Source organism: Ambystoma mexicanum, chromosome 6p, assembly GCF_040938575.1.
Source record: "Ambystoma mexicanum isolate Mex_15411 chromosome 6p, UKY_AmexF1_1, whole genome shotgun sequence".
In the NCBI taxonomy this organism is placed as follows: domain Eukaryota; kingdom Metazoa; phylum Chordata; class Amphibia; order Caudata; family Ambystomatidae; genus Ambystoma; species Ambystoma mexicanum.
In genome coordinates, this window is record NC_090935.1 from 453,528,915 (window position 1) to 453,601,003 (window position 72,089).

A 72,089-nucleotide genomic window follows, 5' to 3' on the forward strand; every position below is an offset into this window, starting at 1 on the left:
TGGTCATGTGGTGTTCAAGGGACACGCACAGGGGTCATCAGCCAGGTGAGCTGCGGGTATCCTGATTCACCTGCATGGGATGGGATGACCACATCAGTCAGTTGTACCATGCGTGAGTCTGCAGATTTAGAATATTCTACCATACACACCGTGGGCATTCCTGTGAGCAACAGGGCCATGCAATGTGTGATGGGTGTCCGTCCTTCCGATTTCATGACATGTACCCTGTGTTGTTGAGGTGGCTGTCCTGTGGCGGCTGATGACTGAACATGGGATGGCTGGACACAGCACTACAGGTAAGTGGGTGCATGGGCTACTATTGCTCATCATGAATAGGAATGAACTTACAATTTGGACCTATAATAGGGTGTAGGAATATTCCCTTCCGTTATCGTGCAAAAGACACTGGGAGTCTTGTGATCCGGGTTCCACCTGCACCACTCCTTGGATATGGTTGGGCCAGTGGTGCATGGAGTCACACAGGATGTGGCTTCTGTTAAGACTGCCTGATCTGGGGAAGTAGGCATTTGTCATTTGATGTGCCTGTATCACTGGATGATAGTAAATGTTCATTTGTCGTTGGATGTGTTGTGTTTGCAGTGATGTTTGCACATCCCCATGTGTAGGTCCAGATGTGGTGGCCGTGTGCATGCACCCTTGGATGCACCCTGCTAATGGTGCAGGTGCTGCAGAGGTGCTGACAGTGCCTCGTATTGCCATGCAATGCTTCCTGTGATGATACCCCCCCTTTTTTACTTCTGCTTAAACATGCATTTTGATCAGGGTTTGTATTCACCCACTATCCAGGTCTGTGGTCCCCTGTTCCACTCCATGAAGGCAGGCAGTGTGCTCCTGCGTAGCACCATGGAGTTGTAGGTGGATCCACAGTAGCGTGCACAGCAGTGGCTTCTGTTTAGGTCAGGCCCATAGGTCATCTGCACATTCAATTAATGGTAGTGCTTGTAATTCTGAAAGACTGCCTCATGGGCCTGGGACGCAACCAATGCAACATTGGTTCAGTCGATGGCTGCATTGACATTGAGCACTTGTGCGATGGAATAGAACTGTGCCTTGAGGTCATTCACCTGGGACATGGGCAGTGCCATGAGCAGATTGACATGGTGCAGCAGGGCATCCAGCACGTGGCCCAGGACTGCACTGAATGTCGACTGGGCCATGCCATGCATCATGGCCACAGAGTGCTGGAAGGTCCCCAGGAACTGCAGGACTGCGACCACCTTGAACAGTGGGGGCACCGCTGTGTGGATGGCAATCCTGCCCACAATGTCATTTTGTATCATGGCCAGCAGCTCAGTGATGCTCACCCAATTCAGCCAGTACTCAGTTACTATCTGGGTGTCACTGCGGGTCGAGGGTGATAGCCTAACCCTGGGGATGGGTGTACATCTTGATGGGCCTGGTCCCATTTTCCTCCTCCTCATCCTCATTCCACCCACCCCCTGTGCTCCCTGTGCCCTGCCCTGGTTGTCCAGCATCTGTAGCTGATTACCTAGTTCTAATCTACGGGATAGCGACTGATAGCAGGAAAGAGGACACTGTACTTGCCGCGTACACTCTCCTTTACATGCAGTTTCGCTCTTGAGACTAAGTTAATTAAAAAAAATTGCAAATACTATTCGGGACTGTAGTTCTTGCTCCCTCTTTAGCGCAAATCTGGTGAGAGAGTGCCGCGTAAGAGGGGCAAACCAGTCTGCACTGGACCATGATAGTCCGGGAAGAAGACACAGGACGGTACTCCAGTTTGGAAGGTTCCTACTATATCATGGGCATTTAGAGGTCTTGGAGGTGGAAAAGGGTGCAGTAACCAGATTGGAATCTAACAGCCTCTCATCTGCGCGGCAAAGCTGCTTTAGTATAGCTGACAGGCGAACCGCCTACACACCCTCTGTGGACACATCCGCGGCTGGCAGGTTATTCACTGATTTCCGCTCTATATCATCTACTGAAACCACCAGCGACCGCCTTCCCCTTGAAGTCCCATTTAAGGCTCTTGTGGAGGATGAACTGGCGACCCAGGAAGGAGAGAAGTTCAACATCAACATAGCCTCCAATATTACTCCCTCCAAGCGTGCAGTTGCCTTCAATTCCTTTTCTCTCTCATCAACCAGAACTGCCAACTCTACCCCTCCCCATGAGGTTGCTTCCACTGTCCATGGGAAGGATGACCTGGCAGCCCTGGAAGGAGAGAAGCAAAAGGTAGGGAAAAAAAAACAAATCGGCATAGAGTCCAATACCACTCTCACCAAGTGTGCAGTTTCCCTCAATACCTCTTCTCTCTCATCTCCCACAACTGCCAATCCTACCCATCCCCATGAGGTTGCTTTCGGGAAGATGACCTGGCAGACCGGGAAGGAGAGAAGCAAAAGGTAGGGGAAAAATTCAAAACCATCAGAGTCCCAATAGCTCCCACCAACAGCGCCCTGCTACTTATACGAATTACAGGAACACAAATTCAATATAAGAAGAGGAGCCTAGCCTGGGCACAGGAGGAATAACAGCGAGAAAGCAAATATATCACTATCTGATACATTAAGGGGGTAATTCATAGAATTCAGCGCACAAGTGGCGCATGCGGCTGGCGCACAGTGTGCGCGTGCGAATCCCTGCACCAGCCGCGTGCGCTAAAATCCATTTCCGCACACAGCGTATTCATGGATTCCAGCCACCAAAACCAGCCGTGGCGCACAGTGGCGCAGCGACCCTGCAGCAGCGCCAGTTACGCCCCCAAGAACGCCTCTCGCGCAGGGAAAAGCCATCAATATACCCAATCCAGCGCAAAGGGCTGCGCTAACCCTGTACCAGCACGGCAAGCGGGCTACGTGTATCACTGGGGTGCGCGGGAAGTATCTCACGCGATTGGCCCCGTGCGAGCAGGGTACGCGTATTTCAGGGGTGCGCGGGAAGTTCCACACGCGATTTCTGTAGGGTACGCGTATCTCAGGGGTGCGTGGGAATTTCCACACGCGATTGGGCCCGTGCGAGCAGGGTACGCGTATCTCAGGGGTGTGCAGGAAGTGCCACACGCGATTTCAGCAGGGTACATGTATTTCAGGGGTGCGCAGGAATTTCGACACGCGATTGGGGGTACGCGTATCTCAGGGGTGCGCAGGAAGTGCCACACGCGATTTCAGCAGGGTACGTGTATTCCAGGGGTGCGCGGGAAGTTCCACATGCGATTCCATCAGGGTACGTGTATTACAGGGGTGCGCGGGGAGCACCACACGTGAATTGCACGTGTGGGTCCTCCCAGGTGTTCCCTCTGCACCCTCCACGGCCCCTGCAGGTGGCTCACACCACAGGGGCCTACCCTGCACATGTCCTGCAGGCACACCATCCACCATGGCCATGACCCCCAGCCAACCCACATGTCAACTTGCACTACTGCCCACCAACGCATGTCCCCCTGCACCACCAGTCACCAGGGGCACCCTCCACCAGGCCCCACCCATGTCTCCCAGCACCCCCACCCCCCAGCAGTGCAGGGGCACCCTCCACCAGGCCCCCACCCATGTCTCCCACCACCCACACCCCCCAGCCACTAGGGGCACCCACTACCAGGCCCCCACCCATGTCTCCCAGCACCCCCACCCCCCAGCAGTGCAGGGGCAGCCTCCACCAGGCCCCCACCCATGTCCAACTCATGTCTCCCACCACCCCCACCCCCCAGCACTGTGGGGAACCTGCCAGCAGGCCCAACCCATGTCCAACGCATGTTCCCCACCACCCCCACCCCCCAGCAGTGCAGGGGCAGCCACCACCAGGCCCCCACCCATGTCTCCCAGCACCCCCAGCCACCAGGGGCAGCCTCCACCAGGCCCCCACCCATGTCTCCCACCACCCCCACCACCCCAGTCACCAGGGGCAGCCTCCACCAGGCCCCCACCCATGTCTCCCACCACCCCCACCCCCCCAGTCACCAGGGGCAGCCTCCACCAGGCCCCCACCCATGTCTCCCAGCACCCCCACCCCCCCAGTCACCAGGGGCAGCCTCCACCAGGCCCCCACCCATGTCTCCCACCACCCCCACCCCCCAGCAGTGCAGGGGCACCCACCACCAGGCCCCCACCCATGTCTCCCACCACCCCCACCCCCCAGCCACCAGGGGCACCCACTACCAGGCCCCCACCCATGTCTCCCAGCACCCCCACCCCCAGCAGTGCAGGGGCAGCCTCCACCAGGCCCCCACCCATGTCCAACTCATGTCTCCCACCACCCCCACCCCCCAGCACTGTGGGGCACCTGCCAGCAGGCCCCCACCCATGTCCAACGCATGTTCCTCACCACCCCCACCCCGCAGCAGTGCAGGGGCAGCCACCACCAGGCCCCCACCCATGTCTCCCAGCACCCCCACCCCCCAGCCACCAGGGGCAGCCTCCACCAGGCCCCCACCCATGTCTCCCACCACCCCCACCCCCCAGTCACCAGGGGCAGCCTCCACCAGGCCCCCACCCATGTCTCCCACCACCCCCACCCCCCAGTCACCAGGGGCAGCCTCCACCAGGCCCCCACCCATGTCTCCCAGCACCCCCACCCCCCAGTCACCAGGGGCAGCCTCCACCAGGCCCCCACCCATGTCTCCCACCACCCCACCCCCCCAGTCACCAGGGGCAGCCTCCACCAGGCCCCCACCACCCCCACCCCCCAGCAGTGCAGGGGCAGCCTCCACCAGGCCCCCACCCATGTCTCACACCACCCCCACCCCCAGCCACCAGGGGAAGCCTCCACCAGGCCCCCAACCATGTCTCCCACCACCCCCACCCCCCCAGTCACCAGGGGCAGCCTCCACCAGGCCCCCACCCATGTCTCCTACCACCCCCAACCCCCAGCAGTGCAGGGGCACCCACCACCAGGCCCCCACCCATGTCTCCCACCACCCCCACCCCCCAGCAGTGCAGGGGCAGCCTCCACCAGGCCCCCACCCATGTCTCCCACCACCCCCACCCCCCAGCACTGTGGGGCACCTGCCAGAAGGCCCCCACCCATGTCCAACTCATGTTCCCCACCACCCCCACCCCCCAGCAGTGCAGGGGCACCCACCACCAGGCCCCCACCCATGTCTCCCACCACTCCCACCCCCCAGCAGTGCAGGGGCAGCCTCCACCAGGCCCCCACCCATGTCTCCCAGCACCCCCACCCCCCAGCCACCAGGGGCAGCCTCCACCAGGCCCCCACCCATGTCTCCCACCACCCCCACCCCCCAGCAGTGCAGGGGCAGCCTCCACCAGCCCCCCACTATTGTCTCCCACCACCCCCACCCCCCAGCAGTGCAGGGGCAGCCTCCACCAGGCCCCCACCCATGTCTCCCACCACCCCCCCCCCAGTCACCAGGGGCAGCCTCCACTAGGCCCCCACCCATGTCTCCCACCACCCCCACCCCCCAGCAGTGCAGGGGCAGCCTCCCTCCACCAGGCCCCCACCCATGTCTCCCACCACCCCCACCCCCCAGCAGTGCAGGGGCAGCCTCCACCAGGCCCCCACCCATGTCTCCCACCACCCCCACCCCCCCAGTCACCAGGGGCAGCTCCACCAGGCCCCCACCCATGTCTCCCACCACCCCCACCCCCCAGCAGTGCAGGGGCAGCCTCCACCAGGCCCCCACCCATGTCTCCCACCACCCCCACCCCCCCAGTCACCAGGGGCAGCCTCCACCAGGCCCCCACCCATGTCTCCTACCACCCCCACCCCCCAGCAGTGCAGGGGCAACTACCACCAGGCCCCCACCCACGTCTCCTACCACCCCCACACCCCAGCAGTGCAGGGGCACCCACCACCAGGCCCCCACCCATGTCTCCCACCACCCCCACCCCCCAGCACTGTGGGGCACCTGCCAGCAGGCCCCCACCCATGTGCAACTCATGTTCCCCAGCCAACATGTCATCACAATCTAGATCCCTGGTCCCTATGGTCAGCCTCCAAATGCAAAACACCCACCCGAGTATTGCATCCACCCACTCATAATTTGCAATTACATCACAGAACACCAATTGCAAGTTCCGAAACAAACACATTTCCCTCACATACACCCAATGTGTGTCAGTGAATCTCAAAACACATATCATGAAATGCATGAAACCAATGAATTACCACACATTGAAGCTCACCAAAAAAAATATGTATTAAAGGAAACATAAATAGAATAAAAAAATGAAGAAACAGAAATGTGAATGTACAAAAATGAAAAGAAGCATGTCCGTTACAAAAAGCAAAACCAAAAATAAAATTCCAAAGTAATGTTGTCCAAAGTCAATGTCCACAAAACAAAATCCAATGGGAAATAAAAAAGAAAGCCATTGCTCCATGGTTAAAAAGTGAAAAAAAAATACAATCCAACTGTGAACTATGTACATGGGAACAAGCCAGGGTCCATTATCCCAACAAAATAAAGGAAACCTATCTAACTACACTAACTAATAAAATAAACGATATACAAAAATGTGGCCAATGTCCGAAAGGTCCAAATAAAATAAAAACAAAAATGAAACCTAACACTACCTACATAACTATGTACAAGGGCAGCGGGCTAGTTTGACGGCTCACTTGTGGATGTCCCGGGCCAGGGCATCATCAAACTCCTCCTCAATGTCCCGCAGGCGGTCCTCCTCCATGGCCCCGAGGGCCCGCAGGGCCATCGACGTCTCCACCTCCAAACCCCTGCGGATTGCCTCGAGGCACTCGGCCCGCCTCAGGGCCCTCCGCATGGAGTTCTCCGCCCTGACCATTGTGAGCCGTGCCTCTTCCGCCCGCTGCCGCTCCGCATCTATGGCGTGGCCCAACCGCTGCCACACGGAAGACACTCTCTGTCCTGGGTCCTCCTGCCCTCCGGCCGATGCCTGCCCCTCCGATGTTGAAGGCCCCGAGCCTTCATGGCTCCCACCACGTTGCTGCTGCTGCTGTGCCTCTGCCCGTGCACTGCCTCCTGCTGCCTGCACATCCTCCGCCGGCTGGGGTGCAGTCGTAGATGTGGCCACCCCTGCTGGACGTCCGACTCCCGACTGTGGCAGGGATGCCTCCTCCACCAGCCTGGCCGCACCGTCAGAGGCAGCTCCACAGGGCACCCAGGTGACTGATGGGTGGGAAGATGACACAGAGGATGACTGGCGTGTAGGGGGCCCAGTTGAGGAGGGGGTCGGAGCAAGCCCCATCAGACGGAGGAATCCGGCCTGGGTGACCTGTCCCAGCTGGCTGACGTGGTCAACGAGCCATTCGAGATGACGTGCAGTCTCTTCATGAAAAGACTGCAGGTCAACTCGCATGGCCCGTTGACGCAACGCCACACCAGCCAGGACAGGCTCAACCCGGACCTGGATAGCCACGTCCGCAGGCAGAGGAAGGCCAGTTGACGTGAGCTCATCCCCTGCCTGAAAACGGGTCTGGATGTAGGCATCCCTACTGGTGCAAGATGATGCAGGGACAGGATCAGGGACAGGATTGCACACAGGAACCTCCGCGGCGGCCTGTGCTGCCTCCTGTCCCTGGTCCTGCACTGCACCACTAGCACCAGTGGGATCCCCACCTCCAGACCCCGTCTCTGGTGCTTGCACGGCCTCCTCCTCCACCAAACCCCCCACCAACCTGGATGACTCCGTGCCATCTTCCCATGTTGGCCCCTGTGGTGTCCCAGCTGCCCCTTCTGCTGCCGAGGAGTCCAACTCCAACCTCGGCCTCTTGGACCTCCCCTGGCAGCTGCGGCCTGGGACGCGGCACCGGACTCCTCACTCCCCGACGAGATCACAACATGGGAGGGGAGCCGGGCCTTGCGTCTCCGGCTGGCGGTGGGATCCCCGCCGCTGTGCTCCACAGCACCTTCTCCACCCTGTTCATCAGTTGACGCTGCAGACAGGGAGAAACAAAACACAGGCATCAGGGCACTGTACAATGGACACATACACACATGACAGTTGTACATGAGTGGCATTGGCAAACCTCAGACATGTCATCACAATCCCCAACACACATGTCATTACAACTCGCACACATGAGCCATACCACAGCCATATCGCAACTGCCACCACCATCCATACACATACAACAGCATGAGCAGCCAAAGGTGAGCCAGACATCACATGCAATACAGGAAGTGCACCACACATGTACACACACCACCACACTTGCATGCATGTGTACACCTCTGCCAAGTGTCGCAGTGTTCAGACGGGCATCCATGTCACATCTGCCAATCAGGCTTCCACATACCGCTGTCACATGCATCCATGTTGCATCACTGTTGCACTCTTGTCAAATACACCCACATGCACATGTACACAGGGCTGATACATGCAGCCAAAAACAACATACATGCGTGACATCACGGACATGTCTACTTACATACACATTCATCCAAACATGTGTGTCCACACAACTGCATTTGCCATGCAAGCCTACACACACAAGCACCATCCATGTCTCACACATTACAGCCCTCGTATGTGTCAGCCCGACGGCCCTGTACACCCCCACCCATTCTCGACCCCATACAAACAGATGTGCAACCTGCACACTACTGAATAATCACCACACACACTGCTCACAATCAGGATGCATGTACACTCACCGCTCGACTCCAGACGGGTCTGCTTCTCAAGGACCTGGACGTGGAGCGCTGGGGATATGCGTTCCAGGTCCCTCATCTGTTCTTCCGACAAGTGGCCCCGGCGCCCCTTGGCATCCGCTGCCTTCAAGAGGCGCCGGGCCTTGTTCAGGGTCCTGGACCTGAAGTCCTCCCAGCGCTTCTTGACATGTTGTAAGTCACGGACTGCCACCCCCTCCGCGTCGATGGCAGTCACGATGTCAGTCCAGATCTGAGTCCGTCCTTCCTTGTCGGCGCGGGAACTTCCGAAGAGGGCATCATACTGCCCAAGGACTTGCTCCACCAGGACACCAACTTCGGTGGCACTGAAGCTGGTGCCCCTCTGCCTCTCTGGCCGGGGGTTGTCAGTGGTCCCAGATTGTGTTTGCCCCGACATGACAACCCCAGAGGCAGGAGTGGGTGGGCAACTAGGTCCTGGGGCTGGGCTGTGGAGCGATGGAATCCCAGTCGGGAGTCTTCGGTTCCAGCAGGGGTGGTCACAGCAACAGCACCCCTGGCTGATGTGCAGGCAGCAAATGGCAGGGCACGTGGGCAGCAGGCAGTCAGGCAGCAGCAGATGGCAGGTGGGAGCGTGCTCGGGGCTCTGGGGGGGCAGTAGTTTGGCCTTCTGGGCAGGAGCGTGGTCTTCCGTGTGCTTACGCGTGGCCAGCTTGATACGGAGTGATTTGGCACGTGAAAAATCTGCACGTCAGCTTGTAATCCGAGGAAAGGCCCTTAGCGCGTAAGCGCGTCTGCACGCATACGCATTTTCATTGGACAGAAGGCCCCTCAAGCGCAAGCGCCCCTGTGACGTGACGCGTACAGACGTGCATGGGCATTTCAGCGCGCATGAAAAACTGCACGTCCGCGTGCAATACGAGGAAAGGGCCCATGCGCGTAAGCGCGCGTGGAAAACTGCACGTCCGCGTGTAATACGAGGAAAGGGCCCATGCGCGTAAGCGTGCGTGGAAAACTGCACGTCCGCGTGTAATACAAGGAAAGGGCCCATGCGCGTAAGCGCGCGTGAAAAACTGCACGTCCGCATGTAATACGAGGAAAGGGCCCATGCGCGTAAGTGACGTGACGCGCGCGTGCGTTTCCCTCAGCATGGGTTAAAGGTGAGCGAGCCCAGCAGTTCGCTGTACGTGCCTTTCGTGGAGACCGACGTGTGTTGCTTCTTCTTGTTGTTTCGCGCGCCATCACAACTTCACAGCTATCAAGGACGTATCTCTTCTTTTGGCGGGGGTATTGGCTATGTGTGTTTTTCTGCATTGCGCTAGTCAGACGGTGAGTCGCACACGCTCTTTTTCCCACTGCGGGTGCCCCTGTGTATCGCACCCATTTTCGATGTCATAGTAGCCTGCGTGTCCCACGCGTACGCGTTATTCGTGTTACTGGGTGCCACCGCATACTGCGGGAGCTTGAATCCACGCACGTAGGCTGCAGGGTTGCGTGCACGGTTTTACTGCAGTTTTGGGGTGCCTGAGCGTTGCGTGACCCGTCACCACATCACCGGGGTCACATACAGCCTTGCAGGTGCAGGGGGGCTGTTAACATCTTGCTTCCCACCCCCTTCACCCCAATTGCCCAGGTCAATTGTGGTGTACACCTCCCATTGGCACCACTCCATCTGTGCCAGCACTACTACATCTGTGCCATGGTTGGGAGGCCACCAAAGGTGAGGGGCGCCTCAGCTGGGCGTACTCCTCGTGGCGGGCGTGGTCGGGGACGTGGCCGTGGTGACCAGGGAGTAGGGGGACTCCAGGGTGTCCAGGGCAGCCACAGAGGGGGAAGAGGCAGGGGTGCGCCACTTGAGCACAATGTTGTGCCATGTGTCGGTGCAGCCATGCCCCCCCCCCCTCTGTGGTTCCGGGGGATGCAGCTCCTGCATCTGGCACTGGCACCCATATGACCCGGCAGTCCATTCCATCGACTGCCACGGGCCAAGGGTAGTGGTAGCTGCAGGTGCAGCTGTGGACACCGCCACCCAGGCTCAGGGTCTGCCAGCGCAGGCTGCGTTGGCACTTGAAGAGCCCTTGGTAGATCTCCAACAGGCCAGGGGGGAAACCATAGGGGCAGGCCGGGCTGCTCAGACCAAGACACGTGTCCCTGGGGCAGTCATGTCATCTGCTGCCCCGAACAGCCAGGTGTTGGCAAGTGCAGGGGCAGATGCACCCAACAGCACCCCGGTTGTGGGTCTGCCAACCAGGACTGTTGCGGTCAATGACCCTGCCACAACTGATGTTGCTGCGCAGGGTCCATTAGTGGGCACCCAGCTGCCACTGACACAAGTCAGGTCTTTGGTCATCCCTCCCCCTGCCACTCCCTTGGCTCAATCCACCGAACCCACTGGCCATACTGGTCAGGGCGGCATTAGCCAGCTAGGGTCTGCGCCACAGTCCAAGAGGAGGAAGGTTGCACCTGCAGCACAGGCTGGGACCCCACACACAGCCACGACCTCCTGCACGTCGAGGAAGAAGCCTTTCTGTAAGCAGGAACTGGACTTCCTCGTGGACTACGTGCGGGGCCACAGCCGTGACATGCTAGTAGGTGCCAATAGTCAGACTACGGCTGCCCAAAGTGACACCCACTGGAAGCATGTTGCGGAACATGTCAGTTCATTCGGCCATGAGGTGCGCACGGCGCAGGAGTGCAAAAAGCGTTGGAATGACATCAAGCGCAGCACTAAGGCCAAGCGTGCCTCAAATTACAACTTGACTCTGGTGACTGGCGGTGGGCCTGCACCAGAGGAGGAAGAACTCACTCCGCATGAGGCTCTCGTTGCGGAGTTCATACCACCTGAATTGGTCGAAGGAGTGGGAGAGATGCTGGACTTTGATGCCCAGTCCAGTGAGTGTTGATGCGTGTTTGTTGAGGACGTGTGTGTTTCACTTGTGGGATGTGTTGTGCATGATTGCTGCTACATGTGACGTGTACATGGTTCTGATGTGTAAGTAATGCAATGCTACCGTCATGCATGTCTCCTCTGCCTGCATGCGGGACTCCATGTAGGCATGCTCCCTTGCCCCTCCTCCGCCACTCTGCACCCCAGTTCCACCTTTGCACTGGTCTGCTTCAATCTTGCCAATGTGTACTTTCTTGTTCATGTGTCCTGTGTAGATGCTAATGTCCAGCGTAGAATCTGCCAGACATATGCCGTGTGGTACAGCCTTAGTACTCGATGCAGGGTATCTCACTTGTACTGTGCATGGGTCAGATGTCCCGCAGGGACATGAGTGCCCATTCATGCTCCATTTGCATTGCACGCATGCCCCTATGTGTCCTTGACTGGATGATCACTGTAATATAAGTCCTTGGTTACATACATTGCCTGCCATCTCATCAGCCTTCCCATGTCAACTGTGGCTCAGTCCTGCGTTGCACACATGTTTAGGCTCTGACAATCTGTGTGGCTCACAGGCCTCAGCCTGTTCAATGGCCAATGACTCTGTCCAACTCTTGTTGTGTCTTCTTCACACGTGGGCGGCCTCCGGAGTTACCATCATGTGTCCTGCCCACTGACCCAGCATCATTTGCAGTGTTGTAATTTGAATCGCATTAAGCTGTTGATGCCAGTCAACACTGCCTGTCAATACACAGGTGTATGGTCAGCCTTTTGATACCATGCTAGGCATCCCTGCTTTGGTACTGGGGTGGAGGGGTGCTTGGCTTCTAGACATGGTACACATTGAATGCACAATGCACGTGATGTCTGAATTTGACATTGCACTGCCTTCACATTTCCTGGCACACACCATGTAGTGCTTGTACATGTAGGTAGTGAGTGGCGTACACATTTTCTGCACTGCATAGACCCACTTCCATGGAAACTGCCACCTTTCAACAGGTCTGATCACAGAAGCTATTCAAAGTGGACCCAGCATGCATGCCAGGTCATATGTTGTGTGTCACATGTCTGCCGGATGCCTTTGCTGTCGGTGTGTGTGTGTGTCGTGTGCTTCTGACATGTGTATTGACCTTTTCCTCTCTATTTTTCAGGTGATGACGCAATGGAGGCGGAGGATGGTGTTGTCATGCCAGACACAGGGTTGGTAACACCACATCAACCCGGCACTAGTGGGGGTCGTGGGGTGGTAGGCCACGAAAACCCCCAAGTGCTGCAGTCCATCTTGTCTCTGGCTGCCTATGAGTCCAGCCTTGATGACGACTCTGACGTCCATGTTGAGTTGGATGAGCATCAAGTCCATGTGTCAGGGGTGAGTGATTCTGATGTGGACACTCCTCTGTCTGCGACACCTGCACTGAGGGATCAGACAGTCTTGGTTCCTCCGCCCGTGGTGGATCAGGACGCAGGGTCACCCTCCACACCAGTCACTGATGTGCCTGGGACATCACGTCGACGGGGGCATGTAGTCGTGCAGCCGCAGGCAGTGCCAACACAGCGAGGACCCCCGGTCCTTGGGTCCCGCAGGGGTGAAGCCCGGCAACGCGGTCGCCGCACGCAACCGCTGTATACTGAGTGGGAGCAAGACATGACTGCCAATTCCGAACGGCAGGGGGCAGCAATGGGGAACATCACTGAGAGCATGGAGCGTGTGGCCCGATCTGTGCTCCCCCCTGCTAGGCAGGTGCTTCTCCAGCAGCAGGCGGCATGGTCCACGGCCCGCTCGCTCAGGCTGGGCATGGCGGCCTCAGACAGGGCACGCCAGGCTGAAATGTCGTCTCTGCGTCAAGCAATTGCTGCTCACGCAGAGGCGCACATGGATGCCCTGAGGGAGGAGTATGCTTCCCTCAGATCCACTCTGGGTGTCCTTATGATGTCCCAGAGGCAGCAGGCAGAGGAGAGGTTTGCACAGCTTGAGCGTACCATCTCGGCTGAGCTACAGGCTTGCCGGGAGGTGCAGCGGTTGTCCAGCCAGGCCTTGCAGGAGGAACTCCGTGTTACACGTGCTACCTTGCAAGAGGAAGCACGTGTATCACGTGAGGTTCTGCATGCAGACCTACGTCACATCGCCACACAGAACCAGGCTCACCCGTCCGGCAGACTTGCTGCCGACGAGGGGCAAGCTGCGGCTAGGCGTGGCCAGGCTACTGTGCCACGTCCTCCTTTCCAGGATGAGCCAGACTCGGACGACCATCTATCTCCCACATAGGTCGTGCTGTGCAGGCGTTGAGCTCATGGAGGATTTTTTTTTGGCTCAGCATCATCGCATGTGGATGTTGAGCAGCACCCTGTACCTCCCCCCTCCTGGGTGCCTCCCCTCCCCCCCGGGTCGTATGTGGCCATTTTTGATTTTTCTTTTAGTTTAGTTAGTTAAGTTTTTGTTTGATAGTTAGTTTAAATAGGTAATGTAGGTTTTCCATAGTTAGTGTAATTAGTTAATAGTTGAGTTAGTTTAAAATTGCTAGTCTATTGTGCTTTCATGTGACGGTGCAGTGCTTTGTGGCTTTTGAAGGCATCCACTGTCTGTTCCAGCTGGGCCCTTCATGGTTGTCTTGTGTATGTGTTTGCTGCTTGGGGTCCTTGACTCACATATGCCACTCCTGCCTCCCTTATCCATGGGCTCGCAAGGATGGTTCGGTGTTACAGCATTTTACACAAGGGCTTTGGACTGTCATATCTGTGGCATGTCTGGTGCTGTGTGACTTGTGTTGACACCCCTAGTGGGGATGATTTAGGTGTCATTGTCCACTGTTCAGCTTTTGCTAGATGGGGTGTGTCATGATTAATGTGGACATTGATTGCTATGCATTGTGTAGTATGTTTCATATCTTTCCTGTACATGTGCTTGTTGCAATTCATGCTGTAGATAGTGTTCCACACTTTGGAGGTGAAAGACGGACTGATGGTGTGATTTGTGATGTGACTCTCTGACATGGTCAAGTAATGAGATGCCTGATGAGACACACACAGATGACTTTGAAGCATTAATCATGTGTTTCATGCCCTTTCTGCAGGGGGATGAGCCTCCAGAGCACCTTTGCCAGCAGACATGGCCCATTGGACGACGGAATTCTGGACCCGTTTGTTGGTGCCCACATGCACATGTGTGCACAAGCAGAGGCACAGTGATTGCAGACCCACATCCTAGAACTGCTGACATGTTCCAAGGAACTCCAGGCAAGGTGAGCATCACAGGGGGGCCACGACACAGCAAAGCTTGCACCAGGCGAGTTGCACATGCAGGCTTAGTCACAGCACTGAGGGTGAGCTTAGACGAATATTGGTGTTGAAGCACACAATGCAGCTCAGATGTGTTTGTGGACTGATGGCTGTTGATAGTAGGGTTGTCTGGGACACATGCAGGGGCAGTGGCACATACCCTCCGGTACACCAAGGTCCATTGAGGCACTTGTATCAACCATGTAGCCTTCCGAGACATGAAAAAGGGGCAGCTCACAGGGACATACAGCAAGGGACATACTCGGGTGCAGTGCATGTCTTTTCCACGTACTTCATGATAAATGCACTGCCAACTTTGTTTCGGTCATGGTGGTACGCAACTTGCTCTGTAGTCATGGCTTGCTATATGGGTCTGTCTGCTTTCCCAGGGAACATTGCATGTTGTGTGAATTGTGACACATTGGTGTTCCATTTGCCACGCACCCACCAGCGGCTGACTTACTGCATTGACTGTGTATGACCCGTCACAGGGGTGATGTTATATATGGGTACGAAGCATCAACCACAGATTGTCTGTTTGTAGAGTAGTTTGTTGCTATGGGGCATGTTTGGTGTTGTGTTTTTGTGTAATTGGCACGTACAGGTTGTTGACTGTGGCTCTCTTTGCAGCATTGCAGTGCTCCTGTAACCGGACCTGAGAGTGCGCAGGCAGGAGGCCAGCACTCAAAACCAGAGCTAAGTGTCTTGTTGTTTTTCTTACGAACTGCTCTGCATAGGCTTGCTGGGGAGTGTACTTATGCATAAATGTATGTGTGGTTCAATTTGGTATGTTTTATTCTCCCTAATCACCCGTGATCCTATGCAATTTTGAAACCTGTACCCTCTACCCGGTGTTCCTGCTTCCCGTGCCTATCCAAGCAACGTTCCCTGACCCTCTTTCCCCACTGGGGTTGCGGATGCCTGTGTAAGCCCCGAACTTGCAGGCGCCAAAACCCTAGAGGGGGTGGTTGGTTCGTACCACTCCTGAGCCTGGACTACAGAAGGCCATGACAATGATGTCCAAGTTTGTTTGGATTGTGTATGTGTTCATGCAGGTTGTACATTTTCGTGCATTCCCTAGTTTCATGTGTCATTCCTCCTCCCCTCTCCTGCCACTCATTCCAGTCATCCAGTGTGTCAACACCTGTCCCGACTGCATATCCCTGAACCTCATTCCCCACCAGGGTCTCAGGGGCCTGTGTGAGTTTGACCTTGCAGGCACCCGGGACATGGTGGGGGTGGTTGTTTCGTGACACTCCCGCGCCTGTACAGGGGACCTGTGACAGTACACATCCATTCATGGTGCATCATCCTATGTCATGTACCACACATGTCTCACATCCTGTCGTGACATTGTTTTGCTGTGCTACCTTGGTTGTTGCATCATTGTGGTAGTACTTGGCCTTTGTGAGGTACTGCTATGTCAAGTCATCTACTGGAGGGTGTTCGGGTTCGTTTTTATGCCTTGGATTTTGTGATTTTGGAAATGAGTGTGGATTCTGAGGGTTCAGGCATCTTTTTACACACAAGGTGGGAGATGGTGACGAAGGGTAAAGGTGATCCTGTGGCCAGGTGGAATTGAGGTTTGGAGGCTCCATGACCCAGGTGCAGTTGTTCAGTGGGTCATGGTCATTTGTGAGGGAGGGGGGGGTTGTTGTTGATAGTTGCCTTGCCCTGCAGTGTGATGGGAACTCTGACATAGTAATGGTGGTATCCTATGTACACGTTGTGTTCTTCTGATCAATGCCTGTTCATGTGTTGTGTTTTCCTTTCAGGTGCGAGGGGATAGTTGTGGTTTGACATGCTGGGGTGTACACATGGTGGATGTTCACATGTGATGTGTAGGGAACACTGATGGTCACTTGAGTGCACATGCATATGTGGAGTGCATGTCCTTGCAGAACCACACACTTGCACTCTGATGCACTACATGTACTCCCACCCTTGCATATCCACGTGTACACTGTTTGCCTTCTGGTGCCCACTGTGTCCCGGCAGCACATGTTCTGTGACCGATCATGGATCCAGTACATGCCTAATTTGATTTTTGTCGTGGTCTGTCACTTAGACGTGATGCTCAGGGTGTGCATCACACACAATGGCTGTTCACTGTGCTGTGCGCTGAGCAGTGTGATGCAGGAGTGGGACACTGCACACATGAGCTGCAGTGTTGATTTTGCAATGCATAATGTGCATGTAGACAGGCATTCATTGTGATGTTACGTCTACCACTGTTGTAATGCATTTGGAAATGACTTATTTTGGGTGGGAGATTTTGTTGGTCTGTCTTTTCATCTGATTCCGGGTCAGGCAGCAGTGTCCGATGCCACTGTACATTTAGGACATGGCAATGTGTACCTTATCGTTACTGCGTTGGTGTATGGGTATTGCTTGCCATGTCATGTTGATGTTTGGGAGGGTTTGAGTGACATGACAGTGATGGCCATGGCCTGTTTTGCAGGTGTGTGTGATGCACACCTTGCATGTCCGGGTCATCCGCTTCTCAGAGCAACTAGCTGGGGGTAGATTTCTCTCCGCAGCAGGGCCCTCCCCCTGGAACAGACTTCCAGCCTGACTTGAACTTGAGGGGAACCATCTCCAGTTCTGGAAGCACCTCAAAACCTTCCTCTTTGCTTCTGCTTACTGTCTGCCTCTCCCTTGCAGAATTCTCCACTGGAACTGCACAGGAGCTGCAACTGGGCCACTCTCACCGACCTCGGTCCCTGGCCCAGCCACTCTCCACTTGCACTGCCTCCCTGGCAAACCCCTGCACTGCAGTACTGTCTCTCTATCCCTACAGCCCTCCCTTCCCAGCACTTGTCTGCACTTACCTTTGTAGTTGCCACCAGGCGACCTATGTATTATTTTTTTGGGCTACTTCCCCTATACTGGACTCCCCCCACCCTTCCCCTTGCACTTTTCCAATTCCCCCTACCCCTGCACTTGCATGATCTCAATGACACCTGGCCTAGTAGTACCGTTCTCTGTGTTCCCTTGTTCCCCCCAACCTGCCTCATTGCGCCTTGGAATACTTGTGTATGGCCCATATCATGTCATATGTCATATGTGTGCCTTTTGGTCACACAGGATAGCTTGTGTTTAAGTAGCTAGGGATGCAGACGATGTGGCACTTCCATGGCAACTATCTCAGGGTGTTAGGCTTGTGACAGTTGACTGTCTCTTTGTCATCATCGATTGTCACCTGGTATGTGCCAGGCCTGTGTGCACTCCGCAGGGGTGGGAGTTTAGGTGAAACATGTGGCCACAAGCTGGGTCCGGGCTTCCTCGCCACGTGCCCTGTCCCCTCCCATGGGCAGCGCCTGTGCCTGTGGTTGGGGATGTGGGGGCACCACCATGTCCACCGGGACACCCTGCCGTGTTGCAACATTGTGCAGGACACATGCTGCCACAATGATCCTGCACACTACTGGTGGTGCATAGAGTAGTTGCCCACCAGAGCGGTCAAGGGAGCGGAAACGTGACTTGAGCACTCCGAATGTGCGCTCCACTATGCCCCTGGTTGGAATATGGGCGGCGTTGTATCTTACCTGGGGTGGTGTGGTGGGGTTCCGGATTGGCGTCATCATGTGGTTGCTCAGAGGGTAGGCACTGTCCCCTGGGGAGGTGATAATAGTTGAGATTATTAGGGTTTGGATATTTGTCTGTGTGTGACTTGCATGCATGTGCAAGGGCATTTGTACTGACCTAGGAGCCATGTGTCGCCATGCTGCCCAGCTTCCAGGGCCCGGCTCAGGGCGGACATTCTGTATATGAAACTGTCATGGGTGGAGCCAGGGTAGTTTGCATAGACAGAGATGATGATTCCCTTTGCATCGCATACCACCTGTACATTGATGGAATGCCAGTGCTTGCGGTTTCGGTAGATGTGCTCAATGGCCCTAGGTGGACGTAGGGCCACATGGGTGCAATCTATGGCACCGATCACTTTGAGGAAGTGTGCCACCCTGAAAAAATCCAGGACAACGGCCTGCCTTTCTGGGCATGTATATGTGCCTGCGGACTGAGGGGCGTGCTGTCATGATTGCCAGTACCTGGTGTAGGCAGCGTGACTGCGTGGCCTGTGAGACCCCCCCCCACTATGGCAGTGGTCCGCTGAAATGACCCAGTGGCCAAAAAATGCAGGACATTGAGCAGCTTCTCCAAGGGGCTCAATGCTTGGGAGCAAAGGGTGGGGGATGTGAGGTCATCTTCCCACTCCCTGACCAGGTCTAGGATGATATGGCATCCCAAAAAGGCTTGTCCGTGGTGTGAAAATGCGTGCCCTGGCTATTCTCCTCCTCCTGCGTTGTCCCACGATCAGTGCAGCGACAAATGGGGCATTCATCGTAGCTGTATATACGCGTTTTTTGTTTGCGCGCACTTTTATGCTGTGCGCCGGGACGGCTCCGCCTGCCTTCGTGTGGGCGGACGTGTCGACTCCTGTGCATGTCTTTTGCCGTCACGTCACAGGGGCGCTTGCGCTTGAGGGGCCTTCTGTCCAATGAAAATGCGTATGCGTGCAGACGCGCTTACGCGCTAAGGGCCTTTTCTTGAATTACACGTTGACGTGCAGATTTTTCACGTGCCAAATCACTCCGTATCAAGCTGGCCACGCGTAAGCACACGGAAGACCAAGCTTCTGCCCAGAAGGCCGAACTACTGCCCCCCCAGAGCCCCGAGCACGCTCCCACCTGCCATCTGCTGCTGCCTGACTGCCTGCTGCCCACGTGCCCTGCCATTTGCTGCCTGCACATCAGCCAGGGGTGCTGTTGCTGTGACCACCCCTGCTGGAACCGAAGACTCCCGACTGGGATTCCATCGCTCCACAGCCCAGCCCCAGGACCCAGTTGCCCACCCACCACTGCCTCTGGGGTTGTCATGTCGGGGCAAACACCATCTGGGACCACTAACAACCCCCGGCCAGAGAGGCAGAGGGGCACTAGCTTCAGTGCCACTGAAGTTGGTGTCCTGGTGGAGCAAGTCCTGGGGCAGTATGATGCCCTCTTTGGAAGTTCCCGCGCCGACAAGGAAGGACGGACTCGGATCTGGACTGACATTGTGACTGCCATCAACGCGGAGGGGGTGGTAGTCCGCGACTTACAACATGTCAAGAAGCGCTGGGAGGACTTCAGGTCCAGGACCCTGAACAAGGCCCGGCGCCTCTTGAAGGCAGCGGATGCCAAAGGGCGCCGGGGCCACTTGTCGGAAGAACAGATGAGGGTCCTGGAACGCATATCCCCAGTGCTCCACGTCCAGGTCCTTGAGAAGCAGACCCGTCTGGAGTCGAGCGGTGAGTGTACATGCATCCTGATTATGAGCAGTGCGTGTGGTGATTATTCAGGAGTGTGCAGGTTGTACATCTGTTTGTATGGGGTCGAGTATGGGTGGGGGTGTACAGGGCCGTGGGGCTGACACATGCGAGGGCTGTAATGTGTGAGACATGGATGGTGCTTGTGTGTGTAGGCTTGCATGCCAAATGCAGTTGTGTGGGCACACATGTTTGGATGAATGTGTATGTAAGTAGACATGTCCGTGATGTCACGCATGTATGTTGTTTTTGGCTGCATGTATCAGCACTGTGTACATGTGCATGTGTGTGTATTTGACAAGAGTGCAACAGTGATGCAACATGGATGCATGTGACAGCGGTATGTGGAAGCCTGATTGGCAGATGTGACATGGATGCCCGTCTGAACACTGCGACACTTGGCAGAGGTGTACACATGCATGCAAGTGTGGTGGTGTGTGTACATGTGTGGTGCACTTCATGTGTTGCATGTGATGTCTGGCTCACCTTTGGCTGCTCATGCTGTTGTATGTGTATGGATGGTGGTGGCAGTTGCGATATGGCTGTGGTATGGCTCATGTGTGCGAGTTGTAATGACATGTGTGTTGGGGATTGTGATGACATGTCTGAGGTTTGCCAATGCCACTCATGTACAACTGTCATGTGTGTATGTGTCCATTGTACAGTGCCCTGATGCCTGTGTTTTGTTTCTCCCTGTCTGCAGCGTCAACTGATGAAGAGGGCGGAGAAGGTGCTGTGGAGCACAGCGGCGGGGATCCCACCGCCAGCCGGAGACGCAAGGCCCGGCTCCCCTCCCATGTTGTGATCTCGTCGGGGAGTGAGGAGTCTGGTGCCGCGTCCCAGGCCGCAGCTGCCGGGGGGAGGTCCAAGAGGCGGAGGTTGGAGTTGGACTCCTCGGCAGCAGAAGGGGCAGCTGGGACCCCACAGGGCCCAACAGGGGAAGATGGCACGGAGTCATCCAGGTTGGTGGGGGGTTTGGTGGAGGAGGAGGCCGTGCAAGCACCAGAGACGGGGTCTGGAGGTGGGGATCCCACTGGTGCTAGTGGTGCAGTGCAGGACCAGGGACAGGAGGCAGCACAGGCCGCCGCAGAGGTGCCTGTGTGCAATCCTGTCCCTGATCCTGTCCCTGCATCATCTTGCACCAGCAGGGATGCCTACGTCCAGACCCGTTTTCAGGCAGGGGATGAGCTCACGTCAACTGGCCTTCCTCTGCCTGCGGACGTGGCTATCCAGGTCTGGGTTGACCCTGTCCTGGCTGGTGTGGCGTTGCGTCAACGGGCCATGCAAGGTGACCTGCAGTCTTTTCATGAAGAGACTGCACGTCATCTCGAATGGCTCGTTGACCACGTCAGCCTGCTGGGACAGGTCACCAAGGCTGGATTCCTCCGTCTGATGGGGCTTGCTCCGACCCCCTCCTCAACTGGACCCCCTACGCGCCAGTCGTCCTCTGTGCCATCTTCCCACCCATCAGTCATCTGGGTGCCCTGTGGAGCTGCCTCTGACGGTGCGGCCAGGCTGGTGGAGGAGGCATCCCTGCCACAGTCGGGAGTCGGACGTCCAGCAGGGGTGGCCACATCTACGACTGCACCCCAGCCGGCGGAGGATGTGCAGGCAGCAGGAGGCAGTGCACGGGCAGAGGCACAGCAGCAGCAGCAACGTGGTGGGAGCCATGAAGGCTCGGGGCCTTCAACATCGGAGGGGCAGGCATCGGCCGGAGGGCAGGAGGACCCAGGACAGAGAGTGTCTTCCGTGTGGCAGCGGTTGGGCCACGCCATAGATGCGGAGCGGCAGCGGGCGGAAGAGGCACGGCTCACAATGGTCAGGGCGGAGAACTCCATGCGGAGGGCCCTGAGGCGGGCCGAGTGCCTCGAGGCAATCCACAGGGGTTTGGAGGTGGAGACGTCGACGGCCCTGCGGACCCTCGGGGCCATGGAGGAGGACCGCCACCGGGACATTGAGGAGGAGTTCGATGATGCCCTCGCCCGGGACATCCACAAGTGAGCCGTCAAACTAGCCCGCTGCCCTTGTACATAGTTATGTAGGTAGTGTTAGGTTTCATTTTTGTTTTTATTTTATTTGGACCTTTCGGAGATTGGCCACATTTTTGTATATAGTTTATTTTATTAGTTAGTGTAGTTAGATAGGTTTCCTTTATTTTGTTGGGATAATGGACCCTGGCTTGTTCCCATGTACATAGTTGGATTGTATTTTTGTTTCACTTTTTAACCATGGAGCAATGGCTTTCTTTTTTATTTCCCATTGGATTTTGTTTTGTGGACATTGACTTTGGACAACATTACTTTGGAATTTTATTTTTGGTTTTGCTTTTTTTAACGGACATGCTTCTTTTCATTTTTGTACATTCACATTTCTGTTTCTTCATTTTTTATTCTATTTATGTTTCCTTTAATACATATTTTCTTTGGTGAACTTCAATGTGTGGTATCTCATTGGTTTCATGCATTTCATGATATGTGTTTTGAGATTCACTGACACCCATTGGGTGTATGTGAGGGAAATGTGTTTGTTTCGGAACTTGCAATTGGTGTTCTGTGATGAAATTGCAAATTATGAGTGGGTGGATGCAATACTCAGGTGGGTGTTTTGCATTTGGAGGCTGACCATAGGGACCAGGGATCTAGATTGTGATGACATGTTGGCTGGGGAACATGAGTTGCACATGGGTGGGGGCCTGCTGGCAGGTGCCCCACAGTGCTGGGGGGTGCGGGTGGTGGGGAACATGAGTTGGACATGGGTGGGGGCCTGCTGGCAGGTGCCCCACAGTGCTGGGGGGTGGGGGTGGTGGGGAACATGAGTTGGACATGGGTGGGGGCCTGCTGGCAGGTGCCCCACAGTGCTGGGGGGTGAGGGTGGTGTGAGACATGGGTGGGGGCCTGGTGGAGGCTGCCCCTGATGACTAGGGGGGTGGGGGTGCTGGGAGACATGGGTGGGGGCCTGGTGGAGGCCGCCCCTGGTGGCTGGGCGGTGGGGGTGGTGGGAGACATGGGTGGGGGCCTGGTGGTGGCTGCCCCTGCACTGCTGGGGGTGGGGGTGGTGGGGAACATGCGTTCGACATGGGTGGGGGCCTGCTGGCAGGTGCCCCACAGTGCTGGGGGGTGGGGGTGGTGGGAGACATGAGTTGGACATGGGTGGGGGCCTGCTGGCAGGAGCCCCACAGTGCTGGGGGGTGGGGGTGGTGTGAGACATGGGTGGGGGCCTGGTGGAGGCTGCCCCTGCACTGCTGGGGGGTGGGGGTGGTGGGAGACATGGGTGGGGGCCTGGTGGAGGCTGCCCCTGCACTGCTGGGGGGTGGGGGTGGTGGGAGACATGGGTGGGGGCCTGGTGGTGGGTGCCCCTGCACTGCTGGGGGGTGGGGGTGGTGGGGAACATGAGTTGGACATGGGTGGGGGCCTGCTGGCAGGTGCCCCACAGTGCTGGGGGGTGGGGGTCGTGGGGAACATGAGTTGGACATGGGTGGGGGCCTGCTGGCAGGTGCCCCACAGTGCTGGGGGGTGGGGGTGGTGGGGAACATGAGTTGGACATGGGTGGGGGCCTGCTGGCAGGTGCCCCACAGTGCTGGGGGGTGGGGGTGGTGGGAGACATGGGTGGGGGCCTGGTGAAGGCTGCCCCTGCACTGCTGGGGGGTGGGGGTGGTGGGAGACATGGGTGGGGGCCTGGTGGAGGCTGCCCCTGCACTGCTGGGGGGTGGGGGTGGTGGGAGACATGGGTGGGGGCCTGGTGGAGGCTGCCCCTGGTGGCTGGGGGGTGGGGGTGGTGGGAGACATGGGTGGGGGCCTGGGGGAGGCTGCCCCTGCACTGCTGGGGGGTGGGGGTGGTGGGAGACATGGGTGGGGGCCTGGTGGAGGCTGCCCCTGGTGGCTGGGGGGTGGGGGTGCTGGGAGACATGGGTGGTGGCCTGGTGTTGGGCGCCCCTGCACTGCTGGGGGGTGGGGGTGGTGGGGAACATGAGTTGGGCATGGGTGGGGGCCTGGTGGTGGGTGCCCCTGGTGGCTGGGGGTGCAGGGGGACATGCGTTGGTGGGCAGTAGTGCAAGTTGACATGTGGGTTGGCTGGTGGGCATGGCCATGGTGGATGGAGTGCCTGCAGGACATGTGCTGGGTAGGCCCCTGTGCTGTGAGCCACCTGCAGGGGCCGTGGAGGGTGTAGAGGGAACACCTGGGAGGACCCACACATGCAATTCACGTGTGCTGCTCCCGGCGCACCCCTGTAATACACGTACCCTGATGAGATCGCGTGTGGAACTTCCCACGCACCCCTGGAATACACGTACCCCGCTCAATCGCGTGTGTAACTTCCCGCGCGCCCCCGAAATACACGTACCCCGCTCAATCGCGTGTGTAACTTCCCGCGCGCTCCCGAAATACACGTACCTCGCTCAATCGCGTGTGTGACTTCCCGCGCGCCCCTGAAATACACGTACCCCGCTCAATCGCGTGTGTAACTTCCCGCACGCCCCCGGAATACACGTACCCCGCTCAATCGCGTGTGTAACTTCCCGCGCGCCCCCGAAATACACGTACCCCGCGCAATCGCGTGTGTGACTTCCCGCGCACCCCCAAAATACACGTACCCCGCTCAATCGCGTGTGTAACTTCCCGCGCGCCCCCGAAATACACGTACCCTGCTCAATCGCGTGTGTAACTTCCCGCGTACCCCTGAAATACACGTACCCCGCTCAATCGCGTGTGTAACATCCTGCGCGCCCCCGAAATACACGTACCCCACTCGCACAGGCTCAATCGCTGTATGTTGCCACTTTTGTGATGTGCTGGGACTCTACCGCCTGCCTTCGTGTGGCGGACGTGTTTCAGTTTGTGCGTGTCTTTGGCTGTGCATGGCTTTGCCCTATTCGATTCCATGAATACGTGTGGTTCAAGTGCGTGTGGGCGTTCCGGCTGCTTCCCTGCAGTACATCCCCAGTTACGCCCTTATTTTCGCGCGTTGTTCCCCATTCCGCGCGTTACGCCCCGTGTCCCGCCCACTTTCTGGTGTATGCACCGAGGTTGTGCGCTTTCACTGTGCGCGTCGCGCACGCCTTTCGGGATGTTGCAGTGACTTGTGCACCATGCACGGGTTTGGCGCACATCCCGAGGTGTACACGCGCACGGACTTCCATGAATCGCGCGCGTGCGCGTGCGCCTGTTTTTTTCCGCTTGCGCCTGCTTGCGCGAAGATTTTCGGCGCACGTTTGTTCCATGAATCGGCCCCTAAAAGTAATGCTCCTAAATACCAGATCACTTATCAAACATGCCTTAGAGGTGGCCACACACATTGAAGAAGGCAATATAGATATCTGTGCCCTTACTGAGACCTGGAGGCATGAGGCAACTGGCCCATTCTTAGGGCTGGCCATTTCCACGGGCTATAGCATCATGAGACTTGACAGAAAGGAGGGCAGAGGGGGTGGAGTTGCCTTGATTTTTAAAACCGAACTTACTATATGGGAAACCAAAGTGGAAGGTATACCGGTCTCAGAGCTTATGGTAGTTAAAATTGGTATCAGTTCTGAAATCACTCTTAACCTACAGCTAGTTTATAGAGCTCCAAATGTCACACCGGACTTTCTGGATCAGTTCTGTAATTGCGTACTTCCTCTGCTCAAACCTAATACAAAATGTGTAATCTTTGGGGATATTAACCTCTGGTTAGGTAATGAGGCGGATGCCACAGCTGGCGTCCTAGAGACTGTGGTATGTACGTTTGGATTCCACCACCTAGTGAGATCTCCCACCTATATAAAAGGGCACACCTTGGATTGGGTCGCGGCCTACAATGTGAATGTGTCAGAAGTAGAGTATCTACCTTGCCGCCGCTGGTCGGATCATTTTTGCATATATCTAAATTTAGTGAAAACACTTTGGTAAAAGGACATTGTGGTTAAGTTGCGCTACTAAAAACGTATGAAATTCACTAAAAAAAACTTTGTTCCAGGGACGTTATGGTTCAAAGTAAAACCCACAAGCCCATGAAATTCGCCAGTTATGGTAAGCTAAGCAACCATAACTCGCACTACCACCGTGCACTGCTAAAACTAACACTAAGGACATCAAAGATAACATCACAAATGTCATTGATGACATCACTGATGACATCACACTTCTGGTTCCCTCTTTTTTTATGCACTGACATATATAGGGCAGGTGGTTTTCTTCACTAACAGCCAGCAACTAAACATGCAAAAGGTACTATGTTTGTAGATCTCACCTTTCTCATATGTTGTTACACTGCTTTCCTTAGGTTGCAGGCACATCATATAATATATATACAAAGGAGAAGAAAGACGCCCGAAACACATCAATCATTTACGTGCATGAAGTTAATTAGTGAGGTTATGAACGCTGGCTGGTGCATGAAAACTAAATGGACATGTGATGTCATCAGTGATGTCATCAATGACATTAGTAGCGCAACTTAACCGTAACGTCCCTTTAACGTTTTTTTCACTGAATATAGATATAGATAATGTAAATATTATAAATGTTTATTAAAACCCCCTTAGCTTACATACATATAACATAGAAAATACTAAACCCCCTACCACGCTATTAATTTTGATGCCCGCGGACTGTGCGCATGTCCGCGGACGGATGCCATCACCATCAAGACTGCAAAAACTCAGGAGGTATCTTACATTATTATATCATACAATAATAACACCAAACATATTCAAAAAGCACCCCATAAATACATTATATTCAATAATAAATAAAAAGTGCAAACTGTATATGTGATCCACCAACCTTCCAATTACATAACATATGCAACATAATGCAATATACCAAAACAAAATAAGTATGCCTCCAACAGAATTACCTCACACAAACTGCACAGCAAAAATCAGCAGCACACGTATGCAGCAGTAACACCAAAATGTAGCAACAAATTAATCTGGGCCTCTGCCCAGACCACAGGTGAAGGATTTCCCCCGATGACGGCTTATGAAGAGGTGGCCATAGGGCTCATTACCAGTGTGCAGCTGTTGGACATGGTTGACATGGACACCTTTGCAACCACATCAGTTGATTGGCATGTGTGGATGATGTATTGGTTGTTGTCACAACATGTGTGTGCATATTTAAAAGGATGCTTTGTTTGGGTCTTCCTCTTCCTGCCATTATCCCTCCTGTAATGTATACATGCCCTGTTCAATTACATTGGGTGCTATGAACAATATGGAGGCTTGATGACCGACTTCTTGTGACAAACGAATGTTCCCACTCATGGCTGTTTTTTCCAAACAAGAGCAGGATGGTGACCGATAATGTGCATATTGTTAAAAACACAGGTTACAACAAACACTGCATGTGTCATGTCTAGCGCACACTTTGCAGGTGTTACTATCTGATACCAGTTTCCACTGCTCCTGGCAGAGACTGTATGTGTCCATTGTACAGTGCCCTGATGCCTGTGTTTTGTTTCTCCCTGTCTGCAGCGTCAACTGATGAAGAGGGCGGAGAAGGTGCTGTAGAGCACAGCGGCGGGGATCCCACCGCCAGCCGGAGACGCAAGGCCCGGCTCCCCTCCCATGTTGTGATCTCGTCGGGGAGTGAGGAGTCTGGTGCCGCGTCCCAGGCCGCAGCTGCCGGGGGGAGGTCCAAGAGGCGGAGGTTGGAGTTGGACTCCTCGGCAGCAGAAGGGGCAGCTGGGACCCCACAGGGCCCAACAGGGGAAGATGGCACGGAGTCATCCAGGTTGGTGGGGGGTTTGGTGGAGGAGGAGGCCGTGCAAGCACCAGAGACGGGGTCTGGAGGTGGGGATCCCACTGGTGCTAGTGGTGCAGTGCAGGACCAGGGACAGGAGGCAGCACAGGCCGCCGCAGAGGTGCCTGTGTGCAATCCTGTCCCTGATCCTGTCCCTGCATCATCTTGCACCAGCAGGGATGCCTACGTCCAGACCCGTTTTCAGGCAGGGGATGAGCTCACGTCAACTGGCCTTCCTCTGCCTGCGGACGTGGCTATCCAGGTCTGGGTTGACCCTGTCCTGGCTGGTGTGGCATTGCGTCAACGGGCCATGCAAGGTGACCTGCAGTCTTTTCATGAAGAGACTGCACGTCATCTCGAATGGCTCGTTGACCACGTTAGCCTGCTGGGACAGGTCGCCAAGGCTGGATTCCTCCGTCTGATGGGGCTTGCTCCGACCCCCTCCTCAACTGGACCCCCTACGCGCCAGTCGTCCTCTGTGCCTCTGTGCCATCTTCCCACCCATCAGTCACCTGGGTGCCCTGTGGAGCTGCCTCTGATGGTGCGGCCAGGCTGGTGGAGGAGGCATCCCTGCCACAGTCGGGAGTCGGACGTCCAGCAGGGGTGGCCACATCTACGACTGCACCCCAGCCGGCGGAGGATGTGCAGGCAGCAGGAGGCAGTGCACGGGCAGAGGCACAGCAGCAGCAGCAACGTGGTGGGAGCCATGAAGGCTCGGGGCCTTCAACATCGGAGGGGCAGGCATCGGCCGGAGGGCAGGAGGACCCAGGACAGAGAGTGTCTTCCGCGTGGCAGCGGTTGGGCCACGCCATAGATGCGGAGCGGCAGCGGGCGGAAGAGGCACGGCTCACAATGGGCAGGGCGGAGAACTCCATGCGGAGGGCCCTGAGGCGGGCCGAGTGCCTCGAGGCAATCCGCAGGGGTTTGGAGGTGGAGACGTCGACGGCCCTGCGGACCCTCGGGGCCATGGAGGAGGACCGCCACCGGGACATTTAGGAGGAGTTCGATGATGCCCTGGCCCGGGACATCCACAAGTGAGCCGTCAAACTAGCCCGCTGCCCTTGTACATAGTTATGTAGGTAGTGTTAGGTTTCATTTTTGTTTTTATTTTATTTGGACCTTTCGGAGATTGGCCACATTTTTGTATATAGTTTATTTTATTAGTTAGTGTGGTTAGATAGGTTTCCTTTATTTTGTTGGGATAATGGACCCTGGCTTGTTCCCATGTACATAGTTGGATTGTATTTTTGTTTCACTTTTTAACCATGGAGCAATGGCTTTCTTTTTTATTTCCCATTGGATTTTGTTTTGTGGACATTGACTTTGGACAACATTACTTTGGAATTTTATTTTTGGTTTTGCTTTTTTTAACGGACATGCTTCTTTTCATTTTTGTACATTCACATTTCTGTTTCTTCATTTTTTATTCTATTTATGTTTCCTTTAATACATATTTTCTTTGGTGAACTTCAATGTGTGGTATCTCATTGGTTTCATGCATTTCATGATATGTGTTTTGAGATTCACTGACACCCATTGGGTGTTTGTGAGGGAAATGTGTTTGTTTCGGAACTTGCAATTGGTGTTCTGTGATGAAATTGCAAATTATGAGTGGGTGGATGCAATACTCAGGTGGGTGTTTTGCATTTGGAGGCTGACCATAGGGACCAGGGATCTAGATTGTGATGACATGTTGGCTGGGGAACATGAGTTGCACATGGGTGGGGGCCTGCTGGCAGGTGCCCCACAGTGCTGGGGGGTGCGGGTGGTGGGGAACATGAGTTGGACATGGGTGGGGGCCTGCTGGCAGGTGCCCCACAGTGCTGGGGGGTGGGGGTGGTGGGGAACATGAGTTGGACATGGGTGGGGGCCTGCTGGCAGGTGCCCCACAGTGCTGGGGGGTGAGGGTGGTGTGAGACATGGGTGGGGGCCTGGTGGAGGCTGCCCCTGATGACTAGGGGGGTGGGGGTGCTGGGAGACATGGGTGGGGGCCTGGTGGAGGCCGCCCCTGGTGGCTGGGCGGTGGGGGTGGTGGGAGACATGGGTGGGGGCCTGGTGGTGGCTGCCCCTGCACTGCTGGGGGTGGGGGTGGTGGGGAACATGCGTTCGACATGGGTGGGGGCCTGCTGGCAGGTGCCCCACAGTGCTGGGGGGTGGGGGTGGTGGGAGACATGAGTTGGACATGGGTGGGGGCCTGCTGGCAGGAGCCCCACAGTGCTGGGGGGTGGGGGTGGTGTGAGACATGGGTGGGGGCCTGGTGGAGGCTGCCCCTGCACTGCTGGGGGGTGGGGGTGGTGGGAGACATGGGTGGGGGCCTGGTGGAGGCTGCCCCTGCACTGCTGGGGGGTGGGGGTGGTGGGAGACATGGGTGGGGGCCTGGTGGTGGGTGCCCCTGCACTGCTGGGGGGTGGGGGTGGTGGGGAACATGAGTTGGACATGGGTGGGGGCCTGCTGGCAGGTGCCCCACAGTGCTGGGGGGTGGGGGTCGTGGGGAACATGAGTTGGACATGGGTGGGGGCCTGCTGGCAGGTGCCCCACAGTGCTGGGGGGTGGGGGTGGTGGGGAACATGAGTTGGACATGGGTGGGGGCCTGCTGGCAGGTGCCCCACAGTGCTGGGGGGTGGGGGTGGTGGGAGACATGGGTGGGGGCCTGGTGAAGGCTGCCCCTGCACTGCTGGGGGGTGGGGGTGGTGGGAGACATGGGTGGGGGCCTGGTGGAGGCTGCCCCTGCACTGCTGGGGGGTGGGGGTGGTGGGAGACATGGGTGGGGGCCTGGTGGAGGCTGCCCCTGGTGGCTGGGGGGTGGGGGTGGTGGGAGACATGGGTGGGGGCCTGGGGGAGGCTGCCCCTGCACTGCTGGGGGGTGGGGGTGGTGGGAGACATGGGTGGGGGCCTGGTGGAGGCTGCCCCTGGTGGCTGGGGGGTGGGGGTGCTGGGAGACATGGGTGGTGGCCTGGTGTTGGGCGCCCCTGCACTGCTGGGGGGTGGGGGTGGTGGGGAACATGAGTTGGGCATGGGTGGGGGCCTGGTGGTGGGTGCCCCTGGTGGCTGGGGGTGCAGGGGGACATGCGTTGGTGGGCAGTAGTGCAAGTTGACATGTGGGTTGGCTGGTGGGCATGGCCATGGTGGATGGAGTGCCTGCAGGACTTGTGTTGGGTAGGCCCCTGTGCTGTGAGCCACCTGCAGGGGCCGTGGAGGGTGTAGAGGGAACACCTGGGAGGACCCACACATGCAATTCACGTGTGCTGCTCCCGGCGCACCCCTGTAATACACGTACCCTGATGAGATCGCGTGTGGAACTTCCCACGCACCCCTGGAATACACGTACCCCGCTCAATCGCGTGTGTAACTTCCCGCGCGCCCCCGAAATACACGTACCCCGCTCAATCGCGTGTGTAACTTCCCACGCGCTCCCGAAATACACGTACCCCGCTCAATCGCGTGTGTGACTTCCCGCGCGCCCCCGAAATACACGTACCCCGCTCAATCGCGTGTGTAACTTCCCGCACGCCCCCGAAATACACGTACCCCGCTCAATCGCGTGTGTAACTTCCCGCGCGCCCCCGAAATACACGTACCCCGCGCAATCGCGTGTGTGACTTCCCGCGCACCCCCAAAATACACGTACCCCGCTCAATCGCGTGTGTAACTTCCCGCGTGCCCCCGAAATACACGTACCCTGCTCAATCGCGTGTGTAACTTCCCGCGTACCCCTGAAATACACGTACCCCGCTCAATCGCGTGTGTAACATCCTGCGCGCCCCCGAAATACACGTACCCCACTCGCACAGGCTCAATCGCTGTATGTTGCCACTTTTGTGATGTGCTGGGACTCTACCGCCTGCCTTCGTGTGGCGGACGTGTTTCAGTTTGTGCGTGTCTTTGGCTGTGCATGGCTTTGCCCTATTCGATTCCATGAATACGTGTGGTTCGAGTGCGTGTGGGCGTTCCGGCTGCTTCCCTGCAGTACATCCCCAGTTACGCCCTTATTTTCGCGCGTTGTTCCCCATTCCGCGCGTTACGCCCCGTGTCCCGCCCACTTTCTGGTGTATGCACCGAGGTTGTGCGTTTTCACTGTGCACGTCGCGCACGCCTTTCGGGATGTTGCAGTGACTTGTGCACCATGCACGGGTTTGGCGCACATCCCGAGGTGTACACGCGCACGGACTTCCATGAATCGCGCGCGTGCGCGTGCGCCTGTTTTTTTCCGCTTGCGCCTGCTTGCGCCTGCTTGCGCGAAGATTTTCGGCGCACGTTTGTTCCATGAATCGGCCCCTAAAAGTAATGCTCCTAAATACCAGATCACTTATCAAACATGCCTTAGAGGTGGCCACACACATTGAAGAAGGCAATATAGATATCTGTGCCCTTACTGAGACCTGGAGGCATGAGGCAACTGGCCCATTCTTAGGGCTGGCCATTTCCACGGGCTATAGCATCATGAGACTTGACAGAAAGGAGGGCAGAGGGGGTGGAGTTGCCTTGATTTTTAAAACCGAACTTACTATATGGGAAACCAAAGTGGAAGGTATACCGGTCTCAGAGCTTATGGTAGTTAAAATTGGTATCAGTTCTGAAATCACTCTTAACCTACAGCTAGTTTATAGAGCTCCAAATGTCACACCGGACTTTCTGGATCAGTTCTGTAATTGCGTACTTCCTCTGCTCAAACCTAATACAAAATGTGTAATCTTTGGGGATATTAACCTCTGGTTAGGTAATGAGGCGGATGCCACAGCTGGCGTCCTAGAGACTGTGGTATGTACGTTTGGATTCCACCACCTAGTGAGATCTCCCACCTATATAAAAGGGCACACCTTGGATTGGGTCGCGGCCTACAATGTGAATGTGTCAGAAGTAGAGTATCTACCTTGCCGCCGCTGGTCGGATCATTTTTGCATATATCTAAATTTAGTGAAAACACTTTGGTAAAAGGACATTGTGGTTAAGTTGCGCTACTAAAAACGTATGAAATTCACTAAAAAAAACTTTGTTCCAGGGACGTTATGGTTCAAAGTAAAACCCACAAGCCCATGAAATTCGCCAGTTATGGTAAGCTAAGCAACCATAACTCGCACTACCACCGTGCACTGCTAAAACTAACACTAAGGACATCAAAGATAACATCACAAATGTCATTGATGACATCACTGATGACATCACACTTCTGGTTCCCTCTTTTTTTATGCACTGACATATATAGGGCAGGTGGTTTTCTTCACTAACAGCCAGCAACTAAACATGCAAAAGGTACTATGTTTGTAGATCTCACCTTTCTCATATGTTGTTACACTGCTTTCCTTAGGTTGCAGGCACATCATATAATATATATACAAAGGAGAAGAAAGACGCCCGAAACACATCAATCATTTACGTGCATGAAGTTAATTAGTGAGGTTATGAACGCTGGCTGGTGCATGAAAACTAAATGGACATGTGATGTCATCAGTGATGTCATCAATGACATTAGTAGCGCAACTTAACCGTAACGTCCCTTTAACGTTTTTTTCACTGAATATAGATATAGATAATGTAAATATTATAAATGTTTATTAAAACCCCCTTAGCTTACATACATATAACATAGAAAATACTAAACCCCCTACCACGCTATTAATTTTGATGCCCGCGGACTGTGCGCATGTCCGCGGACGGATGCCATCACCATCAAGACTGCAAAAACTCAGGAGGTATCTTACATTATTATATCATACAATAATAACACCAAACATATTCAAAAAGCACCCCATAAATACATTATATTCAATAATAAATAAAAAGTGCAAACTGTATATGTGATCCACCAACCTTCCAATTACATAACATATGCAACATAATGCAATATACCAAAACAAAATAAGTATGCCTCCAACAGAATTACCTCACACAAACTGCACAGCAAAAATCAGCAGCACACGTATGCAGCAGTAACACCAAAATGTAGCAACAAATTAATCTGGGCCTCTGCCCAGACCACAGGTGAAGGATTTCCCCCGATGACGGCTTATGAAGAGGTGGCCATAGGGCTCATTACCAGTGTGCAGCTGTTGGACATGGTTGACATGGACACCTTTGCAACCACATCAGTTGATTGGCATGTGTGGATGATGTATTGGTTGTTGTCACAACATGTGTGTGCATATTTAAAAGGATGCTTTGTTTGGGTCTTCCTCTTCCTGCCATTATCCCTCCTGTAATGTATACATGCCCTGTTCAATTACATTGGGTGCTATGAACAATGTGGAGGCTTGATGACCGACTTCTTGTGACAAACGAATGTTCCCACTCATGGCTGTTTTTTCCAAACAAGAGCAGGATGGTGACCGATAATGTGCATATTGTTAAAAACACAGGTTACAACAAACACTGCATGTGTCATGTCTAGCGCACACTTTGCAGGTGTTACTATCTGATACCAGTTTCCACTGCTCCTGGCAGAGACTGCCAAGTATGTGGTACAATGTTCATCGCAAGTCGCATGTGGGGTCTTGTGTTGGGAAAAGGGTTAGTGGAGCCAGCTAAGTATTGTCAGTGTTAATGTCTTTGACACATTTTGATTGTGATGTATGTGGTGTGGTGTTGGTGTGAAGTCCACAGTGCTGATGTCCACCATAGAGTCATATCAGACATATTAAGATGTATAGGAGCATGGCCAAGGACACATATTGACTGGGGTATGAAGGAGTGGAGAGTGATGAGGATGTCTCTCTCACATGTCCTTCATGCATGATTTGTTATTGGGCCATGATGGCTGTGCCTCAGATGTAGTAATTAATTTTGAATTATGAAGGCAATAGGCACATCATTGAAGTGGCCGACTACCATTGGTAATTGGGGCAATTGCCATTCACATGTATGAGATACACCTCCTATAAGTTCTTTGATGCAGGCCCCCAAGTGCGCTCACATGATGTGATTGAGTATTCAGTTCATTATTCCTGAGTTTGCCACATGTGCCATGGTCAATTATCTCTTGATTGGATCATGGGCAGTACATGCAGCCACAAACAAAACCACTTACAATACACTGTATAGGTCACATCATTTACTTTTATTTGATTTTTAACCAACCACAGTCTGTGATTTTTTATGCCTGCAGTCAGCACACACCTTTTAAAGAGTGCTGGTTAGTAGATCACAGAGTTACATGGATGTGTGTGGCTCATATACCATGTCAAGTGACATGGCACATGAGCACACTTCTCTGCCTATGCCCCAAGTCTATGGAACCTCCTCCGCGCTGGCATAAGACTCGCCCCCACGCTACTACAATTCAGAAAAAAACTCAAACCCACCTCTTCAAAGAATCTCTCCTTCTCAATACCTAGGCCATCACATCTCCCCTCACGCCACCTGACTCGCTAGATGCTACTTGCCCCTCTCCTCTCCACCTCCCGGTACAGCTGTACCTCTCCCCTACTCCCCTCAGTATCCTACCTCCTGCTGTATATATGTTCTGGTGTTACCACCAAAAAGCACTCCATTATGCATCTGTCTTGGTTTCTACCTCTGTGAAGTGCTCAGTTGCTTATCGAAACAAGGTCAGCGCTCAATAAATATAATAATAATAATAATAATAATAATAATAATAATAATAATAATAATAATAAAAGATGAGTTGACATTTATGACCTTGCGTTAATTGGCATAACTGGACAATTATCACAGGACAACATGCCTTTTTTGTTGTTCAAAAGTGATCAGTCAATGGCACATTGAAGGTACCAGATAACAATCGTTGACGTTTGAAGTCAGTGTTTAGCCTTGATTTTCATATTTTCTGGCAAAGAAAAAAGATGCATGGTGCACATGATCGTGACAATAAGGGTAATTAACATGTTGCATTTCTTAAGGTGCATTAGGCATGTACTGTGTAAGATGGCCATGTGGGAGGTACAGCGATAAGTGGCTAGTAGGCTATTCAGATGCATGTGCTGCAGGCCCATTGTGGTTGTATGTCCCCCCGTGGGGGGGACATACAACCTGGATAAGGCCTGCCAATTTAATCCTCAAAAAGAGCTACTAGACAAGGCCTCGCAATCGGACTACGTTAGCAAGGCGGCTCAGTTACCACGTAGTATTTTAATAAACAAAAGTAGCCCAAATTAAAGTCCTTTATTGTCACTCCTTCCTTGGAACCAGCCGTTGCCACTACAGAAGTGGCACAGAAATTGGGACAAGAAGTTTATAATCAATCGAAAGCCCCCCTGGGCTCTTCCCAGAACCTGCGCATTAGAAAATGTCTGATGCCTAGGATTGAAGATACGATAACTCAGGACTTTGTTTCAGACCCAAGAAATTTGATCATCACTAATATCAGCAAGGTTAATTGGTATGAACCCAAAGAAGCCCTACGACTTAAAGTCCTAGCCTGGCTTAGACAAAGAACGGGACCAGGGGTGGTCAGGCTATCAGATCTTAAAATCCTCCGTAGGATGGATCTGAGAGACTGGAACGCGCATGACAATAAAGACTGCGTCCTGGTGGGGTGTGGGTCCAGTTCCCTACCCGCCTTCCTAAGATTGTGCAAATATATGCCTAAGGGATCCACTTGTTGTAATTTGATTATATGATCATTTCACTTTAGTTTCTGCTGGTCTTCCGACGTTGGGTTTTTCTGCTGATTGCTCTGTACTGTATTGTTGACACTTCCCCGCTGCTCTTTTTTTGTTTTTGTACTAAAAATTGTTTGTATTGTTTGTTTCTTTGTCTGTATGTGCCCATAAGCCTTTGGGTACCAGGTGCGCAATAGCAATTAATAAACATAAACATAAACATAAACATAAACATAAATTGTTTCATACATGCAAGCATGTATAGGTGTCAGATTGTTGTTGATTGTCATCTTGCAGATGATGAGTCAACAGATGAGTAAGAGCTTGGACCACAAACGGTGCAGGCCAGGCAGTTGTGGCTGGTGAGAATCCTCTCTGTTTGCAGGCCATCATCAACCTGGCCACTCTTCATATGGTGATGGTGGTGAGTCAGATGTCTGGGAAATGGTGGCTGGGCCTTCGCTCAGAAGCCCCTATTAAATTTAACTCCTCCAGTTCCTTGAGGCTGCAGAATCTGAGGAGGCGAGCCAGGACAACCTGTTCTTGTCAGCTGAGAACAATGCAGCATTGCCAGCTTCCCTGTGAACCTTTGCCTTCTGCCATCTTAGAGGCTGCAGCAGTGGGTGTGACCAATGTAGCAGTTGAGGAATGGCACCCACTGACAATGTGCTCCCTTTGACAGGGCCAGGTCTAGGGGCCTAGGGGGTGTTTATCTGCCACACCAGACCTGGAGTGAGAGGATGAGGTGCTACAGGCAAGTGTCAGGCAGGCTGAGGTCCTACAGGGATTACTAGGGGACATCCATCAGATGGCCACTGATGTGATTTCCTCTCTGTAATGCAGGACTCAGGACTGAAATATGCCTTTTGAGAGAGGAGAGGAGAGAGGACAGACAGCTATTCAGGCAGGCCATTTGTGAGGAAATGATGGCCTCACAGTTTGCCCTTCAGGGGGAGGTGTCAGCCTCGAGGCAATCTCTGCACAAGGAGATGTTGGCCTCAAGAGACACCCTCTGCCAAGAAGTGGCCACCTAGAGGGATACTGTGAACATGGCGATGGTCACTTCAAGGGACAGCATGGAGAGTGACATGTTGTGTTCATGCGGCTATTTGCACCAGGACATGGTTGCTTTAATTTAATGAGTGAGGCAGTGGTATAACTGGGTGTGGTACTGTACAGTAGATACATCTGGTTTATGTTTTCTTTTCTTTTCAGTGACACGAACTGATATTGTGATTATGATTGATACAGGCTCATGTACACAGGTAAACATTGGGTTGACTAGCAATGAGAATTATATGTGTTGTTTGTTACACACAATCTGTAGGTATTCTGACCAATTCTCCTCTCTCATTTCAGATCTCTTTCCACATCTGGTATTCATCCACTCAGAGGAAATAACCAGATGCCACTGAATCCACTGCCAACCCCCATTCCCTCTACTGGACACAGACCCTCCTACTATCAGTGAGGAGGAGCAGGGTTTGGTGGAGGTGATGATGGATTCACAACACACCTGTTGTGAATGAAGGTAATTCCATACAGTGCCCTGCATTTAGGTAGCTGTTCACATTTAGTTACAAAGAGTAGACTGATGTGGCACTCATAGGGGTGTGGATATATTAGTTATCCGATAGCATTAAGTTTGATTGTGTGTATTGTTTCATAAGTTCATGTGCATGTGTTTTTGGGGACACCACTGCGCATTTTGTTTGCAGTGTGTCTCCTCATTATGTATCTGTGTCACTGTTGTCGGTTCAAGTTGTTTGGTGGGTGTTATCTTATATTCACTTCTGTAAGGTTTTCCTTGCATGCAATCTCCTCACATATATCATGTCATGTAGGCTGTGCAAGATGCATGCACATGCAACAGACCATACAGTCAAAATCCATGTGAGGTAATCAGCCTGATGCATGCAGTACTATATGTCATTTTGACTACTATCCAGAAAGCTGCGAATTGAATTGTGGTTTCCTTTGCAATGGGAATGAGGATGGAGAAGGCCAAACTGTTTGTTTCTATAGATATGTGTTATGCGGCAGGAAGGTGGCATCTTGTGCAAATAAAATAGATTGCTACGGTTGTGAGTCCTACATTAATGATGAGATATTTGGGTATGTCATTATGGGTCACCTCTCTTCAGAGAAGCAATGGAGTGCTTTGCAACCATAGGGAGTAGTGTACATTGAGGGTAGCAGAGACATACATAAGCAGGGAGCTGACAGAAGAGGTGGAGGGAGGTCTGTTATAATCAATCAATGTACTGACATCCAGGGCCAGAAAAAGTGGGGAGCTGCACACAAATCTTAGGTAGGGTAGTGAGCCAAGGGTGTGTTTTGCGAATATGAAAGCGGGCAGCCTTACATTGAAGAAGAGGGTCATCAGTGTGGGGATGTGTCTGATGTTGATGGGGAGGATGATTCAGTGTCTTCAGGCATACTCAGAGAAGGCCTATTGTTAAGATGGATTTCCTGAATCTGGCCTGATGGACAGATTTTAGGAGGCCACCCTATTTATACTGAACAGGAAACTGTGAGAGGTTAGCCATAACCAAATCAAGATAATCGTAGAGAGCAGTCAGGGCTATTCTCGAGAGAGTGGGAGTGGGGACAGGGGTCCTGAATGAGTCAGCAGAATATCAAACACAATAATTAAATTTAGACATGAAAGTATAAACATACAAATATTTATTATAGGGCTTTTACATGCACTAAAACGTGAAACAAGCAGGTGATATTATCTGCAATACTCAAAAATAAATATATATAAATTCACTGTAGGTTCTTAAAATGCAATCAAATAACTTAATCAACACAGCAGGTAAACAAATGAATGCAGTAAAGATGGAACTAAGTAACAAGTGAATTCACCGAACCTCAAAAGCCCAATCTCTAATAAGAATTGGGACTTGTTCCCAAAGGTCACAGGAGCAACACAGCTTCCTCCCAGAATGTAGTCTCTGTAGGTAAGTTCCAATTTTACTTGTGTTGGTGACTGTTCAAATAATATACAACAAGGTTACTAGGTAAGTAATTTGTGCTCTTATCTTTCGGAAAATACTATACAATGCATAAGCAGTGGAATGAAAGATTAGGATAAAAAGGGACTGATTCCCAATGTTATCCCTTGCAGGACAGGGGAACAAATGTTTTGCATTTACTTACCCCACTGACTCCAATTTTCCCACATGACTGAATGGATTGACTGGGGGAAGCTGCAGGTTGGATTTCCTGCTGTTGGTTCCAGTGAGAGGTGCCCAGGACCTGTGGGTGCAAGGATTCTTCTGGTCAGATCCAGATGCAAGATACAACCCATGACGATGAATAAATGGAAGATTCAATGATGCAGGCCTCTTCAGGACACGTCACAGGATGGGGGAAGGTTAGTTTCAGTGATGGCTGGCACACACACACTATGGTGGTATTCTCCCAGTTGCAGTTTAAAAAACCTCTCTAGGAGAAGGTCCCTTGAGGCTGGGAGGCTAAACTTCGTTGAGAAGGCAATTTTTATCACATACTGATGACTACCCATGTTCCAGATCCGGCTGCCGAATGGCGGCGCTTCTGGCGAGATAGCCATGAGAGAGCTGCTCAGTCGACCAGGTGGTCCATAGACACTTCTGAAGTCTCAGAACAGCTAGATCCTCAAAAAGGCATCAAGAATAGTTGGTTCCACCAGTCCAATGGCTGAAGCACTGTGCAGGGTCTTCTGAGTTCAGGTTTTCCAACAGGGATTCACCAGGCCAGAGCACAAGACAATATACCAGGCCTCTTCAGGAGCCTTCTAAAGATCTTCAGATGGCTGTTCATCTATGAGAGATTCTTGGCTCCAAAGCTGATCTGAAGAAATGGCGTCAGAACTTCTCTTCTTTTCCAAAATCTAGCCTAGAAGCAAGTCTAAGTCCACCAATGGTAAGGATATGCACCATTCAAAAAGCCAGTACTTGTCCAATCAGGGAAAACTATTAGTTTCACTCATGCCCCACATCTAGACCCTTTAGCTCCATGGAAGTAGAATGGGTCCAGACAGTCCTACCCCCTTCATGTGCCACATAAACCCACTATACACGAAAGAAGCAGCTTTCCTGTGCAAATACATGACCTTATATAGAATTTACAGACCTAATAAGGCAGGAAATAGGCCAAACTACAATATGGCCAAAGAACAAGCGAAAATCTCATAGCACTTCCATTTTAGGGTAATAGCCATGTTTTGTAGCCATATGCGTTAAACATGAATGTGCACACTAGACATAACACAAAAATAGTACAAATATATCTGCTGCCACCAGCTTGTCTTTACACACTTATAAAAGTAACCAAAACTCCCAAATGTAAAAAGCTAGGGTGATACAAATGTATCCTCATTGCACTACACAGTAAGATGCTGTGTGCAAGGGAAAAAAGTTTCAAAAATGTAAAAGGTAAAAAGGGACACATAGTTTCCCAGTGCTGCTAGTATAAAGGACCGATCGACTTCCTCATAACAAATTAAAGCAAGCCCCTGAATAATCACACCAGAGAGAATACAACCCACTAGGGAAGAAAGGCCTATGTCGATCTTGTAAGGATAACAAGTTAAATCACATGCGCAGTTGAGAGCAACAGCAAAGAACTCTGCTGCCAAGAATGTTCTGCCAAAGCGAGGTACAAGCAAACATGTTTAAACCAAAGCATCGTCATAAGTGACGCACTACATACAGTAAAAACCTGTGCGGCTGTTTGGATGGACCCTATACAGGTGCTGCCTTTATCGATATGGCATGGCAGTTTAGTGGTCTGAGCCCAGTCCGTCCATCCTCCATCACTTGGGTGCTGCGAGGCTCATCTTCTTCTCATGCCGAAGGTCAGAAAATAAATTAGTTATACTCCTACTATACAGCTTGTTTATCACTCATACTTTAAGATGGACACACAGGAGGTTTTGGGGCACTCTAACCTTCACACACACATTTCACTCACTCCCTCCGTGCCATCCGGCTCCAAGGTCTTTGCCCTCATTTTGAACGATAATTTATCCTTCCAACACCTTGCAATACTAATCACACAAGTGTCACTTCAATAATACACCCTGTCCATCAACTTTGGAACATTGCAGGACTTGTTACTTTGGGGTTGGCGGTCAAAGGGCACCTGGTGTCATGAAATTTGGGGATCTTAGGGTTTAGTCAGTTATATGGCCAAAGTGAGATAACATGCACACCAGGTGCCTGCCTCTGATCGTGCCCTTATGGGGCACATTCCTCTTGGGTGAAAGACGCATCTTTTCAACACTTTCAAGAACAATGAAGAAACAGTGTTGATGGTGGGCGTTCAAACTGTCCTCATGGAAGCTTGGGCATGACTGGAGATTTCTGTGGCCTCGTTGATTTTGGACCTAGTGTTTGTAATGCTGCCTTTCCAGCTCAAGCATTCTCTTCTACCTATGATTGTTAATATCTATGTAAAATAGCGATGTCGCCCGTGCCTTAGGCCCCACCATATGCTTACACCATAATTGGTTATATTAACATGGGGACCTGCTGGGTGAAAAAGCATCCGTTTCACTGTCCCCTGTCCCCCCTGGCTCATCACAGCGCCTCAAATGCGCCTCAAATGCATCTCACCTTATTTTAAAGTGCCTAGGGATTGGGATGGGCTGCCCCCTTCCCAACATTCCCCCCTTTTGTTACTTCTACACTAATACATTCTGGAATAGTTCTGCTCTCCCCATTGCCCAGTTTCCACATCCACATATGGCTTATTCTTGTTTACTGGCACCCACGCCCTGCACACTGATTGCAAACTCTCCCCCTATGCGTGTACTCTTCAGGTGAACAGGTCATGTAAATGCATCCCCCCACCCCTGCCAAGTCCACCCAAACCTCTGTGTAATTTTCTGTGTCAGGGGGTGGGAAAATGATCATGTGGGATAGAGGATGAACTTCAGCTCCATATGTGATGGGGAACATTTCATACTTTGGGCCACCCTGTGGGACATCGGTCTGTACTTCAATGTTTTTTGTTTCACAAGATGCATTTGAACCCCCATTGATGCCATCATTATTGCGTTATCAGATGCCACAATGGCACAACATCGAAGAACCAGCTGGCATGTGCAGAAAATGACCAGGATGAGCACACTGATGGGCAATAACATTTTCATGATTGCTCCTAGCCATGATGGGACCCAGTCAGATGTCATATTCAACCAATCACTGTCCTGAATTCCTACCTCCTTCATATGGACTCCTAGGCCATGAACAGCTGCAATGATGTGGGATAGTAATGCATTTTCCGCGTCATCTGGAGGTGCGAATGTGCAACAGAAATCATCAAACCCCACCTTTCATTGCTGTTAACACATCAAGCACATATCTATTTTGCATTGCCATGAGTCTCAGTACTCGTAACTCAATTGTGATCACGTTGAACCCATTCTCTGTGTCGTTTGCAAGCTGGACCAGTTCTCAACTCACGATCTGCAGCCATTTGGCAATGGATGCCGTCTGCACTCCTGGAAACATTAAAGAGGCACAAAATGATTCAGATGAACTAAAGAGTCTGTATTCTTCTGGTATTTTGGTAGGCACTGTGGACCAGTCCTTAGAAATGTAATTAGATATTTTCCTCCTCTGTGGTTGTTGAAACTGTTCTTTTCCTAGCCAGATGTGGTGCCCTTGTGTGGGCAGCAAGCTCTTATCTTCAGGTTGCACTGCAGGGAAACTCATTGGCCCCTCTGCAGGCAGCACTCCCCCCTTCAGGTGTTCTTCTGGGATTACCAATAGTGCTGAATGCAATGTGTGAACCACAGCCCATCCATGAAGCTAGAAGGTGCAAGTAAGCTTGTCTGGCAGAGATCCAGTAATAATCAATCATCACAGCCTTTCCTTTCTTCATGTCTGCGATCAGGAAAGTTTTGATATAATGTTCATTTGTGCTGACAAGACTGTGCCCTTGCTGTGAAAACAGAGTTTATAGTCTTCTTCCCTGTGCACTGGTACTGGCGTTTCCATCATTGCAATCCATGTTAGCTTTGTGATATGCTCTGTCCAGATTTGTGCACAGAAGTTGACCACTCGTGCTATTCTTTCCTTGCTATTTGTTACCAGTCCTTCTGCCAAGCAAGGTAGTGTGCTGTCTAGCCAGTTATTATTGACATACTTCTGTTCCTTCACCATCAGATAAGGTAACTCCACACACTTGATGCTTCTTTGGTCGTGGAGCATTTTACAACATCTGGGCACTTCATTTGCAATTCCACACTGTGTGCCTGGAACGTTACTTTTATTCTGCATAGCGCAATATGAACCAGGTATTGTGCCTCTATAATTGGGACTTTTTGTGGCACTAACACCTTTGGAGCCCCTGACGCGTGTGGAATGAGTGAACACACATAACAGCTCCCATTCACAGCATTTCTCCCCATAACACTCATATCTGAGTACCATGAATTAGAAAATTCGAGGTGATGAATATCCTTGATCACATTAAAGCCCAACCCAAGATAGGTGTCATACATTTGTCATACTTCTCTTTTTATTCTATTATATACATTCTCAAGAATGCCCGCTTCGGTAGTCCATCAGAAATACCATTATGCCTTTCAATAGTGGCAGAAAGTCCCCTTCTTGCTGTAAATAATCTATTCCCTGCTTCCTTTACAGATGTAACCTGAACATCAGAATCATTTAATCCATTTGCATTATTAGTGTTCACATTAGTACTGATATTTGTAACTCCACTCATGTTATTAAGATTTATATCTATTGTTCAATTTGGATAATATACAATCCTACTTCCCCCATTTCCCCCTTTATAGGACCTTCTCCTATAATTCCCTCCCCAAAATATACTCTGAGTAGCATTAGCAATATCACACACAATCCTCCAGCAATGGCTGACCCACAATAATATATATATATCTCAACAGTCTCTCATTCGTGTCTCTACCCTTTGGGTCCCTACTTAACACACTATGAACATTAGTTGTGTCCATCTTCCTCTTTCCTGAAATAGAAGCACAGACACACAACACAACGGAAAAGGTAGAGACATACACGATGTGTACAATTCAGAAAAGAGAAAGAAATGGGAGGGAACCAGAAGAGAGAGAGAGGGAAAGAGAGAGAGAGGGAGAGAGAGAGAGAGAGAGAGAGAAAGAGAGAGAGAGAGGAAGAGAAAGAGAGAGAGAGAGAGCAACAGTGAGAGAGTGAGAGAGAAAGAGAGAGAGAAAAAGAGAGAGAAGGAGAGAGAGAAGGAAAAAGACAGGAAAAGCAATCCCAGAAAAATAAAAGTACGGGGACAGCAGCTGAGCTTTGGCCTGACACTCTGACGTGCCACCAAACCTGTGTCTCTTCTAGACAGGTCTGTAAATTACTCGGGGTGTAGATACTGTTATCTGTGGTCTTAAGACAACTAATGCACCACTGTGCTTTCTTGAGGTGCCCTATGAACATCAGATAGGTGGATCCAATAGCACAATTTTTAAACCTTGATCACGAGGGAAGTACAAAACACCACCTCATATTGTCCTTGCAACTAAGGATTGTTATAACAATGCGAAAAATAGCTAATGTAGACGTAATCCCCTGGCAGCAATGGTCTAGTCGTTTTGTGCTCAGGATCTGTCCCTGTTGTCTGTGCAGCATCGGGCATCTCTGTAGTCACGATCCTGGGTGAGGCAATCTGTTAGGAGACACATTTAATTGCCTGAGTTAGTGTCATCAATATTCCCTGAATTCCTCTCCTAACACCACTGTGGTCCTATGAGCATCAGAAACCCTTCTCACAGGGGATATGAGTGTGTGAATGAGCTGACCAATAATCACCTTGTGAGGTGACATATGATGGTCTTTGCTTGGCTGCGTGTGTAAACTAAAAACGGTCAGGGGCAGACAGTACACCCAGTTTTTCCTTAATGTGGTACACAATTCAGAAGCTTGCTCTTAAAGAGACCATTTATTCTCTCTACGAAACCATTGGCTTGTGAGTGATAAATTGAACACATCCGATGCTTAATACCCAGTAATGCTGTAACATGTTGGAATAATGCATTGAAGAATGTGTGCCATTATCTGACCTCAAAACCTTGCACACACTCCAGCGTGGGAAAAGAAATCCTGCACTAGAAACCTCGCAGCACACTTGCCATCTGGGTGCGCACATGGCCCTGCTTCCACCCACCTTGAAAAGGGGCAGACCACCACAATAAGGGTCCTGGATCCATTACAACGCTCCCCTAATAGTGTGCAGGCAACCTTTTCATGACCACCATCTTGTACTCCCCTCCCTAAAGTCGTACCACTGCTGCACCTGTCCATCTCTGCCCATCCTTCTGATCAATTGTGGATGACCCTTCAACGAAAAAAAGTACCTAACCCTCTATCATTGCACAATCCCGTGCTATGGGAGTGCCCTCCTCCTCCCCTTGTATGTGGCAGAGTTGTGTGCCATGAAGTCCTCTGTCATGGGATTGTCTGTTACAAAGGTGGTAGGATTCACTGTCTTACACCTAACCACATGAATATGGGGTTTAGAGATGATAATCTCATATGCCAATGACCTTTGTGTAGTCAGGGTGTATTTCAACCTCTCTAAAATAGCAAATAGAGAATGTTCCACATACAACATAAATAAACACCCCATTACGATAGTGGAACTTTTCTCTATAGCACAAAAACTGCCCTGGCATCACTACATCTAAAGTGCCACTATAACAAGCCAATGGTTTATGGCCCATAGTGTTCTTCTGCCACAACACTGCTGCCATAAGGTGACCATAGGATTCTGAAAACAAATAGAATTCCTGTGTGTAGTCCGAGGTAGCCAGTACGGATGCCAAACTGATGACGTCTTTTAAATGGTCAAAATGTCTGATCATTTCTGCCGTCCCCAGTAACTTGTAGTCCTTTTTTTCCATGCTTCCCTCAGGGCCTGTAAAAGTGGCCTTGTGTATGCTGTGTAATCTAGAATCCAGCCCCTGCAGTAGTTAGACAGGCACAGAAACTTCGGCATCTCCTTAACTGAGGCAGGTCTGGGGATGGCATGCACTGACGCTGCCCAATCGGGTAGCATCCTCTTCCCATTTGCTGGTATGAACTGCCCCAAATATATTAATTCCTGCTGGCAATATTTTAATTTAGCCTTGTCACCCTTGTACCCCTTACAGGCCAGTAATCGTAGAAGAACAACAACGTCTCTTTGACAATGCCGTTCACTGTCACTGAACACCAGTAGATCATCCACAAACTGGATAGTCGTGCTAGACACCTGAATGTTACCAAGATCAGCATGCAGTATTCTGTTAAATATACTCAGGCTCTCGCAGTACCCCTGAGGTAACCTAATATTTTCGAACTGCATCTGGCCCTGCCGTGAGGTATCTCAACTCAGGATGGAGTGGAATTGAACATAATGCATTTTTCAGATCGACTACAGTGAAATGTGTGGCGTCTTTGGGGATGCTATATAAAATTGGCACAGGATGCAGAACTACTGGAAACTCTTTCTGTACTACATCATTTAGGGGGTGAAAGTCCTGAACCATTCTCCAATTGCCCCCCGTTGACAATTTAACCTGATATATTGTGTATTACATGGGGACGTAGATAGCACAATAATCCCCTGGTCCAGTAGGACCTATATTGTTTTTCTAATGTCTTCCTACGCCTCTCTTGACAGTGGATATCGTCTTTCTCTGGGCAGCACCGACCCAGGCTTCAGCGTTATACACAAAGGTGTTATATCTTTCAACAACTCTACATCATGTGGATTTGTGGTCCATAACTACGAGGGCATGTATTGTAAATCTTCATCGAAAAATGCCATTAAAGGACACTGCACTTTTCGATACTGGATCATTATGTCACAAGGGATGCAAATCTCCAGTATTATTTCCCCCTCTGTGTCGTTATTCTTAAACAGTTTGTCATCCATCACCTCCTTTAGCTGCACTGTTGGATCTATACAGGGCACTGTCTGCCATTCACTCCCACCCCTATCCATCCCAAATAGGACAATCCTTCTGTCCCACACTAACAACCCCTGCAGATCCAGCGATAGTATTGTTCCTGCTGCCACCTCATGCAAAACAGCTGAGCAAAAAATAAAATCAGTGGTCACTCACCAGCATTGCTTGGCAATCTGGGGCACTGCCTTCACAAGTACTGTAATGCCATAGACAAGCATGTCCGGGTCTACAGGAGTCCCGCAGACTACCACTCCCTTGTCATTGTATGGATAGCAACATCGTCCTTAAAGCACACATCCCGGCATGGAACACACTACTCCATGATCTGTGAAGGATATGGTCATGTTTACGTACTGAGCAGATCCCTACAGAGTAGATCGACTGGGAAGCTCTCAGAATATAGTTAGAGCATCCATACTATCTTCCCTCCATCCTTTACCTCCAGCTCCTCAGTGTAAGGAACCTTGGAAATAGCCCCAGAGAATCCCTGCGTGTCGAATTATTTTCCTGCTAGTGGAATGTTTCCTTCCATGATACACAATTTAGCTGCATCAGAGTCCATCATGAATATGAATTGCTTGTTTCCTAACTCCCCCCCACCAGAAGTTCCTCTTCAGGGTGGATAGTCTTCAACAGGACCAGACCCACGAGTGCTCTCTGTGGGCTGTCCTAATCGGGATACGTGCTCATTCCAGGGAACGAGAAGGGGTTACATCCTACTACTGCTGCTCCCCCAAAGGGAGTGGGCCCTACCTGGTGTCCTGATTACCAGGGCGACACTGCCCTACTGTTTCTGCAGAGGGTGCCTTTCTTGTATGTCTGGCACATGGAGTTGCTGATTATACGTTTGGCATTGCCCTTGATACTCCTGGTTCTGGTACCCATGACCCTCTTGCTGGTACCATAATCCTTGAAGTGCTTGGGGTCATTGTACCTGTTGCTTCGGCCCATAATCATACCCAACCATGGACCTGATCTGGCACTCCCTTGCAAAATGCCCCCACCTTAAACAATTCAAACATTTAAACTGTCCAAAACCCCCTCACTCAGGTCCGAACCCTTCTCACCTTGCTCCTCGCAATCACCAACTTCCTCGTCACGGCCCTCTTTGCTGGCACTGTGGGCCGGGGTACTGTTGCCCCGCGTCCCACTGTCCTTGTCCTCCTTCCACCCAGAGTGCCGCAAAAGAGGCCCTCACAACTTGCTGCATGCTCTCTGTTCCTTCCACCTACCTGTACTGACGTCGGGACAGGCACCTGAACTGCCACTTTAGGCAATTGTTCTCTACCAATTTTGCTTCATCCCTTGACGCTTTTGCACTGTTTCCTTCTCCCGATCCATAATCCTCTTACAATGGTGCACGATTATGCTCTGTGTTTCAGCCATCCCTTCACCTTAATACCCACAATCTTATCCAGTGCCTCCTGTACTTCCTTTGGCAAACCCCTCTTTACGATAAAATCAAAGAATGGTATTGACGGTCCAACAGCCCTCCAGTCTCTGCTCTCTATTTCTCTTGCATTTTGAGAATAAATCCAGCTGTGTCCTCATCATCAACCATGGTAAACTAAATCAATGACTGCAATTCAGGAGTATCCTCGAAAGCCCTCCATAGTGCATCCCATACCATTGCCCTAATTCCATTGAACAATGTTCCATCATGTGCGTCATCCCCCAGGGTTACTCCTGGGTATCCAGCCTTAACCCAACCCTCCTCTTCCTGATCCAGCAACCAATACGCTTTAAAGATCTCTTATTGCTAGGGGCACCCCTGCCGTTTGTTTTTCAAACTCATATATCCACTTACTCATTCCTGCTATGAGCTGTGGGAGGGCCTTAATTACATTATTTGTATCCATTTGAGGCCAGGGCACGTACTGTGTATCGATTAAAGTCATCTGCATTTTTGCTCGGCTTCCCGCACCCTTCTTCGTAATTCCTCTCCTCTTTACCAATGCCATCTGCCTCCCGCCCATATACATTCTACATGGGGGGGTATATTCAGCCTCCTCTTCACCCCTCCCTTCTTCTACACTTTTATCCTCTGTAAATGTACCAGCATCCCTCCAAATTTCCTCCCAATACTGTATTTTCCTCTCCCAAAATAATCCATCCACACGGGCTCCTTTCTTTCTGAACACCTCCATGTCTTATACCTTCAGTATCCATCTTTAGTTATATTTCCCCTGATTTCCACCCTCCTCTCTGTTTCTGATTCTGGGGATGTTTGTAACCTTTGTAGTTCTGCTAGTAAACCTGTCAACCTTTCCTCAAACTCCCTAGACCTGTACTCCATTGATGCTGGTACTTTGTGGTATTACTAACTCTGCCAGAGACCCTAAAACAGCAGAAGTAGTCACTATCATGGTGGGTACATAACTTGGATTAGTGTACCCCTCTGCAGGATATGGTGTTAAGGGATATAATCCCCTACACCCACTGGAGCCCTACCTTTTCCTTCTCCCTTTCTGCAAATCCAATCGCTCTGTGTCTGGGCCTCCTCTTCATTCTCTTGATCTTCTGCATCTTCAAACATACACCAAAGATTGAGAATCTCTTTTCTCTTCTGTAGCTGTTTACCCTTATACTATGCTATTGAAAATGTGGACATGTGTTCCGAAATACTCTTGTTGTGCAAGCCCTGCCATGGCCATGGGCATGGCATCCCCCCTCCTCCTGTCTGCATGATCCACAGCTTATGATATTTCTCCACCCTGTCATGATACAGTGGCAGGGCCTTGTACATGTGCTCTAATGGTGATCTGCCCCATGCTAGTGACTTCTATTTCTTACTAGCTGTGCAAAAACCCCACTAACACGCCACGCACACTGATGCTTTCTTATAATGATAAAAACAAGAAAATTAACCCCCACTCTTCGCTGGACATACACACCATTCCACAACTCATCCAACACCACATCACACTGCAACACACACAATTTAATGCCTCTTGTGAGTCCTGTTGCTTGCCCCCAAAGCATGAACACAATAAATAAAAACAAATACTCTGAACTAGCAACCACTGCTTGTTCCAGGTCTACTACTTATATGAGACCCCAACCCATAATTCTATATTTCTCCTTTAAATAATATAGTATCCTGTGCTGTGGTACCACCTTCCCTCCCCTTTGAAGAGGGGCTCCCTGCCTTACCTTTGCCTTATCTTAAAATGCCTTACCTTATAACACTTAAGCGAACTGCTCAACCAATAATGCAGATTTTCACCAACAATAACCCTAACCTCATCCGTGTTACATCAATGACCCTGCTCTCCGCATTCTCACACCTTTCAGACTTCCCCATGCATCTGTTGCCCATTTGTTATCGCTTACAAGAGTCTACTCACATGTGCATGCTCACCCGAAGTCCTCTGTCACAGGATTTTAACACCAGCCTGCACTCTGCTCAGAGGCGCACCCCGCTTCAAAGAGCAGAGAGGACTTTTCTTAAAATGGCTCCTACTAGACCACTCGGAACACATGTTTTCTAGAGAACCGACCTGGAAGCCTCCACATGTACAGGGGGCACTGGGATCTCGTCAGGATCACCAATTAAAAGCAAGCCTGTGAATGCTCACACCAGAGAGAATAGAATACAATCCACCAGGGAAAGCCAAGCCCACCAATGGTAAGGTTATGCACCATTCAAACAGCCAGTAGTTGTCCAATCAGACTAAACTATTAGTTTCACTCATGCCCCACACCTAGGCTCTTTAGCTCCATGGAAGTGGAATGGGTCCAGACAGTCCCACCCCTTTCATGTGCCACAGAAACACACAATGCCAACACTATCCACGAAAGAAGCAGCTTTCCTTTGCAAATACATGACCTTATATAGACTTTCCTTACCTAATAAGACAGGAAATCGGCCAAACTACAATATGGGAAAAGAACAAGAGAAAATCTCATGGCACAGACAGTTTGGGGTAATAGCCATGTTTTGTAGCCATATGCAGTAAACACGAATGTGCACACTAGACATAACGCAACAACAGTACAAATATATCTAGTGCCACCAGCTTGTCTTTACACACTTATAAAAGTAAGCAAAACTCCCAAATGTAAAAACCTAGGGTGATATAAAGGTATTCCCATTGCACTACATACTAAGATGATGTGTGCAAGGTTAAAAAGTTACAAAAATGTAAAAGGTAAAAAGGGACACATAGTTTCCCAGTGCTGCTAATATAAAGGACTGATCAGTTTCCTCATAATAAATGAAAGCAAGCCCCTGCGCACTCACATCAGAGAGAATACAACCAACTAGGGAAGAAAGGCCTGAGTCGATCTTGTAAGGATGGCAAGTTTAATATCATGCGCAGATGAGAGCAACAGCAAATAACTCTGCTGCCAAGAACGTTCTGCCAAACAGAGGTACAAGCAGAAACCTTTAAAGCAAAACATTTTCATAAGTGATGCAATACATAAAGTAAAAACCTGTGTGGCTGATTGGAAGGACCCTATACAGGTGCTGACTTTATACATGTGGGATGGAAGTTTTATGGTCTCAGTCCTGTCCATCTGTCTTCCATCACGTGGGTGCTGCGGGGCTAAAATTCTTCTCACACCAAAGGTCAGAAAACAAATTAGCAACACAATTAGCAAAAGGCAGAGAAAACTGAACTCTAAAGGCTTTACTTCCTCTCAAAAAGTCAGAACAGGTTAACAAACAAAGCAAGGAAATGGGGGTCCATAGAAATTATGGAGGGATTGTTTCACAAAAAGGGAAATCTTTCCTAACATCTTTCTTCTGGATCTTACCTTCATGCTGTACCACTCCACTGAAGTCCTTCAAAGGGGGCAACCTGCTCCACATTGCTGCTCTGAACTTTCACTCAGCTGTCAAACACTCCTCTGACATCTGCCGTCTCCTGGAGGAACTCAATTTGGATCTACTCGGTCTGACCAAGACTTGGTTTACGGGCAGCTTTGTCACGAGATTTGACACTCTCCTCCCTGATGGCTACAAGATCCTCTCCGAACCCAGAACCAACAGCACCGGTGGGGCTTTTGCCTTGATCTTCCCGGATTGGATCCCTGCTTCTATCATTCCTATGCAGGACTACTCCTCAGTTCAAAGCCTGGTCTGCAGGCTCTCCATCTGTCCTGGCCTTTCTCTCAATGTGGCCACTATCTAAATGCTGCCTGGCCATGTTACCCCCCTCTCTCCTTGTCCCTAACTCTCTACTTCTCCTCCTTGGAGACTTTAACATCCTCCTGGATGCTACCTGCTCTTCTACAGAACTCTTTTGCAACCTCTGTGATTCTCTCTCTCTATTCTTCCCTCTGGCTTGACTCGTTCTGCAGAGCACTCACTGGATGTGCCGATCTCCTCAACTCTCTCAACACTCCTCTCTCGTAGAGTGATCACTTTCTCCTTTCCTCCCACTTCTCTCTCTCTGCACCTATGGCCAAGCAAACCCAGCAGTGTCACCTACCTTCTCTGTCATTCAAACCATAAAGCGTGTGTCAGCTGAGGCTTTCGCTACTGCTTTCTCTTCTCCTTCTGCACCTATGGCTGACTCACACCCTGTCACAGCACTATCTAACCTTCATCTTTCTACCTCTAACACTCTTGATGTACTTGCCCCTGTCATGAGGATGATCCGCTTGAAGCTCAAATGCACCATCAAATGCTAGTACGGAATGGCTGAGAGGAAGTGGAGAGTATCAGGTGCACCCTCGGACAAACTGGCCCATCACCTGCTCCAAAGGCAATACAGACTCTCTGTCCTCGCCAAGAAGAGAGACCACATCCAAGCCTGTGTCCCTGCAGCATCTAACAACTTAGTCAAACTTTCAAAATCTGCAAGGTTCTTGCTAATCCTGCTGCAGTCTCTACCTCCCCAGTTCCCCCCTAGGCCCTCTCTATGGCCTTGACTTCTCATTTCATCACTAAAACTCAGGATGTCCTGTCCACCCTCTCTTCCTCTTCCTCCACCACTCCTGGCCCCCCTATGGCCATCTCTTCTCCTCCCTTCTCTTCCTTTCCCTTGTTCACCCCAGACAATGTTTCTAGGCAAGTCTGATCTATGAAAGTCTTGTCAAAACAGGTTCTCCCTTGTTCATCCAGAACCATCAAGGACCACATTGACACCCTTGCTCCAGCCTTGGCCGACTTCTGTAATCACTCCTTTGTCTCTGGAAAATTCCCCTCCCACCTTATGCACCCCTTTGTGCATCCCCTGCTAAATTACCCCTCTGCCGATCCTTCCTCCCCGTCTAACTATCGCCCGATCTCCATCACTCCTTTCCTGGTCAAACTCTTGGAAAAACTGGCCATCTCCCAGCTTAATCTGCACACTGAATCTGTTGGTTGGTTCGACGACCACTGGTCTGGCCTCAGAACTGCCATAAGCATGGAAACTGCTCTCCTGAAAACCTGTGAAGACATGCTCTCTAACATTGGTTCTAACCTTTCTTCTGTCCTCATTCTACGCGTTTTCTCTTCTGCCTTTGACACAGTGAACCATGCCACCCTTCTCAATCGCCTCCTTGATAACCTGGGTATCACTGATCAGGCCCTGGCCTGGCTTACCTCCTTCCTCACTGACCGACCCTCTAGGGTACAACTGGGTTCTTTCCTCTCCTCAATCTCTCTCTCTACTTATGGTTGCCCCAGGGTTCTAACATCTCTCCTTGACTGTTCAACCAATACCTGGCACCTCTTGCCCACCACATTTCTTCTTTCTGCTCCACATGCGGAGGACACCCAGCTCTCCTTCAGACTCCCATGAGTCGCCTCTTCTCCTTCTCTCATTCCAGATTGTCTGACCGCAATTCAAGAATGGTGTGCCACCAATGATCTCTACCTTAATGCCAATAAGACTGAGATCCTCCTCATTGGAAAACCAGCTCCCTCCTTTCCCCCCTCTCTCTCTGGCCTCCCACTATGGGCCCTCTACTTGCTCCTACCTTTGAGGCTAAGAGCCTTGGGTTCATCTTTGACATCACCCTCTCATCACATATCTGACATCTCTAGGAAGTCAAACTATCAGCTGCACCTCCTCAGAGGTATTCTTCTTGTTCTCACTTCCCCCAGAAGCTCACAGTCTCCAGAGCTCTGGTCCTCTCTAGACTGGACTACTTCAACAGCCTCTTTTTAAATCTTCCTGCCTCTACTCTCTAACCTCTACAACTTAGCCAGAACAGGATTGCAAGACTTGTCCTTGGCCTCAAGCCCAGGGATCGTATCTCTCCAGCTCTGATGTCTATTCATGGGCTCCCAGAGGTAGCAAAGATCAAGTTCAAGACCCTCTGTATCATCCACAAGTCTTTCTGGGAAATGGGACTCCAATTCTCTCTTCATAAACATTTTTTCCTGAGCTCCCTGCTCATCGACCTCCAACTCACTGAGGGTCAGTTTCTTTTCCAAGCAAAGAGTTGGGGACCAGATCTCTATATTCGTCTGGGGCCTCCCTCTGGAACCACCTTCCTGCCTCTCTCAAACTTGGGCAGAACCACCTCCTTAGGGAGTCCTTAGGGACTTTGGCCCTAAGCCTTTTAGATTTGATTCCATCACTGTAGTTCCTCTTTCTAGATTGCATTGCTTACTTACCTGTTGCCACTGCTCAATTTGTATCTAACTTTGTCTTTCCCTCCTTTTTTAAATTGTTTGAGTGCCATTTTGCTCACACTTGATTTCTGAGTTTAACTTGTCCAGAATCTATTGGGAGTGGTGTGGTGTATTAAGAGTGTGATTTTTCAACTGCTTTACTTTAGTGAGATGATATACAACTGATGTGTAAACAAATGCATATTCTTTTACTAAAAAAACATTGAATCAGTGTTTATTTGAATCATAGTAATTTCTGTCCTTTGTGTAAATATTGATACTGCTCACTTGCTCTTGAGATAAGTCTGGCTGCTCAGCCATCACTACCACTTTACTACAGGCTTGTACCAAAGGTGAATTTGTACTGTTACTTGCAGTCTTAATTGTGTGTGGTGTTCCCAAAGGGTATTGCATATAATTCTGCTTAACACTGGTATACAGCGGTGAGGATCAATTATAGTAATTATACTTAGTGTGCTGCTATTACCTTGGATCAACTAACCACAAGGATAACATAACTAAAAAGCAATATTAATCATGTCTGATATGGAAAGCTACAGTCAGGAGACCCTCCTTAGTTACACTGTGGATTATTTTAAAAATCTGTGTAGAGAAAGCAACCTCTCTGCCAAAGGCAAAAAGTCTGAATTGATTAAAAAGTTGTTGAAGAGCCAAAATCTGGGGAGTGGGTCTGAAAAGCATAACTTTCCAGCAAATGTTGAAAATAATGAGGATGATAATGTGTCTATTATTGATGAGTTAGAGGCAGTAGATGTGTCTCCTAATATAGGCCTCCCTGCTCCCTTACCTGCTCAGCAACCTCAACTTTTGTCCACTGGGACCCATTCAGGTCCTACACGCAATCCAGAATTCATTGCTCTAGAAAAGATGAGGCTTGAACTGGAATTCAAACATTCAAATGCTCAAAATGAACAAAAGCACCAAGAACTTAAGCTCAGGGAAATGGAGTTGAATGATGAACTAGAAATGAAAAGGTAATCTATTGAAAATGCTTCTCTCCCAGAGTCTTCTAGGTCTTCGAGTCCTAAGAGACCCTGTATGCCAAAAGAAATTGTGGGAATGTATGAGGTTAAGCTTGATATTTTGGATTGGTTGGCAATGTTTGAATATAACCATGGGATTCAAGGTCTTACAGGGAATCAGTTGCTTCCCTGGCTCTTCTCTAGGCTACCCACTGTTGCATCTGATGTTGTGATGGAGTTGGGGGAGGTAGATAGGATTAATTATAAGTGTGTGAAGCTAGCTTTAATTGTAAGATTTGGGAAGACCCCTTCCCAGTACCCAAAGAGGTTTAGGACCCTCAAAAAGCATGATGGTACCCCTTGGGCTATGGAACCACCTGGGTATGTGAATGTTTGAAAAACGTAGATGGTTGGGTTAAGGGTTACAGAGTAAACACTTATGAAGGTATGATACATTGTGTATGTTGGAGTGAATTTTTGATGCCTGCTCTCCTGAGCTCAGCCAGAACTTGGCTGATTCAAAGGAGATAGATCCCAAGAAGTTAGCTAAGGCTGCTGACTTGTGGGTTGCCAACAGGGCTACTCACAAGGATTCTGGGGCAACCCAGAAGAAGAAGGATGGAAAGCAGCCAACGAAATATGACAAGGAGAATTCATATACCTCCCATCCAGAAGAGATCCCCAAACATAACACGGTAAGCCACATGGGAAACCAAATAGGGATAGTGAATTCTCTGGTGCTCAACCAGAGGGAGGTCAGCAGAAACCCCCATTCCAGAGTTCATTTGGTAAATGCTATGTTTGTGGGTCAACTGACCATATCAAAGGAGATACTAGATTCAAGGGTAAACCTGCAGGGATCAGCACTGCCTCCTTAGTTTTCTCCCCAGAGGAAGAAGTACAAATGGCTAGTGCCCACTTTGAACTATCTGCTGAAGCACCCTCGGGTCTTCAAGCAACTGTATCCTTAGAGTCCATAGGTCTGGGTAAGAAACAGAATATGGATGTGTACAACTCCATTCCAGAAAACTCTAGAGAGTATTATATGGACAATGTTCTTGTCAATGGCCAGGATACTCCTGCCAGGAGAGACACTGGGGCCAGTAGAACAGTAGTGGATGAAAGCTTTTTCAAGCCAGAGGATGTTGCTAAAGCGCCCAAAGGTCCCACAACATTTTCTGGAGGCCCTGTCCAGTTGGTTCCAATTCTGCCAGCTCTCATTCAGTGTAATAATATGACAGTGAGGATCCCTGTCATTGTCCAGAATGAGGTGTCTGGGAGAGTCCTGTTGGGGAATGATCAAAAAGCTCTAGGAGTAGTATCCAGTACCCCCAGGCCTCCCAGTGTGAGTAAACAGAACCACACCAAATTGCCTAGAGAGGCAACCTTAAGAGACCGCTCTTAGCCTGTGGGAACCTCTATAGAGAACCCCCCTGAAAGCCCTGGGGTTAGTAAGTTGACCTCTAACCCAGGCAAATCTGAGGCTAGTATAGTAGTGAAATGGGTGCCCCAACCAAGCTCCATCATTGCCCATCCAATTGTAAAGTCTTTGACTCCCCCGACTTCTGAGGAAGAGGTGGATAAACACATTGGATGCCTCTCTAGGCCTGTGAGAACTGGTAATTCTCAAAGCTGGTGGAAAACCAGGAAAAATAGGTCTAAGACTAAAAACCTTAAGACTGTTGGAGCTTCTACTGAAGACTCCAGTGTAAATCCTAATGTTAGGAGGGAAACTTCTAAAAATAGGTAAGGTCAGATCTCAGAGGAAGTGGTAGCATGCACCTTGCTTGACCACATCCCCTCCAACCAAGATACCTGAGACCCAACCTGCTCTTGTGAGAGAGGTGGTGAGGAACCCTGGAGGCCCCTCTAGATCAAAGGGATTCCTTTCAACGGAACCCTTGAAAAAGCCTTTTGTAGGTTCAGAGGTTGTTACAACTTCTGAGGGACTGTTAGATCAGATCCCCTATATCTTAAAAAAGAGTGATGTACCTCTACAGGTTTGTAGGTCATATAGTCTACAAATAAGGAATGTCACCACCAACATGCTGATGTTCTCTCTAGGATGTTTTTAACCGACTAGAGGTAGAGTTTCATCCAGGAGTGGATTAAATCCTCCTATCCCTTAGTCTGAGGGGGCGGGGGGGGCGAGTGTTAAGGAGAATTCTTGAGAGTGGCTAATTTCCCTTACCTACTGAGTCCCTCAGCATCTTTGCTGGATATCAAGAATGTTTTTATTTACCTGGTAAGAGTGTGAGCCTTTTTTCCCACTCTTACATGTGTTTTGTTGTGTGTGTTTAACATTTTCTTGTGTTCATAGACTGTGGAGCCTCACCTCCATAGGCATCATCTTGACACAGGGTTGTATTTTAGACTTCCCAACTCAGACTCCATTTTCTGCGACTGACTACTGTCTCCCAGAACATGTAAAGTTGCCATTAACTTTATTAGTCTTTGAAATCCACAGACCCAGTACAAACTATCTTAAATTTATTACTGGAACGGGTTAATACTTATTTCTTTTTGTCTCCCTTTTCATCAAGACTTGGCTGGTGGCAGTGGTAACTACCCTATTTTTCCTACTATTTTTATCACTCCTTTTTCATCAAGACTTGGCTGGTGGCAATGGTAACTACCCTATTTTTCCTACCGTGGTTATCTTAAATGCCTTGGTAGTGTTTTATGCTATCTTGGTAGCCTCAAACTTAAACCTGCTAGACCATATATGTTTTTATACGGTTCAGTTTGAGTTTAATCACCATTTCTTTTTGAAAATGCCTTTCTCGTGTTTTACTCCGCACGCCAAACCAGGTTTGGTTCCTTTGTTCACCGTCTTTTCGTGGGCTTCTCCGCAGAAACCTTTTTTAGGCGCCTGAAAGTCTGGGTAGGCAGGATGTGAGGGAGGGGTTTTAGGACCCCTGCCATGGGTTCCCTTGGTAACCCAAGTCGCACTCCTGTTTGATTGGCTAGGTGACTGTCCCACCAGGACAGCCACCCTGCTGTGTGATTGACAGCCAGGCTGTGTGAATGGGGAAAACTGCATAAAAAGTAGGTCTCTGGGATTGGAAAGGTAGAGTCGCCACTGGAACGAAAGAACTGACAAGGAACTGACGAGGAGCTGACAGAAGAGGACCCCTACAACGAATGAACCGCCCGGTGAAGCCCTGCTGCAGGTCCGAATCTTCAGACTCCAAAGACAGAGAAGATCTACCAGGAATCTTCTTCCCCTGAGCTGGTGGGACCAACCAGTTCTCCCAAACTGCAAGCTAGGACTCCCTCCTCTGGTTGAATTTGCTGTACAGAGTTACAGTGAACTGGATAGCCAGGAAGGTTGGACCCTGATTAGGTTTTAAGTAGCGCACCTTTTTATTTGTTGCTTTTCTCTGATGCTGGTTTCTTCCCTGGGCAGTGCAGGACCCTTCAGTCTTCCTACTTCATGTCAGTCTGACAGTCGCTTCAGGAACCGTGAGCCTGCAGGACCTGCCAGGAACGTCTGCTTCAGCTACAGCTTCTTCTCCATTTAAAGGTACTGTGCAAATCGGGTTGTTTGTTTCATTCAGCCTCGGCGAAGGTGTATGAAACCTTTCGCCAATCCGAGGGCTTGTCCTTCTCTACTCTTTAAACTAAGTTTTCTGCCAACCAACTTCGTCCGGAACTCTTGGCAAAGATTTTATCGCAAACTACCCTGAACTGTGTGATCCTGAGCAAAAGACTTTTGTCCTATTGACTTTGGCCCTAAGCCTTTTTGATTTGATTACATCACTGTAGTTCCTCTTTCTAGATTGCCTTGCTTAATTACCTGTTGGTACTGCTCAATTTGTATCTAACTTTGTCTTTCCCTCCCTTTTTAAATTATTGGAGTTCCATTTTGCTCACACTTCATGTATGAGCTTAATTTGTCCAAAATCTATTGGGAGTGGTGTGGTGTATTAAGAATGTGCTTTTTTAATGGCTTTACTTTAGTGAGATGTTATACAACTAATGTGTAAATAAATGCATATTATTTTACTCAGAAACCTTGAGTCAGTGTTTGTTTGAATCATATTAACTGCTGTCCTTTGAGTAACTATTGATACTGCACACTTGCTCTTGAGATAAGTCTGGCTGTTCAGCCATCGCTACCACTTTACTGTGTAGTACAGGCTTGTACCAAAGTTGAATTTGTACTGTCAATTGTTGTCTTAATTGTGTGTGGTGTTCCCAAAGGGTACTGTATATTATTCTGCCTTACATGCAGCACTACAGTCCCTTCTCTCTGCACTTATGAGCCATTTGTTGGCTGCACTTTTTGAAATACCTGTACTGAGCCACACGCTGACTGCACTCTTGCTTTACCTGCACTTCTCCCCTCCCCCTACCGGTCTGAATGACACAGGGCCTAGTAAGATCGCTGTTTTGTCCTCCCTACATTTTCCCCTACTTGTGTACAGGCCTGTTATAAATGCCATATCATATCATATCATGCAGTGGCTGAGAAGAAGTCTGCTCTGTTGTGGGCCTCCAGACCTGCAGAGTTTGTACATGAGAAAGTTTGATGTGTTCAGGGCACCGCATTGCTGAGGATGCAGACAGATTTTAAGTTAATAAGACTTACAGTTGGAGCCAATGCATATCCATGAGGGTGAGGGTGATCTTGTCTTAATGTAGTCCTTTGATTAGTGGTGGATCTGCATGCAGGACACATCTCCGCGATGCCAGGGTAGTCAACAGAGGGGCTTACAGAAGGGTGTTGCCACCACCCAGGTTGGAAGAGTGCAAGCTTGGTGTTGTATTCCAGTTAAGTTTAATATGTATGTATCACGCTCTGTGTCCCCGCTGGCGCGTGAGATGTAAGATGTAGAATGTTGGGGGAAAAGCGAACGTTCTTAAAAGGACGGTTGGCGGAGGTACGAGGTGGAAGGGAGGGACGCTGTGTGGGACACCGGCTACTGAGAAGTTAATAAAGAAGAGTTAAATACTTACGTGTCTCCAGTTACTTCACATGGCGACGAGGATGCCGGCGTCCGGAGAACCCGCGAGGAGAAGACTGGTGTAGAGCAGATGCTCCGAACCGTTGCGCACATTGCGTAGGTTTGTGCTGACGGTGGCTGTTTGAAAGAAAGCGAGAGCGGGAGCTCCGAGTCGACGCCTGTAGCTGCGTTGATTCGTGCTGGTGATTAGATTCACTGCTGATTACTTGGAGAGAGCTGGAGAGAGCGGATGCTCCGAACTGACGCGCATTTCGTGTTGGTTTGTGCAGAGATCCAAAAAGGGTTAGAAGAAAGGACCCGTCAGGAAGTTTGAGGTCAGGTGACATCTCAATCAGGAAATAACATAATGATGAGGACACAGTGATCCCTTCACCTTCGTGGCAGTACTTTTAAAAAAAAAAAGTTTTTTTTTTGGGCAACAGTATATCCATGCACTGCAATTAATGAGATCTAACACATTACAAGATAAAGTGGGAGAGAATTGAAGTTTTTTTTTTTGTTGAAAAATTGCAATTTTGTTGTTATTTGAATATTAAGGATCAAAATTCCACGGAAATATGCAAGGTATTAACATTCAACCGCCAGCAAGTTTTCTTCCAGCGCCAGGCCAACCAGTAGTTATATGGTCAGAATGGAAAGAATTCTGGTTAAATTACATTCAAGCAGTCGAGCATGGAGATCTCACGTCTAGGAAGAAGAAGTTATTATTATTACATGCATTAGGATTGGAAGGGCAGAGGAAGTTCAGGGAGCTACCAGAATTGACTTTTGATGAGGCAGGTGATGCTGATGAACATGACAGGGCCTTAAGGCAATTGGACAAGTACTATGCTCCAGAAACTAATGTAGCCATAAATAGATACAAATTCTATACGCGGATACAAAAAGAACATGAAAGCATTGAAGAATATGTTTCTGCATTGAGAGTATTATCGCAGACTTGCCAATTTGGCAATGGTATCACTTTTGACGAGTTGATCAGGGATCAGATCATTATTCACTCTAAGGACAATTTAGTCCAAGACAGACTATGGATGGTTGGCAATCCATCCCTACCAGAAACCATAGCGATTGCTAAACGTGTAGAACATAGTCAGTTGTGTTCGAAGGAAATGAAGAACAAGAAAGAAGAGGCTGTACAAAGTATGCAGAAGCATAATAGTAAGGCGATACAGGAAAAAGAAACAGAAGAACAAGGCCAGGTTAATGTGCTACGGTCAAAAGACAGAAGTGGAGCTAATTTTAAAAACAAAGATAAAGTCGAAGTCAATGCAGGAAGAAATAACAAAATGAAGAACTTTGAGCAGAGAGGGAGTTCTAATCGAGGAAAGAATTGGGTAAAGAATGAACAAAAAGTCCAATACGAACAAAGATTTCAGAATGTCCAGCCGAGAGAAGGAGACAGGTGCTATAATTGTGGCAGAGTGGGCCATTATGCCAACGCTAAACAGTGCCCAGCATTGGGGTAAAAATGTGGAAATTGTGGCATAAGAGGTCATTTCGCGGTCACATGTAGAAGGAGGAAAAAAGTATCGGCCATTTTAGAAGAAGAGGAAGAATCAGAGGAAGAGAGAGTGTTTTTGATTCGTGAGCCACCAACTGGAGAATTTAAATGCCCGAGTTGTGAAGTAATTATTGATAATTGGAAACTTAAAGTAAAGGTTGACAGTTGTTCACCTTGGACGATCATTACCAAGAAAACATGGAAGAATTTAGAGTCAAGAGGCCTCAAAAGTAGGATGCAGATGCCAGACATACCAAATCCTGGTGGGTTTGAAGGATCCAAGATCAAGATGATTGGATGGTTTTCGTGTATTGTTCAATTCAAGGATAGACGGTCTCAAGTGAAGGTATACGTAGCAGAAAAGGGGTACTGGGTTGGAGAGACCAAGCTGGATTGAGGATCAGGTTGGATCCATGTGTTAAAGAACAAATCCTAGTGGTAAACGGGAGCCAAGAACAAGGTAATGAGAATGTCAAAGAAGAGAGAGTGGAGACAGTAAAAGTGGGTTTGCTCAAAGACTTTGCGCACAGGATTCGTCTCAAGAAGGGAGCAATACCTGTTAAGCACACGAAATCCAGGCCAATTCCATTTGCCATTGCTGATAAGGTTGAGCAAGAACTTGCATCATTGGAGTCTGAAGGAGTAATAGAAAAAATTGAATCATCTGAATGGGTGAGCCCCATTGTGGTTACATTGAAGAAAAGTGGCAAACTTAGGATTTGCGTAGACTTGAGAGATGTCAACAAGAATATTATAACTGACATTTTTCCACTCCCTATCATATCTGAAATGTTGAATCGTATTGGTAATGCTGATGTATTTTCCACATTAGATCTTTCGAGTGCTTACCATCAAATCTCTTTAACGGAGGATTGCAGGGACATTACAGCATTTATAACGCCACATGGGTTGTTTAGGTATAGACGTATGCCGTTTGGATTAGCGTCTGCGGCAGCAGTATTTCAAAGGATTATGACGCATGTGCTGAAAGGTCTAAGTGGAACTATGGTATATCAGGATGATATAATTGTGTTTGGTAAGGGATCTGAGGAACATGATGGGAGGTTGCAAGAAGTGTTGAAAAGATTACGAGAAGTTGGGTTGAAAGTTGAGAAAAGCAAATGCAAATTTCGATTGGAGGAAGTGGAATATTTAGGGCATACTGTGAATGGTAAAGGTTATAAGCCCAAAGGAGATGCCATGAAAGCAATCAGAGAGTCACCGAATCCTAACAATAAAGACGAATTAAGATCGTTTTTAGGATTATGTGAATATTACAACAGGTTTGTAAAAAATTTTGCGAGTATAACTGAACCATTGAGAAAGTTATTAAAAAAGGATGCAAAATTTACATGGGGTGCTGAATGTAGTAAGGCGGTTGAAAGCATAAAGGGAGAAATTTGTGACTCTTTGGAATTGGGAGGGTTCGAATTTGGAAGGTTGACGAAGATTACGGTGGATGCCAGTGGAAGTGGCATAGGAGCAGTTTTAACACAAATAATTGAAGATGCATATGAGAAGGTGATTAGTCATGCTTCTAGAGCTATTTCAGAAACAGAAAGCAGATATTCAGTGATTGAAAAAGAGTTATTAGCATGTTCATGGGCAGTGAATTACTTTAGAAAATATTTGTGGGGAAGCAAATTTGTAATTCAGACAGATCACAAGCCATTAATTGAAGTACTCACGGTAAAAGGTATGTGTAAAGCTTCTCCCAGGTTAGCCAGGATTAGTCTTAAATTACAGGATTACAATTTCTCAGTGAAATATGTGCCAGGGAAAAGGAATATTGTGGCTGATTATTTATCGAGACTGCCATTAAGTAGTGATGAAACAAATGTAGATATGGATGAAGAGATGGTGGCAGTAGTTTTTGAGGTTACGTCTAAGGAAATGTGGATTGAAGAATTAAATAAAGATGATGAATTACAAGAGATAAGAAGATACTCCGAATCAGGGTGGCCTGATAAAAGAGAAATTAGCGAAAATTGTAGAAGGTATTGGGAGGTTAAGGATGAATTGTCTGTGGAAGATGGATTTTTAGTGAGGGGAGACAAGTTGATTCCCCCACGTAAGTTCTGGAATGACCTTATTGAGAAAGCACACCAGGGTCATCCTGGTATTACTGGCACTAAGAACAATGTGCGTTTGAGATACTGGTGGCCAGGCATAGATCTTATGGTTGAGAGGTTTATTAGAAATTGTTGGCCATGTCAGAACAGTGACAAGAGCTGCAGGATAGTGAAGTCTAAGCCGATGAGTATTGACAAAGGTGATGCACCATGGGAGATGGTAGGAATTGATATCATTGGACCATATGTAAAGTTAAGTGGAGAGAAGAAATTCATATTGGTTTTGGTTGATTACTATTCAGGTTGGGTGGAAGTCAAAACGGTGAGAAAGATTGATACTGATGAGGTGATAAAATTCATAATGCAAATCTGTAGAAGGGAAGGGTTTCCCAAAATAATAGTGAGTGATAATGGAGTTCAGTTTAGAAGTAGAGAAATGAAAGAATTTGCCAAGAAATCAGGTATTGAATGGAGATTTTCGTCGTTGTATCACCCACAAACCAATGGATTGGTGGAGAGATATAACCGTGTAATTGTAGAGGCGGTGGAGTTAGCCTTAAGTAACAGCATACCGGTGGACGAAGTTCTTAAGGAGAGAGTATGGAGTACCAGGATGTCTGTTAAAAGAGGAATGAAAGTTTCTCCTTTTGAATTGATGAGGGGAAGAACTCCAAATACCTTGCTAAATCCTGTTTGGGTTAATCGTAGGAAAAGTGGAAACACGGAATTGCGTAATTCTGATGAAAACGTAATTAGGAGAAATGTGTCTCCAGGAAAGACCACGTCTTCTGGAAGGGTTAAGATGAGAATATCACCAGGAGATTTTGTGAGAATCAAGCATGGTCGTAATGTTATGAAAGGTGACTCTAAATACAGTAGTCCTGTCAAGGTGTTACAAGTGTTCAGGGGAGCAGTTAGAGTTGAGGGAGGATCAGTGTGGAATTTGGACAGAGTTAGTAAATGGATGTGGAATGGTAAGAATGAAAAAATTGAACAGGTTAAATTCGGGAGAAGAGATTTATTTGGAGATGATCTAATTCAAAATGGATCAGAAAATGTGAGTAGGTACGGTAATGTGTTGAGACGAGTTGAAGATGTTAACACTCAACGAGCTGTGGTAGATCTTGACAATAAGAGTGTGCGTAGTTCTAGGGAAAAAAGGTTACCGTTTTGGTCTAGAGATTATGTCATGCAGAACTAAGTAATTTCCATATACAGGTTATTGGTAAAGGAATTGTAATTTGTGTTAAACTCTGTTATGTGTTAATTGTTACAGTTTTACAATTCGGCACAAATGTGTTATGTTTGAAATGTTTTTAATTATTATACCTGACACACATGTGTTTACATTTTTATTAGGTAGAGCCTTTTTCCTTAATCAATTTTGTAATGGGGGGGATGATGTTGTATTCCAGTTAAGTTTAATATGTATGTATCACGCTCTGTGTCCCCGCTGGCGCGTGAGATGTAAGATGTAGAATGTTGGGGGAAAAGCGAACGTTCTTAAAAGGACGGTTGGCGGAGGTACGAGGTGGAAGGGAGGGACGCTGTGTGGGACGCCGGCTACTGAGAAGTTAATAAAGAAGAGTTAAATACTTACGTGTCTCCAGTTACTTCACTTGGCCAGTATCTTACTCTGTTTGCCTGAACGTCTTCATTTTCCACAGGCACTACTGCTGATAACAAACCCTTTGAGTCTTCCTTGCTATGTTGGAAGCAGTGGTCTGTACTGATAGTGAAACCAAGGGACTGTGTGCAGGTAGCCAGATGGTTAGAGAAGCCTTCGATGTTCATATCAGAGAGCCTGAAATGAATGTCAAGGTGATGGATGATGTTGGTCAGCTATGGTATTTGTGTCGTTGAGGGGTTCAGCTTCAAGTAAGCAATGGATATCCACAAATCCATCAATGTGAGCCAAAGTGTGGGCCTGTGGTAGTCTTCAATGAAGGATGTTTCGAGGTATAGGTGCATGCCATCTGCATGTTAAGTGGAGTGAGGAGGGTTCCAAGTAGTTCCATGTGAACATTGCTCGTCATGGGGGAGAGGATGTGTCCTCGAGGTGCTACACAGTTGATAGGTACAATTGGTGAACTACAGTATTCCATTTGTAACAACACATGGAGATTTGTAATGTTAGATTAGAACCAGCTGGGAACAATCCTGCAGATCCCATTCATTAATGTGGTTTGGCAGTGAGTGTCTGCTGGTGTCCTTTATGAATATAAGCAACATGTGTGCAGAGTATGTTATGCCTGTTGATCTGTTTTCTTTCCTTGACTAGTGGTGTTGCTGGACAGCATTCTTTTATGGACTGAACACTGCTGTCACAGCATGGCACATGGCCCTTGTTCACAGTATTGCCAATGGTCTTGTATGGGCCCCTTCCAGCACTATAATTTGTTTTCCAAAGCTTTACTCTGTAACCAGGAAATTGGCAGGCCTGTTGCAATATCTGTGTTGTTCATGCATGCATGTCCAGTGTACTTAGTTAATGTGAGCAGATGTACTGCACCCATATAATTTTCATTACAACCTGTGAGTATATTTGCCCTTGTCATGAAGTTTTTCATGGTTCTATTTGTGTCCTTTTGCTAATAGATCAGCATGTGTCTGGCATTGGGAAGGGTGTATGTTTGTGAAGTTTAAGACAATGAGGGGAGTTGATCAGCCATGGGAACAGGGGAGTGGACCTTCTAACACAATGCTATTTTAGAAAGCCGCCAAATGCAACAGTAGCCTATTGCCAACAGGTCTGATTGTGCTAATAGTTCACATTGTCAAAGACTGTCCCATTCATGCTTGTGAGCAACATCACGCATCTGTTGTGTGAGTACACCAGAGTATGCAATTTGATATGTTAGGGGACTGAGGAATGTGTAGAGTCCTCTTAGTTCCCATGATGCGTGTGCTAAGGTGCTTGTGAGGCTACTTCCTTTGGTTCAGATGAAGTGTTGCTGTCAATCTGTGTTCACAGTCACCGAATTTGCTCTTCTAAATATGCTGTTTAGCAAGTAGAGGGAAAAATCAGTCCTGTGCCAGGCATGCTAATGTGTTAAACTCATTGCCAGCTGGGAATGATGCCCCCCTGGAAAAGGCCCACTCCTTGCTAGGAAAAGAGGCAATGTTTCTGGTATTCATCAGGCAGAAAGGTGAGAGAAGATAAACCCAGCAAATTCATTCCAGCATTCTCCACTGATGTCTGCCAGTAGCCCCAACAATTGTGTGCCCCTGGGCAACATATCATTCACTGTGGGCCAAACAACCACATCTCCATATGTTCTGAAAAGCCTCCAGGACATGTGCATGAGCGTGATGATGCAAGGGGACAGGGCGGTCTTCTTAGTGGAGGATGGGACACTGCAGATGGAAGATGGTGTGTGGAGACCTCACAATGGTCGTAGGTTGCCCTAAGGGGGCATTTGCAGGTGGATGAAGGAATACAGGTGCGTGCTGCCAGTCACAAGAACTTTGTTTTGACAGGGGTGGGGGATAAGGTGGACAGTCCATAGACAATAGAGTCAATCATTGTGTGTTTAACATGCTCCTTGCTAAGTAACTGTAACTGCCCCATGTCCTAACAAAGGTTTGCTTCACAACAGATGGATGAGAGCAAGGCAAATACAGACAGGGTTCATGGATGTGTTCCTTATGAGTTTTCGTTCCCTCAGGAGTGGGTTGTAAGGGAGTGCCATATGGACAAGGTGTGAGTTCATCCACACAGCATGTCTCCTGCAGCAGGACAGATTATCCTCAGCCATTCTGTGGGCCTGATCACGAGTTGTGTGGTAGCCCTTAAATGCGGCGGTAACAGTGCTACCACTGCATTTAAGGGTTCACCAGTCTCGAGTCTGGCGTGTTTGCCCCCAGCTCAGAGTTGGCGGTAAACACGCTGGAAGAAAAGACCATTTTCGGTGCAATTACTGCTGGCAGTATTACTGCGCAGTAATTGTGCCAAAGGGGGAATGGAGACTAACAGTTTGCGCTAGACCCGTGATCCGGCGGTAATACCGCCGGACTGGTGTGTGCTAGCGCTAATAAAGTTGGGTTGTATCCCAACTGCGAGGAAGTAGTAGTAAGGCTGGTTCTACACTTGCCAAGGCAAGAGTTACCTTTACCATGTGTGGGGCTGGTCAAATTGACGCCGTTTTTGTGGGTGGTAGTGTGTTGAGGCCTTTGTAGTTGTCGTAATATTTCTGCTGATGTGTGCTTGCAGGGCCTGGATGTAGATGGGCTTGCAGTGTTAATTCCATGCTATGGAGCACACACTCTTTGCCATTCAAAGACAGGCATTCTCAAATTGTTGTATATGGAAAAGATGGACTTGCCTGATTGCATCATTGAAGTCCATCAAGAATGTGGGTTGATTTTGTAGCTGCTGCCTTGCCGTGAATTTTGCCGCGGATTGAACTGCGGATTGAACTGTTTAACAGCCAACACTACAGCTCCCAGAAGGCATTGGTTCGTATATCCCTCTGCTGGGAGGAGCTATATAACGAAATTCGCGCGCGCATCGCGCGCGCGCACCGGCGAAGTCCCGGTCTAAGTCCCGCTTTGCCGCTTCGCCGCGGTCACCGCGGCAAGCGGCGAAAGCTATTAATACATATATTGTTATATTTTAACTCTGTGCTTTCTTTTGGATGCTGACTATACCTCAACTATGAAACGACATATAAATTCATTAAAGTCTGGCATGCCGATAGTAACTGCATCACATAGATCTAACGGCGCCAGCTATACCAAATCTCCTTCGTCTGCTAATATAAAAAGATCTCGCCTTAGCTCTACACCATGTACAAGCATCGGAGGTACAAAACAAAGTGAACTAGAGCTTCTCCATAAAATGGACATTCGCCCTTTTTGTAAAGACATAAGTTGTGCTGACCTTGCAACACAACCAAATGGGAAGCCGATAGGGCGCTCCTTGCAACAACCGGCAAAAGAGTGTTTGGATATAAAAAGATCTCTACACGACCATTTTGTAATTAGTAATACTGGTGGAAGAAATTTAATTAACAAAGAAAAGTCTGTGGTGCATATGGGAGAAAATCGAAGCGGTGATTTCTGTATCTCAACTGTAGTCACGGGTTCAACTGTTAAATTTGCAAAGGGAAATGTCTCGCTTACAGATAGTGCCATACTAACAAATGTACTAACTGGTATAGAGGCACCGCCTCCCGAAGTTTGTAATATATCTGTCATAACTGTGGGTGATACATCAATTTCTAGGGCATCTGTGGATTCTGTGCCTCAGGATATTCCTGTCATTGATTTAGAGAACAACTCTTCGGCTGCCTTCTCTCATATGACCTCTGAAAACTTATCCAAGTCCCCGGCTCTATTTACGAACGTTAGCCCCGTTGATTCAGTGGCGAATCCTTCCTTCACTGTTCCCACCCCTAGAAAGGTAACCGGAAAAGTCATCCCTGACATGTGTCCTAACGATTCGCGGACTGTGAATACAGGTATTGCTCTAACATCTATGAATAATGCTATCTTAGCCTTGGCCAAGCTCTTTGAAGTCTTGGTTTTAAAGGCAGAGACACACTCGAATCAATTTGATCAGATATTCACGAATCAGTCCATAATTTCTGACAGACTGGAGCATGCGATAAATGTGAAAACACCAACAACCGTCAATCATTCTGTGTCTACACAGACTCAAGCATTCAATGAACCTATCTTTCAAAAGTTTCACCCCATACCGCTTATATTGGAGCCGATAGTCGACTCCATGGAAAGAGAACTTGAACCAAAAAAGGTCCCCACATATGCGCTATTTGAGACTAAAAAGGCTAAGAACATCAGTACTAAAAAAACGTTTTCACAAGTACAGACTAAGAAAACAAAAAATATGAAAATGGGAACTCGGCAATCATCACAAATTAAAGCTTTTGTTAACAAATTATCCACTTCAACTACCTCTGCTGTAGTGGCATCAAAAGCCATCACAAAAAAATACTCATTGCAAAAGCAAATCAAAAAAGCAAAAACACAGCCGGCCCTGGGTGATCCAGTCTTAGCATATAGCCCTTTAAATAAATTGGTTATTGTGGCAAACCAACTCTCACAAAACATTCAGACTAAATTGAGTGTGAATGTACTGACCGATGATGATCACAGTAGGCCCAATTCAATAACAACTGAACCTACCAGTAAGCCTCCTATGGTTCAGAATCTAGGGTCTGACGAACAGCGTCGTAAAGAAATACACAAGGCAGTTGATGATTATTTAGCTTTAAAATTAGTCCCAAAAAATTTAACCTTGCTGCAGGAAACTCCAGCTGTGGTACAGACACCCCAGCCTGCAGTGGTATCGATCCCAAAAAGACCACCTGTACTCGAGATGACGGGGGCTCCTTCCACTAATTTTCCTCAATCCATATGGAAGGCGTTACCCACAAAAGAGGTCAGGTTAGAAGGACCCGGGATTAATCCAGCTTACGCTGATGATATGGAATCCCTTCTACAAGCGACTTTAATTAAATTTTTGGAGACTTCTAAAATTTCTCAATCTGTCCCTATTCCAAATATAGACAATGGTGCTAGAAAAAAAACGAATGAACTATCATTAGCAAATAAACAAAAACCCATTGCTACCCGTTTTAAACGACCAGCGATTCATTCTTTAACTCTCAGCTGTCAGCCTCTACCTGCTAGACAGTACAACTTAAATCGGGCGTCCGTTCTGTCGATTTTTCATGAAATCCCGGACCTCGATGACATAGGAACGGTTGACATTGAACTTGTCGAATTTCCAGATGCTTCAAATCAATCTTTAGTAAACTTATGGATTAATTCCAGGGTGGTAGCAAATACCATTTGGGCTGCGAAATCTCAAATTACTGACCTCGGCTTTACATTACTCCCAACCCCAGAGGTGTCAGATAAATCTATTATACATCCTTTGCCCTTCTCAAACCAACAAAGAAATCGACCTCAAGATCGACCAGTACAATCTTGCAGTTGCCAATGTCAACCTAAACAAGGATAGCAAACGTCCCTTACACCATTCAATTTTCACTTTGCTAGTTGGAACTCCAGAGGAAATCGACACTTAATTAACAATCCTTTTCAACATGAATTGAATTATGATGTAATTCTGCTCCAAGAATCTTGGCTAACCAGCATTCCGTCGTGGAATAATTATGACGTCTGTCTAGTACCTGCAGTAAAGCATCGGATGGGACGCCCAACTTCAGGCTTACTAACTGCTGCTAAACAATCGTCTGGTTTAAAAATATCTCCTTGGTTCTGTCCGAATGAGTTTATACAGATGTCTAGATTGAATGGAGCTAACTATACATGTGCTGTTATTAACATCTACTGGAACTATATGGGTATCTCTGATGATAGCTTCTTTGAAGCTTTGTCACATGCGTTTGACTTAATCATGATGGATGGGCATGTTAACTTGATCTATTTAGCAGGGGATTTAAATTTACATTGTCTGGGACCCTTTGCTAAGAACGAACAAAAACGTCTTGACATGTGGACAAGGTTTATCAAATCACACAATCTTCACATCTTAAATGGATCCCTTTCACATGATATTCCACCAAAACCAACATGGCATCGAGCTAATAGCTCTAGTATCATCGATTTTACCTATGTCAACGCGAAGATGCTGGATTTGGTCTCAGACTTTTGTATAATAGAATCACAAGCAAGTGATCATAACATCTTGCTGACAACTTGCTGCATCAATAAAATGATCACCAATCCTCAACCAGTTTATCTTAAAGGGTCACATGTAGTGAAT